The sequence below is a fragment of the Crassostrea angulata genome, chromosome 8, assembly GCF_025612915.1.
Source record: "Crassostrea angulata isolate pt1a10 chromosome 8, ASM2561291v2, whole genome shotgun sequence".
Lineage (NCBI taxonomy): Eukaryota > Metazoa > Mollusca > Bivalvia > Ostreida > Ostreidae > Magallana > Magallana angulata.
In genome coordinates this window covers 52,712,521-52,774,219 of record NC_069118.1, presented here as the reverse complement: position 1 = coordinate 52,774,219, position 61,699 = coordinate 52,712,521, and the positions used below count along the sequence as shown (strand labels likewise).

The 61,699-nt window shown below is 33.4% G+C and overlaps 3 protein-coding genes and 1 long non-coding RNA gene across 7 annotated transcripts; 1 reads left to right on the top strand and 3 right to left on the bottom strand.

The window, feature by feature from the left end:
- Positions 1–8,354: 8,354 nt before the first annotated feature.
- LOC128159360 (uncharacterized) lies at positions 8,355–9,977 on the bottom strand. Its single transcript, XR_008240133.1, has 2 exons — positions 9,145–9,977; positions 8,355–9,054 (listed from the first exon to the last, which is right to left on the bottom strand). It is a non-coding gene; the product is annotated as an uncharacterized LOC128159360 (long non-coding RNA).
- LOC128161095 (uncharacterized) lies at positions 9,976–18,858 on the bottom strand. Its single transcript, XM_052824337.1, has 3 exons — positions 14,925–18,858; positions 10,125–14,834; positions 9,976–9,981 (listed from the first exon to the last, which is right to left on the bottom strand). Exons 2-3 carry the CDS (start codon positions 13,950–13,952, stop codon positions 9,976–9,978), a joined length of 3,834 nt encoding a protein of 1,277 aa, XP_052680297.1. The 5' UTR covers positions 13,953–14,834; positions 14,925–18,858.
- LOC128159358 (E3 ubiquitin-protein ligase TRIM71-like) lies at positions 18,857–33,186 on the bottom strand. Of its 4 annotated transcripts, XR_008240132.1 has the most exons (7): positions 32,631–33,186; positions 32,233–32,296; positions 31,090–31,172; positions 30,690–30,754; positions 20,974–21,056; positions 20,762–20,827; positions 18,857–19,521 (listed from the first exon to the last, which is right to left on the bottom strand). XR_008240132.1 is itself a non-coding variant. In XM_052822422.1 (6 exons), exon 6 carries the CDS (start codon positions 28,081–28,083, stop codon positions 26,443–26,445), a length of 1,641 nt encoding a protein of 546 aa, XP_052678382.1. In that variant the 5' UTR covers positions 28,084–28,100; positions 30,690–30,754; positions 31,090–31,172; positions 31,454–31,529; positions 32,233–32,296; positions 32,631–33,125; the 3' UTR covers positions 26,165–26,442. The 4 variants fall into 4 exon arrangements, 3 of the variants coding, with proteins under 3 accessions (XP_052678382.1, XP_052678381.1, XP_052678383.1); XM_052822422.1 differs by lacking the exons at positions 18,857–19,521; positions 20,762–20,827; positions 20,974–21,056 and adding exons at positions 26,165–28,100; positions 31,454–31,529 and having other exon boundaries at positions 32,631–33,125; XM_052822421.1 differs by lacking the exons at positions 18,857–19,521; positions 20,762–20,827; positions 20,974–21,056 and adding an exon at positions 26,165–28,100 and having other exon boundaries at positions 32,631–33,125.
- Positions 33,187–45,422: 12,236 nt separating this feature from the next.
- On the top strand, positions 45,423–48,494 carry LOC128159700 (uncharacterized). Its single transcript, XM_052822879.1, has 2 exons — positions 45,423–45,535; positions 46,662–48,494. The coding sequence occupies exon 2, from the start codon at positions 46,685–46,687 to the stop codon at positions 48,356–48,358; it is 1,674 nt and encodes a 557-aa protein (XP_052678839.1). The 5' UTR covers positions 45,423–45,535; positions 46,662–46,684; the 3' UTR covers positions 48,359–48,494.
- Positions 48,495–61,699: the final 13,205 nt, after the last annotated feature.

Here is a 61,699-nt window from a genome sequence, read left to right as displayed (position 1 = left end):
AAAAAAGAAGTTAAAAATTTTTACCGGCTTATTTAATTAGTTAGTAATGTGATCAAATGTATAATAAAAAAAATGATCGGTGGAAATAAACATTTCATTGTCTATTTTAAAAAGTTTTTTTTTAAATGCGTTGGTTTTTCTCCTAATGAACTTGTGAATATATGATTAAAAAATTCAAATACTTAACAATATAAATATTATACAGACCCTGAAACGTGCTACTACACCTCTAAAACGAACCGTACCGTTCCGTGCAAGAAACGAACCGTACCGTTCACAAAACGAAACGTACCGTTCTCAAAGCGTACCGTACCGTTCACAAAACGAACCGTACCGTTCACAAAGCGAACCGTACCGTGCAAAAAGCGTGCAAGATAATTTATGCAAGACCCGCCTCCAGACGGACAAAAAAGCGTACCGTACCGTGCAATAAGCGTGCAACTTCCATATACGGCTTATTGACCTAATGTCTTTCGATGAATACGGACGGAGATTATCGCTGACCAGATAAGTTCAATATTTTGCTAGATTTTTTATACGGGATAAGATAACACATACTAAGATTTAAAACTCTTTTTCTTATTAAAACACTCACAAAAATATTTCCTTTCTTAGATCGTAACCATTTCTTTGTTTTTCGACAAAACTTGCATCGCCGATTTCTTAAACATTGTAAACTATTAACGTTCACACAATCCGTGGTTATACTATTTTGATTATTTTTATGAAATGTTTGAAACATTGGGTACATACTGGACTTTACATAGCTTTAAGTGATTCTCGGGGGGGGGGAGAGAGAGAGAGAGAGAGAGAGAGAGAGAGAGAGAGAGAGAGAGAGAGAGAGAGAGAGAGAGAGAGAGAGATCTCGTTACCCGAAACGTTAGAAAAGTAGCATTTGTTTAGAAATATATATATATACACTATGGCTAAACAAGGTTGAAATATATCTATATATAATTTTATATCCTTTTTAAATTGAAATAAAAATGTCGACTTAAGTTACGCAGACCCAGAAAATGTAAATGACAACCACTTATTACCGGTGACTCGAGTGATTTGTTTTTGGGCTATTTATGTACCAATAAATAATCAAAATATCACTCATACATGTATGATGAATTGTAAATAAATACATGTACAAAATCTTAATGCATCAAATGCAAGCATTGCACGAAAAAAAGTACACGCATTCCATAAAATAACTTTCAACTTTATTTCCCGCATAGCTGGTAATGGCGTCGTGATTTCACATGAACAAAAATCACTCGTGCGAAAACGTGTACAGAAGCTGATCTTTGGTTCTATACACAACATGTGTTATTGTCTTTCTTTGGTTTTTAGCAGTTATTGTACTTTACAACTAACTCTGTATATTTGGACGCTTAAATAGGTGTACACGAGATGCCGGTATTCACACCTTTCCACGGGCACCTGTTAGGTTACTCATCACAATCTGTCGAGTGTATAGTCTGAATATATCTTACTTCTACTTTGTTAGTTTCATGGCTTTTCTTAATCTCTAAAAAACAAAAGAACCGTTTGTAGAAATGGACACAAACAACTACACGAAAGACTATCGGCGCGTGGATCCGTGGAACAATTCAGCGACTCTATACATGCGGGATTTTCTCATATTAACTTGCGATAAAAATATCATTTATCGGGTACATTAATGTACCAAAAAAAAATGATTAATTAAATCATAAATAGTTGAATGAGATAACAAGTACATGTAAGCACAAACACAGCTCTTTAAAAATTTATTTTCAATCTTAAATGTGTGATGTGAAATAGCGTCGAAATTTTAACCGTCGAGATCAATCTATATGTACATCGTCCGCTGTACAAACTTTTAGTCATTGTGTTAAAATCGTTGCAAAAACCATGAGTCTAAAATAAATGAATTCAATTCATACAAATAAAAATCTAATAATTCCAAATGGTTTGCACACAATCACATACACCCTCAGAGAGAGAGAGAGAGAGAGAGAGAGAGAGAGAGAGAGAGAGAGAGAGAGAGAGAGAGAGAGAGAGAGAGAGAGAGAGAAAGTGTTGTGCGTTGATTATAATACTTAAATTAAAGTTTTATCACTGAACTTTATTATTTAAAATTTCGCTTTAAGTTTCTATAGTTGGTCATTTGAGTGGGATTTTATCTCAGGACTCTACGTGCTTCGCCTGTCAATCAGTTTAAGTATAACAGTACAGATCACGTCACGCGCCGCGTGCTACTTGGCCCCTCCTATATGGCTAGAAGAAAATTATAGAATGAAAGGTTTTTGTTTTATGTTTTCTTATATCCCTATTGAAAAGAGTGTTCCTATTTTAAATTATTCAACAATAATTTCTCTCCGATGTCATGATAATAATTCATGTACTGGCGATCAGAGTCGTTTTCCCTCGCTGTCGTATTATTTTTGTTACTAGATAAATTCTTATATATTTATCACTTTTAACATTCATTTGTTGATTACCGGGTATTTTTTCGTGTCCTGTTTACAACAAGTATGTGTGTAAAAAGGTAAATAAAATATAAACAGGTTAGTCAGCATTTGTAAAACGTCAGCTAAATCGCATGTATACAGTGAAGAGCGGACACTTGTTCAACAGAATGATAAATATCGCCATTATATAAATAAAAGTTATTGACTTGTTGTGTATATCCAGTTGTGTACATATCGTATGAAATATGTTACATGAACATGTATAGTTTAACGGAAAAAGAAAAACTAATAGTCATATTTTGACTATACACGCGATCTTAGTTCAGATAAGAGAGGCGATGACGGGTTAGATGTAGGTATGATCTATGTATACAAACAAGTGCAGAAAATCATAGAATTAATATTTAAATGAATAAAAATTCGTGTCAAAAAACTATATAACAGTTGATTTCAAGATTTCTTATCTATCCATTAATTTTACATCGTCTATTGACTAAGGCAATCGGCGATCGGCAATAGTACTACAGTAGTACGCAATAAAGAATGATCATAAGAATTATGAATAATAAAAACTAGCCGAGAATCAAGACAACTATAAAGAAACTAAACTAAAAAAAATATCGGAATAAAGTCGGGGAAATTTGTTATAGCAATTTTAAATGGATTAGAAGTATTTAATGACTTCAACTCAAGTACATGTATAGAAATAAAAACTCAAGATGCTTTGTAAAATTATCGACAGCTCGCTGAATTAACAAAATTATATCGGATTAAAGTAAAACAGTTCTTTTAATCTATCTGAATGATTACATTAATCTAAATTAAATACTAATAATAACAGACTGATCAAAATTAAAGTTACCCCCGCTTCCCAGTTGTCACTGAGTACACGGTTCACGCAACGTATCAAAAACGGGGGAACGGATGGACGTTCTGATTTTAAATAGATCGATTGAAATTCTTTTGTAATATATCATATAAAAAAAGAAAAATTCTTGTCATAATTACCACCTTGCTGAAGTAGATCGGGCAAAAACTAAACAAAATTATATGGAGAAAAATCAAAGCGTTCAGGCCACGCCTACCTCATTAATAAAGCGGGCAAACCGTTCACAAAGCTTGCAGCTATTTTTAGCAAAGCGTACCGTGCAAGAAGCGAACCGTTCCGTTCACAAAGCGTACCGTACCGTTCACAAAACGAACCGTACCGTTCACAAAGCGTAACGAACCGAACCGTGCAACTGGTGTAGTAGCACGTTTCAGGGTCTGTATATTTGATATAGTTAAATGATTCAGATTAAAAAATGCATGTTTGTTAGGTACAAGTTAATTTTTATGTTACTGTTACATTTGGAATAAAAAAAAATACTCATTCATAAATGTATACTGTACTATTTAAATGAATTATTAATGTGACCTGCTTATTTAACAAGAAAAATTACTATTTAAGAGTTGAAATTACCAAACTGATTTGCAGAAACGTCCCAATCACTAACAAGTAAATCATACCCAATTGTTTCATTTTTACCTAAAAATAAAAAATAATTATTCCCACGCTATCATTAATGCATACAATATTTTTTTTAAGCTAATAGAAAACTTTCGGAAATGTTTTTATTTATTATTTAAAAATATCTACACATTTTTAAAGTTTAAAGGCAAGCATTGCTTCGTACTTACAAACTGCTCTTGAGAAATCTTCATAGATAATAAATACTTCTTCAGATCCAGGTATTTAAATACAAATGATTGTTCATGTCCATCTGTGAAAACTGAAGGAACATTAAAGTTAAAATTAACATCATTTTTTGAAGATAAGTGGACTGAATTCTCTAGAGCATGTAAAAAAGTAAAACATCTAAAAGCCACTCTATAAGCAGAGTAACATATTTTCAACTTTATGAGCATAGAAAAATTAATGGCAATGCAGCGAATAAAAATTAATTTTTGGCGCATATGTAAGCAATTTTGTCACCCACATATCACCCACATATCTACTGCAGCACTTCCAACATTCAATAAATTAAGCACCCCCTCATTTACAGGCTGCATTCTTTTAATTTGACTTATCTTTTAGCATTACTCTGTTTCTCGTATGTGGGTAAGAACATCTCATTGTGCATTTTATTTCAATTTCAATTTCAAGATTGAAGCTTTTATCGTACACCACAGTATAATTACCACAAAATAGCGAGTTGGTGTAGCAACTACTTCACCAATGCAAGCAATTTCTGCTTTTACTAAAAGCTCTATCAAATTATTTCATATATGGCCACCTGCAAAGGCCAGTTGTGTATCTACTTTAATAACTATTACATTATGCCTGTCGGCAGGTAGTCGTTTCACACTTCACATTTCACATAGACTTATAAGTTACATGATTACAATTACAAATTTAGACACAACATGCTAAGGTACTACATACTACACCTGAACTTAAACTTTTTAAGACACTACGTCGTAAGAGAGCGATTAAAATGTTTTGTTAAACTGCTTGTATCAATAATTGGTCGTAAAGTGGTAAAAGTATCAGGCTTGTCAACCACAGATAATGAGTTTGAATACGCTATTCATGTTTACTTAATCAAATTTGGCTTACCCTTAAACTTGCGTTCATTCCTTCGTCCACCTCGTCAAAGGGTTTAGGGTAGCAAAGCGTCTGGCGGACTAACACCTTAGCTAAGCTGTTTAAATGGCGGAATTTGCAACATAGGAGGGTTCCTCAGGTCTTTGATTTAGACAACTGTTCCCAGGGCCTGTTTAAAGCTCAGGGTTTAAATAGGTGGTCACTGATCCCAGGGGGTACCTAACTTAACCTAGCTTAAACCACTGTGTCCGAAACATGTTCTTACTACTTGAACCTCCGATTTGATTGAATTAGCTAAACGTGTGTATTCGTTAATGATGGTAATACCTTGTCTAGTTTACATTAGTAGAAAGAAAAATTACTTTCTGTAAACATTTGTCCAAAGTGTGTTTTTTTAAACAAAATAAATTTACACAAGATCTACTTTAGCACAGTTATCAAACATGCTTAAAAATCTATGATTAATTGAGGTAATTTCATCTAAAGAGTAAAATTCATTTTATTTATCATTTTAACGACAGAAACTAGTATATGGTCATCACAAGTATCATTCCTTCGTGTCAATGTATTGTTCACCCATACTTGAAACAAAAGCACGAAATTCAAATATTCTTATATACCCGGTACCATTTATTAACTTAATTTAATTAAGTCTACCTTCGGAATATGTCTTATGATGCATGTATTTTCTCGATAATTTCCATTAAAAAGATGTAAAAGGAAAGTGCTGCAAAATAGTCCCTGAAATCAAATACATGCCATCTGTTTACACATTTAAGAAGCAATTTAGTTGAAAATAGATTTTTATCTCGAATAAAAGATTGCATTCATCCATGAATGTAAAATGTCTAATTTCCATTATTTTGAAAACTAAAGCATATTGTTATAGTAAACTACGTAGGAGCTTTTTTTATTTTTTTTTTTTTAACGAAATTGCTCTTTTAATGTAACAGTTGGACAGCAAAAAAAAAAGCTGAAATTGGATTGGCAGGTTTCAACAAAAATCTTCCAATTTCACCGAAGATCACACAAGGACTGTTTTGAAGTAAGAAGGTAAAACTAAACTCCTTCTTTTAATTATATAAGATTTTCATCTCATATTTGATAAAAAGAGAAATTCATGCAGTTTTCAAATAACCAAATAGACACAATTGCTAAATAAAGTATTTTATCTTAACTTGACATCCTCATCATCATTTTTTTCCATCGTAAAATTCATTTAAAACATCATGTGACCCCTAAAGCTGTTTTCAAGTAGTATGTTTCTGTTTAGATAAAATGATGATGTAATAACTATCGAACAACACTGCCAAATTAAAATATTACTTGTCTCAATTTACCCTCAATTTTCGTAATTTTTTAAAATGATTTGTTTATATTCCTCGCTTGTAAAAGCTATTTTTTCTTATTTTTACATATAATATAAACTTTCTGGTAAAGTATGATTTCATCTGTCAAATACCATAGAAATGCTACCAATATTTTGATAAACCAGAAACAAGATAAGAATTATTTCTTAAGGATGCTATTTAGTCAGGGTTTTGGTTGTCAAATTCGGATTGTTATGAAGTTCAATATCATGAATAAACAATTTTGAAAGGGAAAAATAACCCTACAATCAAAGGTGTTTTTCCATTATCGTCAGTAGAATTTTTTATCATTGTGAGTAAATGTCAACCTGAAGCTGAAGTTCTGTTAGTAGCTCAAATATTTCAAAACCATTTCTCACAAATTAGTCTCCTTTTATCTGTTTTTAAAAAACTAATTACCTTTTTTAATTTTAAATTTAAGATAAGCAATAATTTTATAGCTTTTAGAGGCCGAGATATTTTTGAATATCACATGGAATTGTTAACAACATGGTGTTTATAACTTAAGATAGTTCGATGGTTGTGGATTTCTTTTTTTTTTTTTAAATTGTTCATGTTCTAAAGATGAAGACTTCTGTATAAATATATAAGATCATGATCTAAATTTAAAGCTGAAATATTTCAATTTTTCCTACACTAAATGTTAGATAATGGTCAAACAATATCATATGTCAATGTAAATGTTTAAGGCAGATCTGATAATTAGTTTGTTGACCATCAGCCCCCCACATAAGAAAAGTGTCATTTTGTGGTCCACAATCTATTTCTAAAGAATTATCTACATTGCATTCTTTGATTTTCAAATAAATGATGACTCGTTTTTTGTGGAGACGCATGCTTCATTTAATTTAAGATTTTTGCTGTTATTGTTTCAAAGGATGATATTAGAAAGGAGTGCATAACACGATGCCGCGTGTAAAGCACCATCTTTTTTGTTTGTTATGAAATGGTGGGTACCTTTTAAAGTTGTTGTGATTTTTTTTTTGTACATGTCGTTTCTCATTCTTGTCCAGATGAGTTTAGTAAGCACATAAAATTATAAAAAAAATAAATGTTTCTTAGTTTAGTTTATAAATTAGTTTTGTTCACATTATTTGTGAAATTCATACTAATGCACGAATATCATTTGGATCTTATATACTTTATATTCTTTATTTAAGGTATGAGTCTTTTCTGGTTTTCTACTTGTCACATGGAAGATTGATTAAATGTTCATTAAACCAAGATGAGAGGAAATAAAAGTATGAATATAAACATGATAAGGTGAGACTGCATACATGTACATTTAGTAAATTATTTAAAATGCGACAGAAGGCGGGCCCAAAAAATATCCCTCATCTTTCACAAAAGGAAATTATCAATTCAGCTCAAACAAACAGATAACTTAGAGTAAGTAATATAGAAGGGGTGGATGTGGGCAAAACGTCCGGATCATACCGATTTCGAGCCAAATTTTATATATTAAGAATCCAGGCAATAGCCTGAAAATGCTCTTAGCGGGAAGAGTATAAAAACCCTAATGACCACATCAAACCCTCATGCTATCATAATTTGAATAATTATTACTAAGTAAAATTGTGATGCATAAAAACTGCAAGTATTTCGATCACATGAATTCCTTTTTATACATGTACATAAATATACTTGATATTTAATATGTCTTAATTAATTCATAAAGAAGTAATTTATAGCGGGTAGGATAAACGTTTAATTTTTTTCTTTGCTAAATATATGCTTGTATATTTGTCGCTTTGTTATCAAGGACCTGTGGAATATGAATGTATATTGTAATGTTTGATAAAAAATAGTATTGTTAAAAGGTACCGTATTTTGTGTTATATAACGTTTCTACCGATGCATGTTCATTTAATCAATGTTTTTTCCCTACTGTTGACCTGTGAGGATGTGTGATTATGCATCCTGATGAACTTACATAAATCAACAGAACAAGTATGAAATTTTTAACAAAATATTTAATAACAAAATGAAATAAAATTAAACAGAAAATTCAACGAGAAAAAATTAAACAAACAAAAATATACAAATTAAATAATGAAATGAAGGAAAAGTCTATATAGTCAGCCCGGTTCCGGTGCACGTGGTGTTTAAAACCCTCAGGTAAACACGTGGTTACAGTCAGGTTTTGGTATATCGGCAACCACCAGAACTAAGTTGAAGTACATGTAGAAAGTTCACATGCTGCACGGGTCTATCGAGGCTTCATTAGACGAAAGTTTTCCTTGGAAATGTAAATAACCCATGGCCTCGTCCACGCTGATTGGAGGTTTCTTTCAATAAACTCAATAAACAGAATATAAGTTTTCAAATGACACAAATTATATAAATATCAAAGTTTCACAATGTTAAGTTAAAGCACGTATCTGCATTGACGATTATAAATTGGTAAAACTGCGAGGATCACCCTCAGGTATAAATTCATAAGTAGTTTTAGAGATGTGTCGAAAGGGCCGCCGTAGTTCACTCACTCACTGTAGAACAGCGGTCTCTATAAATTATCCCATGAAAATGGAAACGGCTACTCATAAATACAGGAGCTGGAAATATTTCAGCACCCAAGAACCCTCCTTCCCTGACAGGTATTGACGTTCTGTAGGGACGGGAAAATTTACAGCAAAACAAGACAGAAAAGACCCTAATAAAATAAACAAAAAGAAAAACATACTACCGAAAACCTATTCAAACACGTGTGGTTAAAACGTACAAAAATGGGTTGTTTAAATACCTGATGTTTTTCTAAAACAGGCCCCTGAGCACTAGACGGGATGACGCCCACGTCTATCGGCTGATGTTCCCGGGTACTACCCGTGCATACTTTTACCAACTATTTAAGGTATCAACGAGGGGCTCCCCACAGGATTGATATGTTACCACGGTAACCAAGGGTCAAAGTATTAAAACAAGGGGCTCTCCAAAGGATAAACCGAAAAGGTGAACCAAGGGGAATTATAATTATACACAACGAATTTTAGTTTGTTACATACCTCCCTCTTATAAGACTAAACAACATTTAGTCCACCCAAACCAACAAACTAAAATTGAAAATAAACAAACGCAAACTATATACAAATGACTTATATAAATCCATATTTATCCAGACACAAAGCTATAGCATATAATTAGTCAATCGCATCATCCGAACACATTCTTGACAAAGAGTCTGCAACTGAATTCTGTGTACCACGAATATACCTAATCGAGAACACAAACTCCTGCAAAAGACGACTCCATCGTAACAATCTTTGATTAGATAGCTTTGACCTCTGTAACCACTGCAATGGTGCATGATCAGTCTCGATTTCAAATGGTTTACCTTCTAAATACACCCTGAGACTCTGAACCGCCCACACAATAGCTAGGCACTCTTTTTCTACCACAGCATAATTTCTCTCAGCAGGACTGAACTTTTTGCTTAAAAAACAAATTGGATGCTTACCATCTTCAAACTCTTGCTCTAGTACTGCGCCTGCACCGTGTGCGCTTGCGTCTGTGCGCAAAATAAATGATCTGCTAAAGTCTGGACTTCGAAGAACTGGTTCTGATAGTAACTTACCTTTCAACTCTGAAGGAGTGATCAAGGTCGTCTGTCCATTTGATCTTGTTGGGCGTTCTCTTTCTCGTCAGGTCTGTAAGCGGAAGTGCTACTGTGGCAAAGTTTGGAATAAATTTCCGGTAGAACCCAATCATACCTAGAAAAGACTTTACCTTTTTCTTTGTAGTTGGAATCGGAAAGTTTTGTATGGCTTCTACTTTCGACATCATCGGTTTTATTTTCCCACTCCCTATGGTATGACCAAGAAAACAAAGTTCATTAAAACCAAACTCACATTTTGCCGGTCGAGCTGCTAAGTTTGCTTTTCTCAAGGCTTCGAACAATGTCCCCAGATGTTCAAGATGTTCTTCCCAGGTGTTGCTATAAATACCAATATCATCAATGAATGCCTCCGTGAAATCCTCCAGCCCTGTAAGAACTTTGCTTACCAGTCTAACAAAAGTAGCCGGTGCGTTCACCATTCCGAATGGCATAACTGTAAAACTGAAATGTCCAAATGGTGTTACAAATGCACTTTTACGCTTAGCGTCATCGTCTAATGGTACTTGCCAATATCCTTTTGTGAGGTCTAATTTGCTGATGAATTTAGCTTTGCTGATCTTATTCAAAATAGCATCTATTCTAGGCATTGGTCTAGGATCAAATACCGTAATCTTATTCAACTCCCGGAAGTCAACGCAGAATCTCAGCGAGTTGTCTTTCTTCTTGATGAGGACGACTGGTGCTGAATACGGACTGTCCGTTTCCTCAATGATACCAAGGTCCATCATTTGCTGTAACTCACGCTTCACTTTGTCTTGTAATGCATAGGGGATCGGATATGGTTTCATCTGAATTGGCACCTCCGTAGAAGTTTTCAATGAATGTTTCATCAAATGCGTTCTCTTGGGGACATTTGTAAAAATATCACCAAATTCTTCAACTAACCTCTGAATCTGATCCATTTGCTCTGTAGTCAGGTTTGTTGAATACTGTACGTCAGTTGCTGATTCTGTCTGTTGTAGGGTCGGAACTCTATCTGACACCACGTCGTCTGCTATCTGAACGTCGTCATTGGCTAAACTAGAAATAACATTCAAACATGCCATAATTTCAGACTTACTGTTTTCCTCCGGCTCTCTCTCGAACCATTCCTTCAGCATATTCACATGGTAAACAGTCTCTTTGCTTTTGGACAACCTCACTTTGAAATCAACAGGACTTACTTTTTGTGTCACCTCATACGGACCTTTCCACTGCGCCAATAGTTTCGAAGTGCTTGTAGGCAACAAAACTAAGACTTTTTGACCTACTTCAAAATTTCTGTTTCTGGCGTTTTTATCATAGTATCTTTTCTGATTCTTCTTTGCTAGAGATTCCATATCTGTAACCATTTTACGTACTGTCTCCATCCGTTCTCGGGTTTCCATCAGGTAACTTAAAACTGACGTTTGTTCCTCGGTTGGTTCTTCCCACTGCTCCTTTAATATGTCCAGGGGGCCTCTGACATGTCTGGCATAAAGAAGTTCAAATGGAGTAAAACCTGTTGTTTCGTTCGGGACCTCTCTATAGGCAAAAAGTACATATGGTAAATGAACATCCCATTTTAATGGCTCTACAACTGCATATGCTTTCAACATCTGTTTAAGAGTCCCATTAAATCGTTCTACTAGCCCGTTTGCTTGGGGATGATAAGGGGTAGTTGACAGCTTACGGACCTTGAGCATTTTGCAGAGTTCTGATATGAGAGATGACATAAAATTTGTCCCCTGATCTGATAAAATTTCTTTAGGAAAACCTACCCTTGAGAACATTTCTATCAGCGCATTTGCTACACTTTCTGCGTCTTGATTTTTCATCGGAAAAGCCTCTGGAAATCGAGTGGCATAATCCATACATACCATAATATACCTGTTTTTCTTTTCTGTCATCGGTAATGGGCCCACAAAATCAATCGCTACTCTGGAAAATGTAACATCGATCTTTGGAATTGGCACCAATTTCGCTTTTGGCGTTCTCCCTCTTTGCGTCCCCTTTTGACAAATAGAGCATGACTTACAATACCGAGATATATCTATATACATACCTGGCCAAAAGAAGTTTCTCATAATTCTTTCTCTTGTTTTCTTGTTTCCAAGATGTCCAGCCAGTGGCGTGTCGTGAGCTAATGACATAATACTACTGCGCAGTTTCTTTGGAGCAACAATCTGGAATACCTTTTCGCCAGAGTCTGAGTCAAAAACTCTATACAGTAAATCATTTTTCAGGATGAAATAAGACTTTCCTTCATGTGGACCATTTTGGGCCATCTCTAACACCGATTTCAAGCTGTCGTCAGTTTTCTGATGCTCGATCAATTTCTCTCTATTACACCACATACCTTCATGTTCTGTGTCCACTTCTTTCAAATCATCCAGCTTTGGTTTCTTTGCATCCTCCTGTTTCCTTGTCTCTGATCTAGTTTGAACAACTCCACATTCTTTTTCATCCACTGTTTCTGCAGTCTCAATCATGGTCAAAGGTGCTGCCTCTTTCGGTACTACAATGCTTACATTGTTGCCAATAATTACATCAGCAAAAGGTGAGTCAAGACATAGCGCGTGCACCTTACCTGAAATGTATGGCGTTTTCACACTTACTATCGCCTCACTGCAAGTTCTCCTTGTACCATCGGCCAAAGTAATTACTTTTGTTCTCCCCGTTTTTTCATCATCTGAAACCAACTTACTATTAACAAACACAGTGGAACATCCAGTGTCCCTCAAAACTGAGACAACTTTTTCACCAACTTCCCCACTTACCAAATCTAGACCCGATTCACAACATGTTTCAAGACTAGACTCATCAGTAGCTGATACGCCAGACAACTTAACAACCATCTTATTCTCATGAACACCATCACCCTGATCAGAAACTATCATATTTTCATCAAGACACAAACCAAACCGCTCTTTCGACTTTTGATTCCCTGGGTGGTTTTGATTAAAAGGAGGTTTCGACTGATATGTACTACGCAAAGGACAATTTGGCGCAATATGTCCTACCCGGTTACACTTGTAACATGTTTTACTTTGCTCTGATGGCGAGACATGCTTACCCCTTTGGAACTGACCTGAACCAAACTTATTGGGTCTGGGACCCGGCTTTTCCCCTGCGTTACCTCGTCCACCACCTGCATTACTGCCTTTATGTGCAAACTGAAATGACTCCGACAAAGTTATAACATCTTTGATAGACTTTGGAGTATGCTCACGAACCCACAATTGCAAATCATTTGAACAACTTCCTATCACCTGTTCTCTCAAAATCAAATCAAACAACAATTCAAAGTCTGAACCAATATCCTCCCTATCACACCAATGGTGAAAGAACCTTTCTGCACGAACAACAAAATCTTTAAATGACTCATCACTGAACTGTCTACACTTCCTAAACTTATCCCGATAAGCCTCTGAAGTCAATTCATACCTTTTCAGAATAGCAGTTTTAATAGCATCGTAATTCTCACTCTCCTCATCTGACAATCTAGAATAGGCCTCAAGAGCTTTACCCGATAGCATGGGGACTAAACGAACCGCCCATTGAGATTTATCCCACTTTTGTAAGCCCGCTATTTTCTCAAATGATTTTAGAAAAACATCAGGGTCTTGACCTTCTTCAAATTTGGGCAACTTTACACTAGGAGTTTGAACACTCTGAGGGGAGGGACCAGTTTCTAACTCTCTTTCTTTAAGAGCTAACTCTTTCAACTTAATCTCTTTCTCAGCCTCCCACTTATCTCTGTCTCTCTTAGCTTGACGCTCCTCTCTTTCATGAGCTAACCTTACTTTCTCAAGTTCTCGCTCAGCTTCTTTCTCTGCCCTCACTGCCTCTCTTTCAGCCCTAGCAGACTCTCTATCAGCTCTCATTGCCTCCTGCTCCTGACGCCACACCTCTAAACAGTCCTTGACGCTTGACCCTTTCGCGATAAGCTCGGTCATCCATTTCGGCATATGTGACATTGTGAAAGTTTATGCACTGAAACATACAAAAATAAGAAATATCAAAGTCAAAATTTCTAACATGCAAACACAAGAAAATCTTTTGATTTATGCAAGCTCAGATGCATCCCACCGCTGCCACCATTTGTGAGGATGTGTGATTATGCATCCTGATGAACTTACATAAATCAACAGAACAAGTATGAAATTTTTAACAAAATATTTAATAACAAAATGAAATAAAATTAAACAGAAAATTCAACGAGAAAAAATTAAACAAACAAAAATATACAAATTAAATAATGAAATGAAGGAAAAGTCTATATAGTCAGCCCGGTTCCGGTGCACGTGGTGTTTAAAACCCTCAGGTAAACACGTGGTTACAGTCAGGTTTTGGTATATCGGCAACCACCAGAACTAAGTTGAAGTACATGTAGAAAGTTCACATGCTGCACGGGTCTATCGAGGCTTCATTAGACGAAAGTTTTCCTTGGAAATGTAAATAACCCATGGCCTCGTCCACGCTGATTGGAGGTTTCTTTCAATAAACTCAATAAACAGAATATAAGTTTTCAAATGACACAAATTATTTAAATATCAAAGTTTCACAATGTTAAGTTAAAGCACGTATCTGCATTGACGATTATAAATTGGTAAAACTGCGAGGATCACCCTCAGGTATAAATTCATAAGTAGTTTTAGAGATGTGTCGAAAGGGCCGCCGTAGTTCACTCACTCACTGTAGAACAGCGGTCTCTATAAATTATCCCATGAAAATGGAAACGGCTACTCATAAATACAGGAGCTGGAAATATTTCAGCACCCAAGAACCCTCCTTCCCTGACAGGTATTGACGTTCTGTAGGGACGGGAAAATTTACAGCAAAACAAGACAGAAAAGACCCTAATAAAATAAACAAAAAGAAAAACATACTACCGAAAACCTATTCAAACACGTGTGGTTAAAACGTACAAAAATGGGTTGTTTAAATACCTGATGTTTTTCTAAAACAGGCCCCTGAGCACTAGACGGGATGACGCCCACGTCTATCGGCTGATGTTCCCGGGTACTACCCGTGCATACTTTTACCAACTATTTAAGGTATCAACGAGGGGCTCCCCACAGGATTGATATGTTACCACGGTAACCAAGGGTCAAAGTATTAAAACAAGGGGCTCTCCAAAGGATAAACCGAAAAGGTGAACCAAGGGGTTTTATAATTATACACAACGAATTTTAGTTTGTTACATGACCATTGCCGAGGAATCACATCTGGATAATGAGGTTCATCATTCCTTCATGCGGTTGCTGTGTAAGAGGTCTGCTGATATATGTGCCAACTCGAAACCGGGATACATGTATGAAAGATGATGTATATATGCATCATACTGTTTATAAATGTTTCCATTATCTAAATGACAAAATGGGCAAAATGTAATAAAAGATCGATCTTAAGCCCCTTTCACAATTGGCACACGAGCAGAAGCGACCAAATATTCGTGCGACCGAAAACAAATTAGATATGAATCGTTAATTGTTGCCAAAATAATCGCATATGAAAAAAAGTATTCGTACGAATTTCGCACAATCTAAGCGAGAGTTGTGCGATGTAAACGCATTGAATCTTGCGATATATCTTGCGTCTATATGCGACTGTTGTACAATGAAAGCAACTGTTGAAAGATAATAAGATAGGAACGCGCAAGAGACTAGGTGATCGGAGATTGAACGTGCGCCAATGTGATTGGACGTGCGATTATGCGTTTCATGGTACGAATGATCGTGTGAGTCAGAGGGGGTATATACATCGCCCATATTCAGTAGACATAGTTGAAAGCGAAAAAATACAGATTTGCAGCAGCATTTATTATTAGACCCTATACTTCAATATGATTATTCTATTATATCTGATTGGTCTAGAAAGTCACGTGACAGGGCGATGTCATAAGAATGAAAAAGCCGATATGAGCATACGATGTAGACAAATGTGATCAAATCAAAAATATTTAATCATTATGATTCTCTTTAAATCTCAGAACCAACTTAACTAAGATTTTTGAAAGAAAAGTGAGACAGTTACATGGAAAATCAAACAATCACGACGTTAATGTTGTGCTTAATGAAAAGTCAAACATTATTAGAAATCAACGTATTTTGTGTAATCATATATTGCTTGGTATAATAAAACGTTAATTGCATTAATGTTCAGGGAATATGAAGATTTATTCTCCAGGAAACACATTTTTTTTCGGGCGAAGCCCTCGCGATCGGGAAATATGATTTTTCTTGAGGAAATAAATCTTCATACATGTATTTCCCTTACCATCATGCAAAAAATGTATATTGTAAATTTTGTTCTTAAACAGAGAATATAAGAAACAGGGTATATACACTAGTAGCAAAGCATGGCATATTGAGGCTGAGAATACGTGCAATGATAGTAAAACGTTGCAAGATTACATGAGACACGTTGAGCAACAGTCTCACGGTCGCAAAACAGACGCATAAACACCAGCAATTTATCTTACGATCTTTATAAATCGTGTAACACTCTTACGAGTACACAAAACGTTGTAAAACGTTCGTATTAATGTTCGTGCGTTGCACTGCGATAATTTGGATCGCGTTCGGTTGCGTCTGAATAGTGTGCATGTCCACTATTCAGAGGAGACTTGATGCGACCAGTAAAACGAATGCAACGAATGCGAGAGCTCGTGCAACGTAAGCGAGGGCTCGTGCAACGTATTCGAGAGCTCGTGCGAAGCTCAAAAATTTCGATCGCAAAGTGGTGTAAAGGGGTCGTACGCCAATTGTGAAAGGGGCTTTATAAAGGACATCCGTTCTCTGTGTTTATTTCTCTTATTGGTATATATGTGGTTTGCATGCAGTCGTTATAGTCTGATGGAAATAATAAGATTCATATAAAAGCACAAACATTGTCCGTCTATATGCACCACGATAAATTTTACTTTAGTAGGCCATTTAAAATAAGATTAATTTAAACTGAATTAGAAATAAACAGGGGAAACTCAATTATGGTCATAACTATATTAATCTAACAGCTACCTTCCCAAGTTCTCAACATGTTTCTTAGATCTGATCGCCATCGACGATTATAAAGAGGTTCGTTTCTTTGTTTTGGGCAAAACATTTTGGGTCACTTCTTGTAGGAAAACTCTGCATCACATAATAATTTACTCGTAAATTCATATTTAACAATGTGACATAAATCATATTGAATAAACAATTTCAGAGAAAATTACATATTTACAGAGTTTAGTAGAGAACTATATTTTGTGGTGGATGATTCCAAGAAAAAAATGAAGTTTTCATTACTCAATAGTTTTTGAATATTGTTACTTCAGCTTCCTAATTTTAAGTGCAGAAAAAACTTCTGGTTAGTTTGTGCATTACATATTCATGTTTATTTTCAAAAAAAACATACTTGAACAATTTGTTGATAATCTATCGCCATATTTTGGCTTACTGAGCTTGTATTTCCTAAGAGTCAAGAAAAAACTCAATTTTTTGCCTGCAAGTATTTCGTTTATGCAATATCTCAGATGTTTGAAATGTGACCCATTCAATTTCTTTACTTTTACAGGAAACATTAGATTCAAGTCAATTTGTATGAAATACTTTAGAAAAGATTGCATTTTTATTATATTTCTATTTCTAATTTGATAACTCCAACATTTAGTAACAATCTCATCTTATGCTCTTGTGTTCATTATTAGTCTGGGAAAAAAATAAAGGGCAAATAAAGATTTGTTATCCAGTATGGTTTTTATCATAATTTAAGTGTGTTGAGTGCGAAAAATCATGCTGGCTTTCGTAAAAGTGGCGTTATTTCTTTTCTTAAGTTCTATGGTCCGTAGAACGACATTGTCAGAAAAACAATCTTCCACTGGGTCGCATGCTGACTGACGTTTTTCATACTAATTGGTAGATCATAATTAATCAGCTAATCGTCCACAAACTTTTCCGTTTTTTCCCGATTATTACAAAGAGCACACGGCGGTTGTGAACGATCAGCAGAGGATGCTCACTCCTCCTAGGCTACCTCTATTTTTTCAGAGGTCCATGTTGCTCTGCTTTGAATTTGATTGTCTTTTTATTGATTTTTAAGATGGTCGACAGTTTGATATTGTCATTTTTCAAAATGGCGATCCAAAATAGCGGACAGCCAAACTTCTTTTAAAGTATTATCTTTATTGACAAACAATAATGGATTAATCCTGCATAGTATTTTGTCATACTTTTAGTGTGCTGAGCATAAAAAATTACCGGTCTTCCCAATTGCGTTAGTTATGTCAAAATGCGATTTAAAATGGCGAAAAGCCAGATTTTTTTATGTTTTGTTCAAGTTTTTCAACTGGGGAAAAAGCATGAAAAAAACTATGGTAATGCAGTCAAGCAAATCTTTTTTGCATAGTTAAGGCGGGCTTAGTCTGAAATATATGCTGGCTGTGACGAAAATGGCGCTAATGGGATTAACATTGCAGTCAATATGGTTGAAAGCCAAATTTTATGATTCCCTTTTAAAGTCTTAAAAATTAAGGGTACAAACTATTTTAAAGTGAATCAGCATAGTATCGTATTATATCTAAGGTCTTCTGAGTGCGACAAAATACTATGATCATTTGAAATAAAAGATGGCGGTAAATAGGTAAAAGGGACGGGCAGTCAGATTTCATTATTCCTCTTACAGTATTTTCAATGGAAAAAATAACAGAACAAAATTATTAAATGGTCTAGCAAACATTTTACCGTTGTTCCATGTATCAATCTCTCTATGATAAGGCACTGCTGAATGATCAAAATATCATTAGCTTCATCCCAAACATCTTTATTTTTTTCTGCTAACTCTCTCTCATTCTCTCAGTTCTCTCAGTTCTCTCTTCTTCTCTTTCAGTTCTCTCTCTCTCTCTCTCTCTCTCTCTCTCTCAAAATTAAAAGCGTAATAAAAGATTAATTATTGGCGAGTGAAATCTGTGTCTCTAAATATATGATACAAGTATTGCTATATTTCATAACAATATGTTAAACAATATAAACTACTTTTGATATATGTGATAGGTTTTATACAAACCAGTCACAATTGGATCCGAGACACGTGATAAACAAGCACCGTATTAACAATCATTAGTATCATACACATAATCTTAATATAAACCGTTTTACCACACCATGCGAGTTGTTGACTTTCTTCGTGAACGGCTTGTATACCTTCAAACTCAAAGTAGAATAGAGAATGTCGAATGACACGTTTAATTTGTCCAGACAGATTATTTAGCAGTAATTTTCTCTCTAATTAAATAAAAAATAATCTCAAACCCCTCAGTATAGATACATACCAGTGAAAGAAATAAACACACAGCATAAATGTTCTTCATTTTCAAGATGTTTTATTACATCTATTACGTCAATTAGATAATGGAAACATTCAATAGCACATATAATAACCACAGCTATAATAACATTCTCTTCTATATTTAGGTTTTGAGTTGGCAATATTACCGGAAGACCTCTTACACAGCGACCGAAAGAAGCGTTTCACAACCGGATGTGTTTCCGGGGCATTGGTCGACTGTAAAAAGAAATTATTAATTACATCAGTAAAAACTTTATGTTACATTACATAAGATAACTTCTGACAAATTTGTTTTCAAACAAACATTACAATAATTTTTAAAAGATCGTGTATAGCAAAGCGACTTAAATATTCAAATAATATAAAAATGGCTAACGAAACGACCAATAATTAAAATTGTCAAATTCTTCAAAACAGTCAGTCACTTGTTCAGGACACAAAAATAAATTACATGGATTCGACTCAATTGATTACTCCAGGGCAATCGGCTGCAAGACCAAAACCATCCCAAACACTAAAATACAAAACTGAACAATATGGAGTTTTTATTTCTATTATTGTTTCTTTGGTAGTGCTAGTTGTAGTACTAGATTTTGTTTTTCTTGTTTTTATTCTGTCTATGATGCGACACTTAAGGATTGAAAACAAGTATTTTTTTAAAGGAATGATCGGCATGAAATACCATTGGTCAACTCTTTTAATATAATATACGCTACATGCAGTATATTATATATAACACCGTTTTAATGATTTCCGAAATGGCAAGGCATGAAAGAATTTAACAATTAGTAGGCGAATCATACATCCGACTAATATTCTTACGCATATGTGAAAAAAAACATGATTTGAATCATTATGTATGTAGCCCTATAAATGTTTTATTTTCAGGGTAAAATAATAAGAGTAGCTTTTATAGTAATCTACGTCTAATTATAGATTTAAATTAGGTTGTCAATGCATAGTAAATAAAATAGTGCAAGGCACAATGCGTGCGCAAATAGTTAAATTTGCCGGATGCCTTATATGGACACAACTGTGATCGGCCGAAGCCGATAACAAAAATTTCAAAAAGTTTTACCGAGTTATATAAGTAATTAGTAATGTGATCAAATGTATAATTAAACAAAAATCTGTGGAAATAAATATTTCATTTTCTTTTTAAAAAGGTTTTTTTTTTTAATAAAATGCATTGATTTTTTAAAAATTTTCTCTTAACGAACTTATTAAAAAATGATCAAAACTCAAATACTTAACAAAATAATTATTATATATTTGATCTAGTTAAATGATTCAGTTTAACAAACGCATGTTTAAGTACAGTTAATTTTTATGTTACTGAATCGATTTGAAGTAAAATAAATATCCATACACAAATGTAAATTGAACTATTAATATGAATTATTAATGTGACCTGCTCGTTTTACAAGAAAACTTACTATTTAAGAGGTAAACTTACCGAACTAATTTGCAGAAACGTCCCAATCATTAACAAGTAAAATATACCAAATTGTTTCATTTTTACCTTAAAAAAAATAATTATTCCCACGCAATCATCAAAACATACAATATTTTTTAGCTAATAGAAAACGCTCTGAAATGTTTTCTTTTATTATTTAAAAAAATCTACAAATTTTTAAAGTTTAAAGGCAAGCATTGCATCGTACTTACAATCTGCTGTTGAGAAATCTTCATATATAATAAATACTTCTTTTGAACCAGGTATTTAAATACAAATAATTGTTCGTGCCCATCTGTGAAAATTCAAGGAACATTAAGTTTAAATAAACATCATTTTTTGATGATAAGTAGTCTGAATTCTCCAGAGCATGTAAAACCCACACTATAACCAGAGTAACATATTGTCAACTTTATGAGCATTGAAAAATCGATGGCAATGCAGCGAATAAAAATTGATTTTTGGTGCATACATGTATGTATGCAATTTTGTCACACACATATCACCCACATATCTATTGCAGCATCTACAACATTTAATAAAGTAATAAAAAAAAACCCCAATAAACAAAAAAACATTGCATGTGGCTCAGTCCGTTTTGTTTTTATACTGGGGAAAAACAATCTATTAAGAGGACTGTATAAATTTCATATAGAGGGATTTTGATCAGTTTTTAATTTTATGTTTTTTTTGTAACATATATGTGTGAAGATGATAAAATTTCAATTCTGATATATGGCATCACTGAAACAATAATGGTTTCAAGCATGAAACTTGATCCAAGTAACATTTAGCAGTTCCCCGCCTACAAAGAATAATCCGAGGTTCTCCGTGCATATTTTTCATTCAATTGATTAAAATCCCAGTAGATTGCATTCCGATGTGAAAAGAAAATATGAACACTAATAAACAGCTGGCTGTTGAAAACTCAAATACAACGTTTATAAAAGTTTCATTTGCTTTTACAAGGAAACATATATTCATATATCCCTTATTTACCCCATATCAATTATCATGTGGTGGGAACTAGGAACCAGAGTGAAATTGGAGGGAAATGGAAGGACATCACAATAAGTAGGAAGAAATGAATATTCCAGGTTTGGAAGTAACTAAATGTCATGGAGAAACATTTTTTAGCTTTTGACACACTGAGTTGGGATTTTATTGAAGTTCCTGTTGAGAAAAACAGTTATGGGTTTTTTTTACAAAGTTCTTAGGACAGTGACCCACATTTTGATGACTTTGTGATAAGTTAGATTCGGGAGACTGAAGATTGAAGAATGTCAGCATTGCTTGTGTTGTTTCGTACATCACATACAAAACTATGGTTGCTAATGGAATGTGCAGAAAAGTAGCTCTCACCATTGGAAGGACAGAAGCTTGATTTAAATTTCGACACAGGAAGTTTTGGGAGATATCAAACATAACCCAGATGTATTAATAAAATAGGAAGTTTTGCATAGGAATTACCTCGCATTTTTGACAATTTATCTACTATAGATAGGACTTTATGCATCTTTATATATATATATAAAGCACTGAATAAAATCAACAACACTAGGCATGTTTAAAGTGTCGGATCTAATATATAGATACTAAGCCAGTAAACTGAATATAAAAAGCACTAAAAATGGCTAACGACACGAACAATAGAAATTGTCATATTTTCGGGACAACCAGTCCCTTCTTCAGGACCAAAAAATAAATTACATGAGTACAAAACAAAGAAAACAAAATCTAAAGCTACTACTAAACTACTTAAGAAACTATAGTTTCTTTAGTAGTTTAGTAGTACTTTTCTGAAGAAGGGACTGGTTGTCCCGAAAATTTGACAATTTCTATTGTTCGTGTCGTTAGCCATTTTTAGTGCTTTATATATATATATATATATATATATATATATATATATATATATATATATATATATATATATATATATATATATATATAAAATTTGAAAAACGAAAGACAACACAGAGTAAAACGTTAGCGCTTTCATTCAATCTTCAGACGTTTTTAAAAACGTCTGAAAGCGCTAACGTTTTACTCTGTGTTGTCTTTCGTTTTTCAAATTTTCTATACATAAAACCGGACACTGCGATATTTTTTGGATTTAACTATATATATATATATATATATATATATATATATATATATATATATATATATATATATATATATATATAATTAATTTTTTTACACAAATAGATGCACATAATAAATCATTTATATAATTGATAACGATCACAATGAATGCTAGTTCATATGGCCCAAAACGCAGTAGCAAGAGAGGGGAAAATACATGTACACTAGGCAAGGGGTGAAGGGTAGCTTATTGCTGCAGTATAAACAAAGTTCGTTGACAAGCAATATACATTGAGTATATAGTGAACATACTGAAAGCACTTCGTTTTCATTTCTCTCAGAGTGAACACGTTTCTTTTGTGAATCGTAGTTTTTGTGTAAAGTATAAAATATTATATTCTTTGAGTATCGGGAGGCCTTCAAGTTCTTTTCTTTACGTGATGGGGATGCTGAGGATCTGACTGAAGAGGATTATTCGTGTGACCAAGTCCATCGGGAACAAATCGTGGTGAGGGACTTTCCCGAGACACAGTTAGATTATTCACACTAAGGAAAGTGTAGTGAAATTAATAGCATTATTTTAGGCTTACAGATTTGTTATGTAAATGTCAATAATAAGGTGTGTCGATGTACCTATTTCGTAAATGTCCGATATGCAATGTCAACCTGTGCACGTACGGGTCAAAGTCTAGTTAATAATATGTATGTAGAAAAAACACCATCTTCTCTATATGGCACTGTTATGACTGGCTTATTTCCGAATAATTTTCAATGCAAGAAATAGGTGGCTTATTTTGAAAACCGGCTAATTAATAAATCTGGCTTATATTTATTTTCAAGGTTTTAAGGTATTTCATGCGGGGGTCTAAGGAACTGAGGGGGGGGGGGGGGCAGGGGGTCCAGATCCCCATTGCAAAATTCAAATTACTTTGAAATTTACATTATACAGTAACCAAACATATGCCTCAGACCCCCCCCCCCCCCCGTCAAACTAAAATGTCAATCGGAGACACCCCCCCCCCCCCCGGAAAAACTTTTCTGTATCCGCGCATGTAATAACTGGTCTATGCAAATGAACGACTTCAAATCGTTCCACATTATAGAAACTCAGAGCCGAATATTTAATGCTATAATATTGTTTGAAATTAAAAAACAAAGCAATGTAATTCAACAAATGCTTGACACGATGACTATATTAGAATTTTTTGTTGTGATTAAACATTTAACCAAACATTTCAAAATAAACAAGAGATCCACAAGTCTTTACGGTCACCTGCGTACTAAATACTCCTTGGATGAACCTTTCAGGTATTTTAGTGGGTTTTTCTTATGTTTGCAAACATCGATTCATAAGGGAAAAGGAAGTAGAGGGGGATGGATACTCAAGTTACTAAAGTTACCTAGAGAATGTTTAAAAAGGACATTATGGACATAATAAAAACGCATTTAGTTTATTGAAGGCGGAAAAAGTACATATGAAATTTTATATACTTCCACTATATATGGTCAAATTGGCCCCGACCTAAGACCTGAAGCCCTTTAACAGGGGCCAGAATTTCAAAAGTTTGGTAGAGCGTTTCATGGACATCTTAACCATGTCGACCACGTCGCTCCACGACAAACGAAGAATAACGATAATAGTGACTAATATGATCTAAAAATTTAACTGATCAAAAACTCTTTGCAGGCGAAAATAGAAACAGTCAGTAGTTTTGATTAAATTTTACCTGGGCCCAATCACAAAAAAAGTTTTAGACCAGTTTGCTTTTCTTTGCGTTTGTAAAAGAAAACGGACTGACTCTTTTCAATGCTCAAATTGGCCCCGCCCTAAGACCTGAATCCCATAAACAGGGGTCATGAATTTCATAAGTTTGATAGAGCTTTTCATTGACATCTTAATCATGCATTTAGTTTATTTATATGTGTCCGAGTAGAGAAAAATTCACATTCTTTAAAATTTGGCGTTTTTTGGTTTTTTTTTTTTTTTACAGATTTGCCCCCTTAGAGACTCCTGGATTGGTAAGGTATAACGTTCATAAATTAGATTCCTCTTATTCTCGAGTTGCTTGAAACCAAAAATAGTAACAACTGCCTTACTTTTTTCAGAAAGAAGTAGAGAAAAATGTAAAACTGTTAAAAGACGACGGACGGCAAACGACGCACGTCGCTCCACGACTCACGAAGAATAACGAAATTAGTGACTAAGGTGGTCTAAAAATTCAACTGATCAGAACCCAATTGCAGGCGAAAATAGAAAATAGGTTTGCTTAAAATAGGTTTGCTTAAAATTTTACTTGAGCCCAATCACAAACAAAGTTTTAGACCAGTTTGCTTTTCTTTGCGTTTGTAAAATAAATCAGATTGACTTTTTTCTAAAATCCTGCAGTGTTACTTATTAAAATGAAAATTTGATTTTCTTTTACAATAAAAAACAATATTATTCACTCTTCGTCTTACTCCTTGTGACTTAGTTTTGAAATTCATCCACTTGATAGCATGTTTAATCTTCATAATGTTTACCAACTTCGTCGGAATCGATGACTGTCAACCAGTGCCCAAATGACATCGTTTTGACAAGACTCTTATTGACAGCATCTACTGAAAAATAGACCTTTTGAACTAACAATGCTATCAAAATGGGCAGCCTGTATACAGGGTTTGATGACATGTCACTTACAATCTACGAAGATTGCTCTGGGATGGGGATGGTTTTTGAGGATGATGAGGATGGGTTTTTTTTATTTCAGATGCAACAATCAATATTGTTTCAATTTGTGAGGAGAATTAAATAATGTTACAGTTTTATCAATTTTTACAAGGTCATGCAAACATTCACAATATTTCCTTTATCAATTTTAATCTGAAAGTCTATTTCAATAACGTAATATCTAAAATTATGGGGTAAAAAAAAAATAAAAAAAAAATTAACATATTTGTTTACAAATCATGTATTAGACATAATAACACATTATTTAAGGTATACAATGTACAACTGCAGAGTATATCACTAGTGCGTAAGAAACAAAAGTTATACATCTTAAGAAATCCTAATAGAACAAAGATCAGATAAACACCACTCAGATGTTCAACAAATGTGGTACCTTCATTTTTCTACTTTGAGAAAAGAAAAGTATGATTTATATTCATATTTTTAAGATAAAAGATTAAAATCAACTCATAACAATATAAAGAAGAGTTTAAAAATGTTTTTACCAGATATTTAATTCAACCTTTTGTGTCATTTTGTCAATATTGAAATGTTTTGATTTCTATGACATATACCAACAACGTTTTTCTTATTGTATTTTATAATGCACGTTGTTTTTTGTTTGTTTTTTTTACATTAAACGCATAAAAAATCAATTTGTTGACAATAAAATCACTATTCTTAAACAGTTTATTATTATGATGATGTATAAACATGATAAACAAAACAATGGTATTGTTGGCATGAACTAAATGGACATATATTTTAAAGGCAAGAATCTATTATATAATACAGTGAATTATCTTGATGCTAATACATATTCTGTATACACACAGTCAGTTGTTAACACACAATACAAATAAACAATGTCACACTACTGTGTAATGTTCTAGACATATTGTATTTTCTTCACTTTACCTGTGTTAAACTCAGCCACAAAGAGGTTGTCTCTGGTGTCCACACATAAACCACATGGACTCTGTAAATCACAGTTGTCAATGTAGCGGAGGAACTGTCCGTCCTGATCCAGGATGTGGATACGGTGGTTGACACAGTCTGCTGTCAGGATCCGACCCTGGCTGTCTGTTGTGATGCCGCGTGGACTAAATGATCCCTTGGTAGTAGAGGGAGGACCAGTGTAGGTAAACCGGAGTTTCCCGGCCTGATTGACCACCACTACTGCACCGGCGTCTGACACACAGATATCTAGGTTCCTGTTCTCACTGATGTATTTATTGTATCCACCAGGTGAATAGAGAGATTGTCCTTTGTCGTTGTACTGAATACTTTGTTTCTCTGTGGAGCCAGAGTAACACACAACTTTTGTTTGTTTATTGTCACTGTCAATGACAACCAGGAGGTCACCAGAGGAGGTACTACAGACTTTAAGTGGTCTCCATCCCCGTAGTCTGATCACGGTCTTTATCTTTTTATTCTTCACTATGTTCACAGTTCTATCTTTATAATCAGTATAAACTAGATTCCCACTCCTTGTCACTGATATGCCCCATGGTCTGTCCCCTGACTTAGTTTGGACTGACTTCACTAGTTTCCCCCTTAGGTTGTAGAGTCTCATTATTTCGTCCTCACCACACGTCCAAATTTCCTCATCATTCAGGCAGGACACACTGTCTAATACTTCATACTCGGTGTTTATCTGTGGTACATCAGTGAGCGGTCTGTCCGGGGGAGAGGACTCAGCACCGGATGATTCTAGAGTGTAGCCATATTCTTCTGTTTTGATTGATAATACTGGCAGAGAACCAAGCTGTTGATAAAGCTGTTCTTTGTTGATCTTCTGAGGGGTAAATCTTAGTAAAGACACTGTGAGTTTAGGAGGCAATGTTCTGAATTTATTATTCCTGGATTTGTAGGCAGAGACACGGCTGACATCTTTGGAGTCCAGTAACTTCTTCAGTTCAGCTATGCTCTGTGAGATTTCAGAAATGGTATGTTTAATTTCATCTTGCTGTTTATTTAGAGCAGCCAGGTGTCTGATCTCCATTTCTTCCACGTTAGATTTCATGCTTCTGATAATGGTGTCTATTTCTTTGTGCAAGTTTTCTCCATATTTGTCGATTTCTGTTGTTAATTTCTGTGAGTTTTCATTCAGAGCAGATTTTTGGACTGGGATAATGAATGCAATCTCTTGGTATTTAGGATAAATGGATTTCTCTAGTTCTTGTAAATCTTTTTGAATGATTTCTTTCTTGTTCTCAATGTTTTTAGTTATTTCAATAAATTTATGGCCGCTGTGTTCTTCAGAGGAAAGACATGTTGTACAAATAGGAATGTCACATTGTTCACAATAAAGTGCACTTATGTTTGAGGAATGTTTTGGACATTTAGCAGTATATCCTTGCTTTTTAAAAGGCAACACTTTGTGTTCTTTGGATAGATCAGAGAGATGTTCCCCCTCACAGGCTTTACACAGATATTTCTTACAATTGTCACAGTACATAGGGGGGCTCGGGGTCTCACAGAGATAACACCGTAACACATCCTGGGCCCAGCTCTTGTCCATGGTCATATACTTTCACTCATGTTCTGAAAAAATAAAAAGGTTGATATATCACTTTTGAAGTTTTTGTCAATTTGACTTTTTATCATAAAACTTTTGTGTTTTTTGAATAAAAAGTTTAAGTAGAGGACTTCCGGGTAGACATAATTATGAAGTCAGTTTTTCTTACAGATGTGTGATAATAGAGAAGATTTTTTTTTAAATCATATGCATAAACACTATTTGGCTATATTGCTCCCCCCCCCTTTCGGTCCTGATTCCTTTACCAAGGGGCCATGAATTTTACATTTTTTGTAGCGAGTTTCATGAACATCAGAACCATGCATTTAGTTTTAAACAAATATATATGGGAGTAGAGGAGAAGAATTTTTAAGATTTAATACTTATTCACTATATATTTATATTGGCCCAACCCTAGATCCTGAACCCCTGACCTAGGGGCCAAATATTTCCTACTAAAAGGGCTTAAAGGACATTATAACCATGTATTTTGTTTTTAACATTATATATATATATATATATATATATATATATATATATATATATATATATATATATATATATATATATATATATATATATATATATATATATATAAAAGAAAAAAAGCAACACTAGCTGCAAAACATAGCGCTTTCATTGTTAAAAATCTTCAGACGTCTGAAGATTTTTAACAAGAAAAGAGCTTATGTTTTGCAGTTAGTGTTGCTTTTTTTCTTTTATTATATTTTTACCGGGCACTGAGAAAATACTTTTGTGATTTGGATAATATATATATATATATATATATATATATATATATATATATATATATGTAATAGAGGGCTGTATGGATATCAAAACCATGCACTTAGTTTTGTAACCAAAAAATGGGAGTAGAGAGGAAGAATTTTCTAAGATTTAATACATTTTTACTTCATAGCCATATTGGTCCAACCATAGAGCCAGAACCCCCTGACCAGGAGTCACAATTTTAGTAGAGGACCTCATGGATATTATAACTATGCATTTAGTGTTAAACAAATATATGTGGGGTGAGAAAAAAAGATTTTCTAAGATTTATTACATTTTTACTATACGGCCATATTATTCACAGGGGCCATCACAATTTTGATAGAAAGCTTCATACACCTCATATCCTTGTATTTAGTTTTTTTAACAAATATATATGGGAGAGAAAAGAAGATACATGGCCATGTTGAATCACTCTAGAGTATGAACCCCTGACTCAGGGGCAATGAATTTCACAATTTTAATAGAGGGCTTCATTGATATCACAATCATGGATTTAGTTTTATAACAAATAGATATGGGAGTAGAGAAGAAGATTTTTTAAGATTTGATATAGTTTTACTATATGGCCATATTTGCCCAATCGTAGAGCCAGAAACCAAGGGTCATGAGTTTTACAATTGCTGTAGAGGGCGTCATCATAACCGTGCAATCACTTTTTTCCCCACATGTGTGGAAGAAGAGAAGATTTTTGAAAATGATTCTTTTTATGCCATATTTGTCCCCCTTGTGACGATCCGGGTGGTAAAGCACATCGCTCAACTGAGAACAATAGTCAACAAAAAGCTTTAGACCGTCTTTAGAGTATCAAATACAAAATGTCAAGACGACTTCATAGAGTATATAGATCTACATTTTCAAAGATTTTTCTAAAATTTCTCCAACATATTTTTCTTCAAAATATTTCCAAGTTTAACAGTTAGATTCTGTTGTTGTATAAGATTTAGAGAATTAGATTTATTTATTAAAATTTCTCTAAATAATCCATGTTAAAATCCAACTATTCAGGTTCTATTCTACCTCTGAGGATTATGATTTGTACAAACTTGAATCTGCACTACCTTAGGATGCTTTCACACAAGTTACAGCTATTCTGGCTTATTGGTATTCGATAAGATTTTTAATTATTTTTTCTATTTTTTCCTATGTAAAAATTTGAACCCTAACACCAATGTTGACCCACCCTACCCCCGAGGATCATGATTTGAACAAACTAAAATCTACAATACCTAAGGATGCTTCAACACAAGTTTTAGCTTTTCTGGACATTTGAAAAGATTTTTCTCTATGTAGTCCGGCGTAAAAGTTTAACTCTCCTATAGTGACCCAACACTAACTTCAGGGATCGTGATCTAAAAACTTGAATCTACAATACCTGAAGGCTTTTACACATGTTACAGATTTTCAGACTGATTGGTTTATGGGAATTAGATTTTCCTCTATATATTCCTACGTAAAAATTTGAACCCTAACTGTTGACCCACTGTATCCCAATTATACTTCGGCCAAGTTTGGATGCAATTAAACAAGTTCTTGTTGAGAAGATGAAAATGTGAAAAGTTTACAACAATGACAATGACAGACAGTGTCTAAATATTTATAAAAGAATCAATTCTTGCCAAGAACCATTTCTCGCCTTTGCATTGTTACGTCATTTTATCAACACATTGACAGAAAATCATGTACAAAATATGACGTAACAATGCACTGACGAGAAAAGATACTTGGCATGAATAGGTTGCACGCCAGAGAGATAAAACAATCAACTTAGTCAGACAATATATACATGTATTGATACCAACGGCCAAAGTAAAATTACGAACCTTTTCACTTCTAACTCAAAATGGCGACAATGTGCTTGGTTTTTTTTTCTTCCTGGTTAGGTGTCCTGTAAAAAATCGTGTGATTGGGTAGTTTTAATAAAACACAAAAAATAACCCTTAGAAGTGTGCTAGCTTTAATGTTTGACTAGAGTTGAAGATCAGCAATTTTAATTATCTTATTAGATTACAAAGATTACTGAATTATTTTAGTTTCATGATATACGAGCCAATATTAATCAAGCTAGATACATTTGAAAGACAGCAACATTTTAAGGATTCCCTCAAAACTACACATTAGCTGGTACAATCTGGGCAATTAATTTCGCCAACTCTCTTACAGCATTAGATTAAAATCTTCAACAATCACAAATAACATTAATACGTTTAACAGACTACGCACCTTATAAAAGCCTAAAACTCAGAAAGGCGACAATGTCGATGTTTTCTCTTCCTAGTTCGGGTTTACTCTTCCTGGTCGGCGGCCTGTATAAAATCATGTGATTGGTACAACCAAACATTCCGGATATAATCAATACATTGTGTCAGTGCAACGGTTAACTTGTTGAAGATCAGTTTATATAATCATAACAATTAAATCAAGATTTCTTGATATGCCAGTGAAATCAAGCTAGATTCGTATTTTACCTCCATGATCAAGCTTAATGCAGTGGAAGCTAGGACAGTAATATTTTAGCAATTCCCTCAATATGATTTATATAAGTAAGTGTTTAAAATCTAACTCCCTGTTGTGGTGGCCTCTTTACCTCTTCTTCCACAGAAATAAAGTTGTTAGAAAAGTTCGCAGAAAAGTACGATTGTGAGTGGACTATTTGCATTTTACTGAAACAAGGTCACTTGTACATGTATAAACAAACAAAGTTAGTTGATTTAGTTATAAAAAAAGAAAACAGGTCCTAAAAATAAATATAAGCAATACTAAATATTTGGCAATAATCCGTTTATAAATTATATAATTGATTTACATCATATGCATATGTTTAGCTAAAATGTAGTCCGGCGTAAAAGTTTAACTCTCCTATAGTGACCCAACACTAACTTCAGGGATCATGATCTAAAAACTTGAATCTACAATACCTGAAGGCTTTTACACATGTTACAGATTTTCAGACTGATTGGTTTATGGGAATTAGATTTTCCTCTATATATTCCTACGTAAAAATCTGAACCCTAACTGTTGACCCACTGTATCCCAATTATACTTCGGCCAAGTTTGGATGCAATTAAACAAGTTCTTGTTGAGAAGATGAAAATGTGAAAAGTTTACAACAATGACAATGACAGACAGTGTCTAAATATTTATAAAAGAATCAATTCTTGCCAAGAACCATTTCTCGCCTTTGCATTGCTACGTCATTTTATCAACACATTGACAGAAAATCATGTACAAAATATGACGTAACAATGCACTGACGAGAAAAGATACTTGGCATGAATAGGTTGCACGCCAGAGAGATAAAACAATCAACTTAGTCAGACAATATATACATGTATTGATATCAACGGCCAAAGTAAAATTACGAACCTTTTCACTTCTAACTCAAAATGGCGACAATGTGCTTGGTTTTTTTTCTTCCTGGTAAGGTGTCCTGTAAAAAATCGTGTGATTGGGTAGTTTTAATAAAACACAAAAATAACCCTTAGAAGTGTGCTAGTTTTAATGTTTGACAAGAGTTGAAGATCAGCAATTTTAACTATCTTATTAGATTACAAAGATTACTGAATTATTTTAGTTTCATGATATACTAGCCAATATTAATCAAGCTAGATACATTTGAAAGACAGCAACATTTTAATGATTCCCTCAAAACTACACATTAGCTGGTACAATCTGGGCAATTAATTTCACCAACTCTCTTACAGCATTAGATTAAAATCTTCAACAATCACAAATAACATTAATACGTTTAACAGACTACGCACCTTATAAAAGCCTAAAACTCAGAAAGGCGACAATGTCCATGTTTTCTCTTCCTAGTTCGGGTTTACTCTTCCTGGTCGGCGGCCTGTATAAAATCACGTGATTGGTACAACCAAACATTCCGGATATAATCAATACATTGTGTCAGTGCAACGGTTAACTTGTTGAAGATCAGTTTATATAATCATAACAATTAAATCAAGATTTCTTGATATGCCAGTGAAATCAAGCTAGATTCGTATTTTACCTCCATGATCAAGCTTAATGCAGTGGAAGCTAGGACAGTAATATTTTAGCAATTCCCTCAATATGATTTATATAAGTAAGTGTTTAAAATCTAACTCCCTGTTGTGGTGGCCTCTTTACCTCTTCTTCCACAGAAATAAAGTTGTTAGAAAAGTTCGCGGAAAAGTACGATTGTGAGTGGATTATTTGCATTTTACTGAAACAAGGTCACTTGTACATGTATAAACAAACAAAGTTAGTTGATTTAGTTATAAAAAAGAAAACAGGTCCTAAAAATTAATATAAGCAATACTAAATATTTGGCAATAATCCGTTTATAAATTATAAAATTGATTTACATCATATGCATATGATAAGCTAAAATAATCAACATAAATACCAATTTGTAAGACGAAAACCCGCAGTCGTTGATCAGAATTAATGAAAGATGCAGGCAAGTAACCTATAATAAAATATATCACAAGATTACTTTTATATTCTGTATACCAGATATAACTAATTTAATTGTAACAATAAATAACAAAATTACTTGTTAAGGTCTTCCGTTTCCAACGGTCGAGATGCCATAATGCCGAAAGACTATTACAAATTACTTAAAAACAATGAAGATTTTGTTATGCATTATAGAAGCAAAGTTGTTGATCTAACAATATCTATCTGGAAAACTCATTGCCATACCCATTTATTAAATAACAAAGGATTTTTGTACATTATCTGAAACCGGGGGGGGGGAGGGGTAATTCTGAAATTGTATCGATTATTCATGGTATCATTTAAAACAGTAATCGACCGGAAGACCAACTAGTTTACTCGTAACGAGATCGTATCTAGTTATTATTTTTTTCCTCAAATTTTGTGCACGCGATATCCCGAAAACTACCCCGCCGATATCGACCATTTTTTCACAAGTGATTGCCAGTGGTCATTTTTTGAATTGAACTTCCGGTTCCGATTTACGGATGATTTTGAAAGTTTTTACGACCAATTTTGTGCTTGTGCAGACATAAACTCCGAGACTATCAGAGATACAAATATTAAATTTTCAGAATAGGTAGACTATAGTTTGAAGTTTTGCAGAATATAATTTTTTAGCGCCAGTGTCGCCATTTCTTTGAGCTCGCCTAGCTATAGGTTCAAAAATTTGATACGAATTTTAAATCAAAATGTTCATACATTTTGATCTGTATCTTTTTATCAGTTAATATTTTGTTTTATTATACTTTCATGTTAAATACTGAAATCTGATTGGCTTAGACACAGTTGATAAACCGTTCTATCAACCTCAGCGTTAGCAACGCACTTGGCAACGGGTAACACAAAAAAATGTTACATGCGCGTAAACGATGCGCGTACGGTTCGCCAAAGAATTCGCGTCATTCATATATAAAAGTAGTAAAGTTTTCTTTAAAATTAAGACATTCAGTATAATAAAATAAATAGTGCCCGTTTAGGAGGGTAAGAGTTGAAATTGACACCTCTTGAAAACCATTGTCAACCTCCGCTTCGCGTCGGTTGACAATAGTTTTCTCGGAGTGTCAATTTCAACTCTTAACCTCCTAAACGGGCACTATTTATATAATGACAAATATGACTAAAGTGGAAGAAAATCAAAAATTCTTTTCAACAAAAATCAAGAAAAAGGGGTTGGCCAAGACACCAGTAAACTTTATTACAAATAACTTAAAAATGATTAAGATTTTGTAATGCATTATAGAAGCAAAGTTGTTGATTGTAACAATGTCTATTAGGTAAAATCATTGCCACGCCCATTTATTATGTAATTAGGGATATTGAGGGGCCAAGGTACTTAAATTTTAACACAATATATCTAAAGAAGAAGACTTATTTTGTTAAGCATTGAAGAAGAGAAAATGCTTGCATTGATGATTCTAATCGATATCATCAATCAAAACACCAATGTTTGTCCCCATTAGGGATCAAAAGGAGTGACCCTTAAGATATTTAATCATTTGTTTCTCAAAAATGATTAACAATTTTAATTGGGTGTAAGAACAAAAAATGTTAGTATTTGTGAGACCTTTCAAATAAACTCAAGAACAAGGGGTTGGCCCCTGAAATTTTGGTCCAAGACACTCATAAAGTCTTTGACACATACCTTAAAAACGATCAAGATGTTGTAATGTATTATAGAAACAGAGTTTTTGATCGTAACAATATCAGTTTGAAATATTCATTGCCACAACCATTGATGACGTAATTAGTGTACCGTTTTTGATCGTAACAATATCAGTTTGAAAAATTCATTGCCACAACCATTGATGACGTAATTAGGGATTTTAGGAGACTAAAATCTTAAATCTTTAATGTGCTGTATGTGAAAAAGCAAAACACTTTGTTCAGCATTTTAAAGGATATAGACAATCGTATACATTCTATAAAAAAAAGTGGTTAAGAGAAAATTTCATTAATTTTTTAATCGTATGGTACGGAGAACCTACTCGTTACTCGTAACGAGATCGTATCTAGTTACTTATAACTTACACATATCAAATATGTACAATTCTATCAATATAATTACGTACAAAAATATGGACACTCGCTGCGGTAAACACAATACCAATACATATAATGGCGCAAAATACAAAAAACCCTGGTTTGACCAGGTGTAATTTCTGGGTAAATATATAATGCTATTATTTTAAATCTGATGATAGGAAACCCCCTTTCATTTTTAGATACTCAATAATCAACGAGAGATAACTCTTTTGTAAAAACAGTAAAAATTGAAATGAGAGTAATTACGATTTAAGGTATTTAACAAAATACATACATGATAGAATGACCCCTATCACATTACCTACGAAACTTTTCAGATTTTAACTTGACGTATTTTCTAAACAATATGTAAAGATTTGTATATTTTAAATGCACCAACAAATTTGCAGCTTAATTTTTTGATAAGATATGCTTCACCGAGCATGTAAGTTTTTTGATTTTTTATATTTTGTGCGCATTAAGAAAGTGTACCGTTTCAGCGCATAAAAAAAACGATATTTCATTTGACATTACACTAACTTATGCAGGTCATTTTGTGAAAGTTTCAATTAAATTGAAGAATTTCTGACCGTTTTATCGCCGAAATTGGACGAACAACGTTTGAAAAATGAATAAAAAACGTTGATTCTCCCCAAGGATCTAAGTAACACCTGATACTTCAATTACATTTGAATTATACAAGAATAATAGGTATTGAACATAATATGAAACATGTTTTTGCACCATTTTGCACCATTTAGGAAGTTGGAATTCATGCAGAAGAAAGAACGGAGAAAGAAAACTAGATCTTAACTAGATAGTTACGAGTAACGTGTAGGTCTTCCGTCCGATTTTGTTTTATGTGATACAATGAAATATCGATAATTTCTGCAAAATCTGAGATCCTGGTGAAACTAGGCTTTTTGTCTTGAGACCTGGAGGAACGAAAGTGATTTATGAAAATAACAGCAAGTTGTTCTTGTACATTTATTAGTGTACATCACTGTTTATCATGCTAGATGAAACACCTCAAAAAATTTGTTAAACTTGTTAAGATGAATTGTTTGAAGCCTTCCGGTGAGTACCGGGAGTGAAAGTTGACAAAATAAAACCCGTTAAACACATCAGTTATTCTTTAACCAATTGTCTATCATTCATAAACGCTTCTTTGTCATACAATTACCATTAGCAATGCTTTCAGTAACCAACTCGATTCTTGATAACAGTAGTAAAATGTTCAACTTCAAAACGTGTTGCTGAAAATTGAAATTTACCATAAAAATAAGTACATTCAACTGATTTTCTTCTTTGTTGTGTGTTTTTTTATGTATCAAGTAATGATGATTTATACAACAATTATTTTTTTGCGTCCAATTTGACGCTAGCGTCAATATGGTTTCTAGTTTATTACTGATATCAATTTTTACATCTGCATCACCTACAGTTTACTCCATTTTCCCCTTTCCCTGTCTGTCTGTCTGTCTGTCTGTCTGTCTGTCTGTCTGTCTGTCTGTCTGTCTGTCTGTCTCTCTCTCTCTCTCTCTCTCTCTCTCTCTCTCTCTCTCTGATTGGACAAGTGTCAGTCAAAACATTAGTTTTAACTTTTTTGGAGTTAACGCCAATTAAAAGCTTCTACGTCCATAACTATAACAATATGTTTCATTTTTTAAACTAATGGAGATTAAAGATTTGACATTTACGGTTGAATTCAAATCTTTCAAAAAAAAATATATCTACATGTAACTCCCCACTATAGTGCCTAAAAAGCTTTAAATTGGAAAGGCTTGTTTTAACATTTTTTCCCCCGATTTCACCGTACATCACACAACGACTGTTTTGCAGTAAGTAGATAAAAAAATAAAACTCCTGCAATTTAAAAAAAATCAACACATATTGGTTATACGGAGAAATTCATGCAACTTTCAAACAACGAATAAGACAAATAATTTGTATATGTTCTTGCTTGAAAAGTGATACTTTTCCTATTTTTACATGTAATCAAATTCTCTCCTGAGATCTGATTTAATTTATCTTACAAACTCCATAAAAATCTACCAATATTTTAACAAATCAGAAACTAGACGAAAGTCATTTTTCAGAATGTTGTTTAACCAGGGTTTAGATTGTCAGATTTGGAGTGTTAAAAAGTTCAATGTCATGAGTAAACTTTTCTAAAAGCGAAAAAAGAATACTAAGTCAAAGGTTTATAACATACAATAAATGGTTTTTCATTATCATCAGTGGAATTTGTAATCATTTTTAGTAAATGTCAATCATAAGCTGAAGATTTGATGTTTGACTCAAATATTTCAAAACAATTTCTCACAAATAATTCTCTTTCAATCGTAAGAACTTAAGAGGAATCGATGGTCGTGGACATTTTTGGACTATTTTCATCTCCTTAAGAAGAAGAGCTCTGTATAAATACTGTCAGGCGTTTTAATTCCACGGTGTTAAATTTCACGAAATCCCTAAACGTACCAATCGCGATGGTTTTAAATTCACGCTCCAAGGAAACCAGTTGATCAAAGTATAAGCAATCAAACGTTTTAAAAAAGAAACTTATGTTAATATTTACGATTGGTTTATTTTAGCGGAAAAAACGATAAATCGCGAACATGGTGAAATTAAAACCATCGTGATGATTTGCCATTATACAGTATTTAAGAAATTAAACAAATGCTTAAGCTAAAATATTTGAGTTTTTCCTTCTTTAAAGCTATACACGTTATAATTTGCGTCAATTATAAATATCGAGGTAAATTGATGTATTTGATTACTTCTAATCAATTTATGCTGTAAGTTATACAAAGTAATGTTATGGTGTCCTGTAGATAAAATACGGCTGGACAACGATTTTATTTGAATAAACGAAAAACTACTTTGACCAAAAGAATTTCTTAATGTCTTCACTTCATATATAAACAACAATGTTACACTGTATGTTTGATGTATTTTCGTGACGTAATTTTTACTTGTAATCACGTGACGGACGTTTCCTAACATGGCAAATGATCTATATAAACCGCATCGGCGCAGTGATTTATGACACCAAATCATAAATATTTTAAATAAGAAACCTTTGTCAGATCATATTCTTTAAAGTTTTTGCTTAGGCTTGGAAATGAAATGTGGTGATAACGAACAGTGTTCCAAAACGTTTTGTGGTTAGGTTACCATTGATGTCTTTCTATAGATATTTTGTTTTTTAAAGATATTGTTAAAACACTTCACCAAATCAACTATTTAAAGCACATTCTACTAATCGAAAGCAATTTACATACTATTGGGGTAAATCCGTAGGTTTCCAAAGCATGATTCACATGGGGACTTATAGTCTCTGCCAATTTACGTAAAATATTCTAAAATTGTAGTGATCTTTCACCTGCACCAAGCTTTCTTTTTACATGCATTTCATTTCTTTTCGTTCAGTTGTTTACAAATATTGTAACAAGGAGAGTCTTCAAACCATTAGTTTATTAAACGTCTTTTACTATAAACAAAGCTTTAAAACTGCCGATTATTAGATACTGATTATTGATATGAAAGAATTATGTATATCTAGCATTAACGGCAATAGATATTTAAGAAGACAAGTTTCCATAAAATTCACTTTCCATGTCACGATAAATTCCGTGAGAACTATCGCAAGAAATGCAAATCGTGACGTCAAAGTTGATTATAATGTCATATCATAGGAAGTACGGACAAGTGACTTTCAACTGATCCCTGTGAAATCAATCGGAAGCCTTACATACCGGCTAATGCCCAATTTAATCAGGTAACAAATAAATCAGAATTTAAACAGAATAAAACTTTTATTTTCCTACCGGGATAGCAATGTCTTCTTTTAAATATAAATCTGACACCTGACATCGACAGCAAATTTTAAAGTATTAAACAAGAAAAAGGTGCAAAGTCTACATCTCTATGATTATTGTAGATTCATAAAAGAAGGGATATAGTTTTTTTTGCAGCAAAGCATAAATTGGTCTTATATAAACAAAAGAAAACAAAAATAAAAGTGTGAGAGCATATGTAGATATATATTCTTCCCTGAAACAAAGCATTTGTTTCCCCTGAAGGCTATTTTTAGTTTAGGTGATATCCTACTTTAACATGTAAAAGTATATCGTAGCGACAACCGTACAACACTCATAAACATGTGTATGTTTCAAAACAACTTCTGTTAACCATAAAGAAAATCGAGTCGAATATCTAATTTTGTCAACAATAATTGCCACCTGATTTCCCGCGGACATGTATAAACAAGGTCGGTTTCGTTCTTCCGTTCCATGAAAAATCATTACAATGAACAATTAAATTTATGTACATTTGTAACGATGAAAGTAACTAGAGTGACTGTAATTCACAGAATAAAGGTAACTTTATAAGTTAACAAAAAACATGCGTTTTCCCCGTTATTAAAAATTTATGCAAATTATAACGTGTGTAGCTTTGAATAAAAAAAATAGATGACTCTTTATTGTGTGAATAGTTAAGATGATTGTTGCTTTTGTTTTAAAAGGATAATTTCATTTATGAGTACATTACACGATGCCGCGTGTAAAGCACTATATCTTTCTTGTTGTGGAGGTGGTGGTAAGATCTAATAGTCGTAGTGACTTGGCGATCAAATTTTTCATCCTTTTTTAAATTGAAACAATTTCAGGCCCCGAGGTTTTAAAACTTTCTTGAGTACGATCGCCAAATCGTACCCAGTGCTTCAAGGTCTCTAGGTTATAAAACTTTTCATACTCATACTCGTACTCCAGCTGAGTACAAAACGGCGATGTTCTGAGTAAGCTATGGAGCTTTCTCAAAGCCGTACTCAAGACATTTAATCTAAATAAAATGCATTGCAAACATATAATAGTGTTCATATTGTATTATTTCTGTACTATACGCTATAATTTAATCATAATTACATGTATATGAATTAAAATGAAAAGTTTTTACCATTTTATCAGTGACATATCTAGATATGGAGGTGAATTTAAGAGTAAGGGCGAACTGCAACCAATATTATCAAAATAACTTTTAGATAGTTTGCTTCATTAATTAACGTACATAAACATGTAAATCTACCTACAAAATAATTTCATTGAATAGCTCGACTTTTTAAGAATTCTGTTTTTAGTCAATTACGACCCATACACCCCATCATTTAAAACAAAATCAATGTACATGTATCGTTATTAATCAATTTCAATCAGATGCACTTGCGGGATCCCTTCTTTGATTATAGTAAAAATGTAGGTTAGTACTAAACATTACAAAGGGTGGGGGATGCATAAAAGTCTAACACTTTCTATTACTAACTTTTTAATCATATATCATTTATGTTGCATGCCACAAACCTTGGATAAGGGAAACATTTTATAGAATAAGCGGAAAATCAGTGGCAGATAAATGTAGGGCGCACCGGGCGCCCTCCCCTTCCCCCACATAATTGTCCACATAAAGTTAAATCATACTCCTTCTGGCAAAGAAAATGAACAATTTGCGAGTCTTAATTATCTTTTTTTTAAACTGGGGGGGGGGGGGGGGGATTCCTCTACATTAGGCTGACTTCAATGGTGCAATATGAAGAAAACCCGTGTGTTTAATGGTGTAACTGAAAAAGAAAAACCCATTCTGGTTACGCTGTCATTGTGTTCAGATATGACAAGTCACCGACGTACCCACCTTTAAGTAATTGGTTATACTAACTAGTGTTTTTAACGACTATTCCAATTTTATTTGGTATAAGCTGGCATATCTTTTTATCTTTTTTAAAACTTCATTAATTTACATTGTCCCATTGAACTTGATTTTTAAACAGATTAATTTACAGTCATTCGAAAGGGAAATAAAATTAAAGGAAATGTTTCTCAGATTTCTTCAAGACAGAGGGATTAGATGACTGTAGGTCGTAAATCTACAAACCTTTAAAAATTGTAAATTATTTAATTACTCTAAGAATACCAGTTATCACGAAAGGAAATTTTTTAAATGTCTATTTTACCCTACAAAATCTCTAGAATCCTGGAACTTCCGGGGCCGGCTTTGCCCCCTGGGTCACCAACAGGGCTTTGCCCTCGACCAACTGAAGGCCTCAAAACGGCCTCAAGACTCCCTGTTTTATACTGACGCCCCCTCTATCTTCAAATTCTTGATCTACCCCTGGAACTGAATATTTTAAAGGGAGGTTGGTGTTGGTGTGTGTGTGAGGTGGGGGGGGGGTCGAATCCCACTTCCTGTGGTTTATTTATACGATTGTGTGGTTTTTTTTTCATAGAACAGCTACTGTCTGCATGTGGAAAATATTGGCTTTTAAAAATTGCCTTTTCTCTGCTGTGTCGAAAATGCTGTGAAATTTAGAGTAATTTGGAACAAGGTTCATATCTTTTTATCTCGAAATATTAAGACCGTTAAAGATAAAAACCTGGTCTGAAAGTTAACAAAAAGCAATCTTACTTGGAAATATAGAAAGTAATCAAGAATCAGCAGTAAGTAATTAATATACATGTTAAAGGGCATTAGATGTAAACTTAAAGATAAGATTTCAAATTTTCAAGTTTTGTATTGGCAATATTTTTAAGTTATGACGTACATATTTGGTTTCCTATGTGACCATATATACTACTTGTAGCTGCATAGATCTAAATGTGTTATTTGTGTAATACAGGCCGCACCTTTTATTTAATTTTACCGCCAGAAAGTAAGGTATCCTTTCCGAACCATCTACCAGTATTTGAGTTTTATTTTCCAAAAATCAAAAAAAAATTGACCACGGAACATTACCTACCTTACGATCTTAATTATTTATTTCAAATTAAAACATCGAGAGCATAGACATGTCTAAGTATTCGTTAAGTTAAACGCATTATTTGGTTTAACATTTAATTATAAACGTTCGAATATAAGGATGGTGAGTCCTGGTGACCCCATAGTCTTATGTATTATTTTACAAATGTAGTATCTTTCTACAAATGATTATTAAAAAATAAAATTTGGTGTTATGACATCAAATTTTATTCTTGGACACACAATTATGGAAAAACATTAAGTATGATCGACCTATATATTCTTTTTGAGAAGTTGGGTAATTTACAGTTAATTAAAAGCTTCGTCATGTAAAAAAATGATAACACTTTGATTAATTATAACAAGCATGATATAATTTATGAGAGAGAGAGAGAGAGAGAGAGAGAGAGAGAGATTTGACATCAACACAATTTGTTGATAATTTTACTAATTACACTGGACTTGTCGTCTTTCATGCTCAAAAATTCATAAGTTATAGATGCAGATACATCTCCATGCTTGCAAATGAAAAACGTAATATGTTACTGTAAATAATGTGTTACATTTTGTTGATAAATAATTAATCTGAATACATGTACAGTTTGCCTACATGCCAGTTCTATTTACATGAATTACCGTGGTCTGTCTTACTCCAGAGACGTAAAATTTCATCCACCGGCTTTTGGAGCATACTCCAAATAGTACTCAGCGGAGAACGTACTCCAAAACTTTAATAACCTTGGTTTTTAGAGTCATACCCAGTTAAGCACATACTCGGAGTACGGAATACGAGTTGGAGTACGAGTATGGAAAAAGTTTAATAACCTCGGGGCCGGATCTGTGTCTTAATTGTCGGGATACTTGTTTAAATGAGTTTCGTTAGTGTATGTTTATGACATTATAAAAATAAATGTTTCGTAGATAATTTAGTTTGATTTGTTTTTACACTTCATACTAAAATCGAACACCAAGATCTTTTAATTTTTTTTAATTTTTTTTATTCTTATGTATTTCACAAATGATTTACAGCAACAATAGTTTTCAGTAACCTCTAATTGATATTTGTTTTAATGGGATTCTCAATTGATTCTTTACATTTATTTTTTTTGGTTTTAAATTATAATTATTTATCAAACAAAATTAATTTGACTTTTTATCATAAATTGGGAGAGAAAAAATGAAGCAAAATCGAAAGACTAAAAGATGACTTTGTTTATTTTACATGAGACAGTAGTATTGTATTCGCCATTCAAAAGTAAAGCTAGACAAAACAAACATGAACTAATTAAAGCTCTTTTCTAATGACATTAAGAGTTTACCATGTTTGATAACAACGGATGATCTTGTTTAGCAGGAACACTTTTTTATATATAGGAAAACATTAGAGAGTGTAAACATTAAAGCAATAAAAACGCCATCCAGACCAGATTACAAATGTTTTTCATATGCGTGAATGAAAAAAAATGTTAAAGTTTTGTAGAACACACATCATCTATCTTAACAGGGGGTAAAATACAAATAAAAAGTAAATAGCGCGAACTAGTTGTAAATTTATTTAAAAATATTTAAAACAAAATTTTTGTTAGTACCTTTGATTTGCGTGCATGATTTGCGCGCATGTAATAATTTGTTGTGTTACCCGTTGCCAAATGTGTTGCTAACGCTGAGGGTATTAGAACGGATTAGCAACTGCGTTTAAACCAATCAGATTTCAGTATTTAACATGAAAGTATAATAATACAAGATATGGCCCAATCGGTGATTAAACGGCACGTAGTTGAAATTTCATTTGTGTAATATGTTGTTACATAAAATTCATTAAGTGTATCAATTATGAACATACTTAATATCATTTGGGTATTTCAAAATTCATTGGGGTATCATTGGGGTTCATTGGGGTATCATTGGGGTATCATTGGGGTTCATTGGGGTATCATTGAGGTTCATTGGGGTTCATTGGGGTATCATTGTGGTTCATTGGGGTAAAAAGACGCACCCCCTTGGTTACACAACGATTGCGATATCTGTGTCTTAAATGTAACTTTGTTTAAGCACCAGTCAATTTTGATTAAGATAATACCCTTTTCTAAAAATAGTGTAATAGACCTCGATAAAATATAGATATAATTCTGATACATTTCAAAAGCGTTAACAATCCTTTATAGTCCATAACTGCTCTTGTATTCCCTCCACTAGAGTGGGTTACTCGCCAGAATAATCTCCAAAATTGAGGAGGACTGGAGAGAGGATAAGAGAAGCTGCAACACAACAGTGGGACAACGAAATCAAAGCATATCGGAAATTATTGTCTATATAAAAATATCAGATTATAAAAATGAGGTCAAACCGAAAAGAGTTTTTACATTTCCTTATTAATAAAAGCAAGGTTATTGAAGACTCAAAGCCGATAAATTGTATGCCTCAGAACGTGGGGATACTGTAACCTTTATTTCGCTTGCGAGAAATTGTCGCGAGGTTTGCCAGAACCTTGTCGTTGCGAATGTTATTTCGCCGCGAACCAGTCGTTTTCGTATAATTGTGATAACAAAACTGGTCTGGATTTATTAAGTCGCAAAAATTTGTCGTCGCAAACTTGTTTACCCTCGCGAAATGAGGTCGTCCAGAAGCTGATGTAGTCTTATAGATACGAAGCAGTGAAATCGTTTTAAATGTGTTTGGTTTAATAACTGTCACTATTTACTAAAGACACAATATATTGATATTATCTTGTAAAACCACCTTGTTCTAAAAGAATGGATATTTGAAACTATGTATCAGACAATGTGATATTTTCCAAACTTTTGTAATATGATATCTATTTCAAGAACAGATGTGGTAGAAAAAATTCAAAACAGAAAGTAAAAAGTTGACAACAGTATTATTTCCCTGTTAAAAAGTCATTCTTTCATCCTAAGCTTTTACAGTAATTTGTAATTATAAAAATGAATCCCACAGCAAACAAAAGGGAAAATTAGCTTGCAAATTTATTGTTAAGGGACATTCTATGTTCCACCTTTCCCCACTTTAATCTTAAGATTCAACAAACGTGTCACTTAGGTTGATCTGTAAGAAAAAAATGAATTTTAAAACCTAGCTAATCTGTTGGGAAAATAAACGAATGTTAAAACTGAACCATTATAAAGTTATGAAGATCCGACTTGTAGACTTGAAAATCAATTTAATCACTTATACAAATTTGCATTTAATCTGTAAAGTAAAAATTCCCCTTTAAATATCTCAGCAGTTTCATAGCCTATGGTGCTCTTTGCCTTAACACATCACGTGGTCTTTAAAAAGGCTCTGTTTGGATACCGGACAATTAAGGTGAATCGGAACGTCGCCGTCTTTGGTTTAGGAGATTTGCAATTTTTAAACTGTAAGTATTGATACTAAATTCATTTCATATACGTTGTAACATAAGTATATTAGCATGTTAATGAACGTTATTTCTAATCAAATTAAGATTATTAACTTTGAAACCTAAGTGGAATTTAAAGATCTTCAATGGCAATTTAATATATAGTGTTTGAATTTTCTAAAGTTGAGTCAATAAAAAAAAAATCTGGGTTGTGACGTATAGGTTATTGTGTGTACATGTATCACAATTGCAAATACTCAACCTTTTTAATGTTGTACTTCAAAACACATCTTAGTAATCAATATATATTTAAGCAAAATACAAGAAATGATGTTTGAAAATTATATATTTATTATCTTTTTACTCAGTAAAAATTTATAATTTTATTCGTTTCTGTTCTGAAACATTAAGCAGATAACTTAATGCAATTATATACAGAATAAGAATGCCAAAATGGGAAAAATGGAGGTCAGGGCTCTATACAATAATCGGATTCTCTAATCTGTCAGATCTAGATCAAGAGTAATTTATTTAAATACTTAAAGCCTTATACTGGTATAAGAGTTATTTTCATTCTTGGTCCAGCCGACCGTAATCTCAATGGACGTCCTATTACAGTAAAAATATGAATACTTTTTGACTTCTTATCCTAAATTAAATGTTTCATTCACGTGTCACAGATAACTCAAAATATATTGCTACATGCTTATTGGGTCGTTAAAACGCTAATATCCCCATGCAAAACCTCCATTTCTTTTAAATGATTTGTCTTATATCTTAGGAAATCAAAATTCAATATTCAAACCTTCAATAAAAACTTCTGTATATGCTGCATTGAATTTTGTGTAGTTTATCTTAATTCTAAAATATCTTTAGATTACATTGCCTATCTATTTACTTGGTCATTTGAATCTTGTCACAATCTGATTTTTTTGTTTGTTAAATAGTATTCCGACCAATTTTACATCATTTAACTTTATTAGATAATTGATTTATTGTTTCCTCATGGTCCAACAGACTCGTATTATGCTTAGGTAATTGTTAAAGGACCTCATTATTTAAACAATACTATTGATTGTAGTTAAGATAACATTTCTGCAAAATAGAACTCTTCTTTACAACTGTATTTTTTTCATTTATTTAGAGTATGAATAAACGTGTTTGACTATGGATCCTGAGTGTTTTGCCCAGGACGTGTTAGGGTGTCATTTATGTAAGACAACCACCCCGCCTATGTACTGTGACGTTTGTCACATACACCTGTGTAAAGCATGTGTGGGGGAACATCTCTCAAGCGAATTTAAAGACCACAAAGTGGTGCCATTTGAAATGCGTGGATCTACAACGAAGTGTCAAAAACACTCGTCAAAAATATGTGAACTTCATTGCGTACAATGTAACATTCCTATTTGTGCAACATGCGTTTCGTCAAAGGATCATAGAGGCCATGAATTTGTTGAGGTTTTGAAACTCATTGAAAACAAGAAGGAAGCAATACGAAGAGATTTAACAGAGTTTGAGCTATCTATTTATCCAAAATATAAAAAGATTGCCTCTTACATTTTAGCTCAGAAAGATAATATCAATACCAACTCTAAGAAGTTGACAACAGCTTTGGGCAAACAAGAAGAAGACTTGCGAAAAGAAATAGATAGCATAGTAAAAAAACTAAAATCCGCTCTCGATAAAATAGATTCAAGATACCTGGCTGTTCTAAATAGGCAGGAAGACGAAATAGCACAAACTATTTCTAAAATTACTCAAAACATTACTGATTTGAATACTTTGCTGAATTCCAATGATGCCATTCATGTCTTTGCTTACAAATCAAAGAATGCTGAATTTAGAAGATTGCCCCCTAAACTCAAAATTTCCTTACCAAGCTTGACTTCTCAGAAGATCAACAAAGAACAGCTTTATCAACTGTTTGGTTCGCTGTCAGCATTTTGTATAACATCAGATGATAATGGTTACACAACAGATTCACCTGATGCTGAGACATTTCACTCAGAAAAATCACTCCTTGATGAACCACGGATCATAACAGAAATTAAAACTGAATATGGCGACAACAGTGAATTACACAGCGTTTCTTGTTTAAGCGATGACTATATCTGGACGTGTGGTATTGAAAAAATCATGAGGCTCGTCAGTCTTCAAGAAAAACTGGTAAAGGAAATCGAAACCAATTCACGGACTAGACCAGGAGACATAGCAGTGTCAAATGGATATTTAGTTTATACAGATTACAATGAAAGAGCAGTGAACATATTAAAAAATAAAAAGTTGAATAGAGTGGCCAGACTACAGGGATGGAGACCTCGTAGTGTATGCATTTCTTCTACCGGCGATTTCCTTGTTGTCATGGACAGTGATGATTATCAACAAGTAAAAATCGTGCGTTACTCGAGCTCAGACTTCAAAGAAAAACAATGCATTCAATCAAATGATAATGGCGAGCGGCTTTATTCACCTGGCGATTTCTCCAAATATATCAGCGAGAACAAGAACCTTGACATCTGCGTAGCGGATTATAGAGCCGGCGCAGTAGTAGTGGTCAATCAGGCCGGGAAACTCCGGTTTACCTACACTGGTCCTTCTTCTACTACCAAGGAATCATTTTGTCCAGTCGGCATCACTACCGACAGCCAGAGTCGGATACTGACAGCAGATTTTTGGAACAACCGCATCCATATTTTTGAGAAGGACGGACAGTTCCTCCAGTACATTGACGACTGTGATATACAGCGTCCATGGGGATTGTGCGTGGACACCAGAGACAACCTCTTTGTTGCTGAATGTAAGACATGTAAAGTGAAAAAAATTCAATACTATGTTTAGAAATTACATGTATGTATTAAAAAATGCTTGAAGTCTCGGTATTTTACTGTAAATTACGTATTATCAACTTTTCTGTGGTTTTATGTTGTATTTTATGCTTTAATAGTTGGTGGTATTTAATAAATATATCATTGCTTTTTTGCTTTAGTTTCTTAGTCAATATTGAATTTTAAGATTATGAACCAGTGGCAAGCATCTTAAAAGAGTGGTTCAATATTTGAAAAAACTAATGTTTAAACTCCTCAGGAGTAAATGATATCAAACATGTTCAGCAAATGGCATTAACTTACGGTGGTGAGATTGAGTTAATTATTTTAATAAGGTTTTTGGCGTTATTCTAGTCAACATGAATCAATTGCCAATCGAAAAATTGTATAATACCTACCAATGCAATTCGGGGTAGTCTTACACATTTTGATTTTTAATTCGGCAATATAGTGATCTAATGTTAACTGTCACGAGATACCATTGCACGGGCGCTTCAAAGAGTGAAACAATTCTGAAATATAAACATAAATCTTTGGTGAACACACTCAATTTATATTCATATTCAACATTGTTTTCATGAGAATAAACAATTTTGATAATGACCATAATATCTACAATCATGAAACCCGGAGTTGCCTTAATCTTCCTGCGATCATATTATTCAAATGAAACACTACGCATGGCTCTAACAAGAAATTTAATGCTTTAACAAATAAAATGGCATTAAATCAACTAACCTTTCATTCACAATTTATCAAGATTCCCTAGGGTTAAACCTTAAACGGGTATGGTCACGATTTTGGTCAAAACTTACATGTACTTTTTTATTATAGTGTTAACAATGCTTCGGTAACGCATTTTTAATAGACAACCAACATTTGAGTGTCATTCGCTGTGTTATAAGCAAGTTACAGACTTTACAATTTCTTTCCATGTAAACAAAGCTTTTATTTATATTTTGAACGTTGAAGTAAAAATAAAATTTTAAGACCTTTAATACATGTGTTAAACGTAATGAACTGTTTATTTATGATTACAGTGTATAATGAATAAAAGGATAGACAAATCAGTTTGAAAGAGATTTCTTACTTATATATTGAACCTATGTAAACAAATATAGGGCACGAGCCTCGTTAACATGACAAAAAATTGTGAGCCCTGTATCTTGCATCGATCCACTTGATTTATCTCATATTCCATCGTTTTCGAACTTATGTTGGAGTCTCCTGTAGGGCAAATGCTGTGTAAAAGTCTAGGAAGACTACATAAATATGCACCTGTTCCAGTGCTGATATATTCCTTGCTTTTGCATGGATGCGGTGTGTTTTACAAGATCTTCAGACTTGAAATATTCTTATTACTGTGGTTTCATCAATATTTGTTGAATACCAATTTTTGTGGATTTCGTTTTTAAGTTGATCCATGAAATCAAATGTTCGTTGAAATGCAATTTCTGTAAACATTTTGCATTGATGGGGCCATTGGCCACGAATTTACATATCCTTGAAACTGTGAATTTTACTTTATCAACGAAAATTGATACCTTTGAATATTAATGAAACCACAGTATTCGGTAACTACATCGAGCTTGTTATATTGGTCTGTAAATTTATTGTAAACTGCCGGTATGTATTCTAGGAGTTTTAATAGACGGATGTTAATAAAACAAGTTTCCTTACTTGAAGATGTTTATGTTTAAATCTATTTGCCAGTCGATTGGTATTGTACCACTTTAATTAAAGAGCTGGACCATTTTTGCTAGTATGTTTGAGAGTATTGTTTGAGAGTTTTGTTTGAGAGTATCTGGTAAGTATGAGAAGTCCTCCCGTTTGTGTACTGACTGGAATTGGTTGTTTAATAGGTCAGCCATGGAATTATTTTGTAGAAGTCCACTCGCACCCTTAAAGTGCCACTTAATGACGTATGTAATTGATTCAATTTTCATTTTGGAGTATAAAGAAATACAATCTTGCAATGTCCACCAACAATTTGCCTGCACTATCGCAAAAAGACTATGAAACTTTTAATTTTGGTGAAAAACTTTATGATCATAAAAGATTGCATAATCTTGGTATTGAAAAGGTGCAAGACATATAGGAATTTTTTTTTTTCATATTTGTTAACTTCTCTGTCTCAAGATATCCTTGATTCACATTTTGCTTAATTGTTTGATATTTATAAATACCACAGGGTTCAACCGATGTTCATGCAAAAGTATGAAAGATTTCCAAGATTAATCAGTCGGAACGCCCCTGTTAACTTACAAGGTTTCAATATAATGCTAAAAAAGTGATGTCTACGAGGATATTGTATTGCTGCAAATTCCAGATGATAACTTTGAAAAATTGCGCGATGTATTCCGAATGGGGAAAAGGTATAAACATTCCCAAACATAAATCTCTGTAAGGTATCTGTTTTCGTTCTAGTATTTTTGTCCGAGGGAAATATGATAATGTGTCTATGAAGTTACTTTAGAAATTATCCTTTTCAACTATTTCAATTGCACTTCTTCCACAGGAATGTGTACTTTTTTTTAAAATCGTCAAAATGTGCTGCATAAATATCTTGGGACAGACTATAATTACAGATGAGCACTCGGCGCCGACATTTTCCCATATTAATTAACTTTCAAGATAGTTTTCATGTTTTATGTTATCATTGATTAACTAATAAAGATAACTACTATACATGTACAAAATCGTCAAAATGTGCTGCATAAATATCTTGGGACAGACTATAATTACAGATGAGCACTCGGCGCCGACATTTTCCCATATTGATTAACTTTCAAGATAGTTTTCATGTTTTATGTTATCATTGATTAACTAATAAAGATAACTACTATACATGTACATGTGTTATTTAAACAACCTTATCCCCAGGGGCCAGACAGAAACTCTCTCCGTAAAGCATTTAAATTAAATAGATTAAAACTTGAAAATCTACCTTTTTTCACTCTTATCATGATTCAGCTTTTCAACACACATTTGCCATAATTTCACAATCTGGCATTTATAAAAAACGTTTTACACGTACCGGTTTCCATTGAGTTTGGCTAGCAAATCATTGCTTTACCATTAAAATGTCTATTAGTTTATTGAGAGAGATTCAAAACTGTTTTAGTTTTTTACTGCCAATTGCCCTTTTTTCTTTTATTAGGTGTACTCTAAAATATGTACAGAGAGTTTTTGCATTAAACCAAAAAAAACTGGAGGATTCATCTGTTTAACTGTCCCTATGTTATTTTTAAATTATCATCTTATCTGATATAAAATAATGTTATAATTAAATTTCAATTTGATTACTTATCGTACTTACTAATCGTAATTGATGCATCGTTTTATTACAATACTGTAAATATTTATTTTTTTGCAAACAATGCAGTTTGACCGATTTAAAGGTATCCCAGAGAGATTAGACTCTAAGCGAACAATTCATATTTGTTTCACTCTCCTTATGACCATGGAGCATTTCATTTTTTGCATTCCTTTAAAAGAAATTTAATTAAGAAAATTAAATCATCATACCTGTACTTGCATTAAATGCATTCTCCAGATTCCCTGTGAACTGTGTCGTGAACATGTATGGAAAGCTTGCGATTCCAAACATCTTTCTGATAAATTACATCAACACAATGTAGAGCTTATTCTAAAGCGGGAATGGCTAAATATATGTACAGTTCACTGTAATCAATATGACACTCTTATCTGTTCAATATGTGCTTCTTCAAAATAACATACAATCGTTTGTATTTTAGAAAACAATGGAAAAGAAAGGTTGAAAGATATCGAGAGAGTACTTTAATGTAAATATTAGGATATTGTATCTAATATGCCAGTTCAGAGAGCAATTTGTTTAATTTTCTTTAAGTGAAAACTTACAAACAATGGTAAAAGCCGTCGACAAAGCATGACAAAAATTTACATAAAACAATAGATATCATTATCAATAAAATAAATCGGATCTTGATGACATGTACTCCACACACCAAAATGTAATGATTAAAAAGAAAAACACCACAATCAGACTTTTGAAAATCAGTCAAAGCATTGCCAATTAAAAGGAACATGCCAAATCCATAAGACAAGGCGGACTGCTAAAAATTTAAGTTAGTGGCGTTGCAGACATATAAACTAAATATGGAGATGCTAACAAATTGCGTAATATCTTGATTGGGATAATCAAGGCTTTACATGTGAAAATGACAACATTATGATAGCCTACAATCCCAAATGTGAAATAATGAAGTCATTTCAAACAACATTGGGAAAGAATACCATGCACCATTGTAGTGACAGGAAATAGAGATCTGATGACAAGGATATAACTTTGAACATAGTGAAGAATACACAAACAAAGACAACAATCAGACTACAGGGGTGGGGACCTCTTAATGGTTGTAGTATACCTCCTCTCGTGACCTTCTGGTTGTCATGTTTCGTGATGATGAACAAGCAAAAATATGCGTTACTCTGGCTCTATAGAAAAAAAAAAGTATTCAGTACGATGGCAAAAGACGACATATCTATTGATCTTATGGTTGCATTAAACACATCAGTGAGAACAGGAACCTAGATAGACAGACAGTGACGCCCATGCAGTAATTAATGATTAAACATATATGGCATTAAGTGGGTCACTGTGACCTGTTTTAGGGTAACATATGTAAAGGTAATAAAATGCACCAACCAACAAGGTTTAATGATCCAAAGACTTATAACATAAAAAACATATAGATAAAAAAAAATAGTTCAAACGGATTCACTGTGACCTACATTTAACTTGACACATGTTTCTATCTCCATGTCAAATTCCCAATTCATTATTGATGGTCTTATCTCCCCTTACAGACGAACAATACTAAAGTTGGTCACAATGTAAAGTATTAAACGTGCAAAATGTTCAAAAACTTATTCAGATGAACTGAACGCAATCATACAACATAAAGAAATCCCAGAAATACATAGAAGGTTTTATGCATTTTTTTATTTTGTATAATAGAAAATGTGAATTCTTTCATGTTCTCTGAAAATGATAAACTTTCTTTTCACAGGCAAAATGAAAAAATTATTATTAAAGATGATAAAAAAACCCGGTAAAACTGAAATCACACCATAGTCAGGTTTTTAAAAACCATATGTACAATATATTTTTATCACATTCTACATATACTTTCATCACCTGCATATGGTGTTTTTGTCTCAGTTAATTCGATACACCAGTGCATGCTCTTCGTTTGAGCTGTTTCTGAGGCGAGGCAAGCTACTGACAAACAAGTTGATAAAACAAGACTATCAACAGTCTCGTTTTAAGTCATATTTTCGTAAGTTTTATGTTCGATAAAGCGACCTTGTCAGCAAATACAATCTTCCTGGGGTCGCATGCTGACTGACGTTTTTCATACTAATTGTTAGACAATACTTAATCAGCTAATTGTCTACGGACTTTTCCGTTTTTCCGATTACAACAAAGAGCACACGGCGGGTGTGACTGGTCAGCAGAGGATGCTCACTCCTAAATGGCACCTGATCCTACCTATCTATAAATCTATATTTTTAGAGGTCTGTGTTGCTCTGCTTTAAATTTGTATTTCGCTTCATGGATTTTTGAGATGGTTGACGGTTTGTTATTGTCATTAATTCACAGAATTGTTTCTTGTCAATTCAAAGACAACAAACAACTGATGATATACCTATCTATATAGTATTGACATCGACAGGATATGTATACACTCAATTAATGTACTTACTAATTCATCGTCTGTTGGTCTGATACAATGTTAAGAACACTTTGAATTTACAATTTCACAAAATGTCATATATAATGTGGATTGGAATTTATTCTTGTTTTCACAAACATTAAGGAATAGTACTTTACTGGCAAAGAATCTTGACAGCAGTAGTAAAATATATACAAGAGTGTGAGGATAATCAACAAATAATAGTCAAATGTTTAGCAAAACTTACATAAAAATAAAGCTTTTTAAAAAATATGTTTATTACCATTTTAACATTGTAAGACAAACAATTTAATTTTAGAGTCATGGATTACCTGATGGCTAAATTTGAAAAAAATCCATTTGATTTAAGAATATTGCCCCACAAATATTACGTGGAACCTCACCTTATTGTATAGGTAATTCATTCAGGTTGCAATACGTTTAATTTGTGTCTCTTTGTTCTTAACATTTCTCTCTCTCTCTCTCTCTCTCTCATTCTCTCTCTCTCTCTCTCTCTCTCTCTCTCTCTCTCTCTCTCTCTCTCTCTCTCTCTCCAGTCAAAGAAATTAAATAAATCTTTGAAACATTTAAGTTATAATTTGTACACTACAAAGTAATACTATGCTATTTATTTTACAATACTTCTTATATAGATCTGTACATCAAAATTTTTGATTTAATAAAGGGTAAAAAAAAGCTCGGATATTCTGTTTCGAGATTTCTTTCTTTTACAATGTCTTTTAATAAACAAGAACATAAATCACACTGATCTAGCGTTTAAATTTGTGATCAATTCCTGCCATTGTTGTATGGTACGGTTTATCAAGTCTATTTTACCATTACCCATGACTCAAAGTTTTCAGGTACCATTCCCTCTTGACTCCTGAACAGGGAGTCTAGTAGAAAGATCCCCGGGAATGAAGACTGCTCTGACTATTTCGTGACGTGACATTTCCACCAATCATCATTCCCCTCTGAACTACCTGAGGCCTGGAAATAAACCAGGCGTCCCTTAAATACAGATTTAAATCTTGTTGTAAAGCACTGTTTTATTGCTATCAAAAACATTCACAGAACAAATGAATATTTTTACAATTGTATCTAAATAAACCACATGGTTTAATGGTAAGATATGTCAATGCGTGACAATAATGCTTGTTTGTTGTTGTTTGTTGATTTAAGAGATGTTTCAAACAGGAAGAGTTGCAGGCTAGCACTTGGTGAATTCGGCACCAACAATAGTGCATCTGGCTTGTTGTAAACTCGGCATCTGTTAGTTTTGGCACCTGGTAAATTCGGCATCTAGTTAATTCAGCACTTGTATAATATTCATTTTTCTCGTTTCTAGACACGCACATTTGAAAATTTTGACAATTATATTTATTTTTACGCATTCTTTAATTTATAAGTGCTAGCTGTTATCATGTAACAGTCTGTTTGCGAAGAAAGGTGAGTTTTTTAGTTTTTAAAAGTTACTTATTACTTACGACCACATTTATTTACAGATACAAAATAACTCATTAGCTACTAGATGATTAAACAATTTTTTTTAATTGAATGAATTGATAATTTATACTGTGCTGTTACCCATTGCTGTTGTCTTCTTGAAGTCGCAAGAACAAGTGACAAAGGAAAGCCCATGTTTTGACAGGGTCTTTTCCTTAGCCTTCTCATATTTAAAACCTCAGGCCTTCCATGTGTATGTGAAATACACGTTCTCATAGCACCTGGTTCCCCTTCCATATTAAGAATACATCGCTGTCATCTTGTTTTAGCAATGAAACAAGGTACACGCCGAATAGCATGTGATTAGGTACCTTTGTTGTTGAGTATACGTAGTCATTTAAAAGTGTTCATATTAGATATGATGCAGATAATATAAGGAATAATTTATAAATTGTGTTTTTGAAATCTACCTAATTTCTTCCTTAATTTTATAGTTAATTATTATATTAAACATATATACCTTAGTTAGTTGTTTTTAACCCGGAGTGTTTTATTCACCGTGTTTTCTTTCTATGTTTTCCTATCTTTAACAGCTATTTACAATTATGAAAAAAATAACAAGATGCCGAATTAACCAGATTCATAGAGCCAAATTCACCAGGTGCTGAATTCACCAGATGCCAAGTTCACTATTTACACAGGTGCCCAATATTTCCGTTTTATCTGAAAGAATGCTTCTTCTTACATGATTACTTCTTTGTTTGACAGCAACGTGCCTCCAAAATATGATAATGATATTGAATTATGAATAAAACGCCATTTTTTATAACAAATAAGTGTGATTAAATATGTAAAATAACAAAACATAAGATAGAGTAGTAAACCTTTCTCCAATCAGTGTATATAGTTTGGCTATGGATATGATTAACTTAGGCTAATACAGAGTATTAAATCATATAAAAGATAAATCTCATCCCTCCAAATAAAAAACTATAAACAAACTTTATTCATGTGCGAGAAATATTTGCGAGGCTTATGTGGAAAAAGGCTAGGTCGTGAAAATTAGTTGCCGCGAACCAGGGTTTTTTTTTCTCAGAGAATTAGGAAATACATTTGTCACGAATAAAAGTTGGTTTACAGTTATACGATCTCCTTTTTAACTTTTTCCACACATTTATGCTGTTTTTGAATGAATATCATGAAATAAAAACACTAACGTTAAATGAATTTGTTGATCTTTTAAAGTCGAGATGCAAACTTTCTTTAATATAACTATTTCCTAAGTTTAATTATAGAATATAGCACAAATTCTTATCAAACATTCGCATTTTCACAAAAAAAAAAAATCATTTTTATAATAGCTGCATTTCCATCGATTTTATATTCTCGTGAAGTTTACAATATGTTACTCTGCTCATAGAGTGTAAAGAAAGGTTTTTACATGCTCTGGAGAGTTCAGATATTTATCGTCAAATAATGATGTTTATTTTAACTATTTTTGTCAGAAATTAACTGATTTTATGTTATATAAAGTTTTTACTGGTGCAAATATATTTACATAGTTTCTTTCTACAGTCGACCGTTGCCCTGGAAACACATCTGGTTGCTAAACGCTTCTTTTAGTCGCTGTGTAAGAGGTCTTCTGAGAATATGGCCAATTCGAAAGCGAGATATAAAAGATGCTGTTGGTATAACGGTGACTGCTGGTGAATGGTTTCCATTATTTAAATGACGTTATCAGCAAAATGTAATAAAAAGTCTTATAAAAAAATAAAAAAAGAACAGCTGTGGGTTCATTTTATATCACCGGTTCATGTATCTATCTTTACGGAGGGGACATGTGATTATCTCATATTTAGTAAGATAGACAATCGCTGCTTTGTGTTCTTTAAGAAACTGACCAAATTAGACAGACGTGTCTAATCGACATCTTTTATTCTGCTTTATAAAGCTACGATGGCCGATAGCGGCCGCCACTCAACACAAACGTTTTGTGTGTAGCGTGTACAACGTTTCACTGACACATTACACCTAAAAGTAAAAGTGTACGGTGTCATTGCAAAATACACTCTACACCAACGTGTACAATTTCGTGGGTGCGTCTTTTTTTCATTGAGGATGTAAATTCGTGGGGAAGGGTTACCCACGAATAACACGAAATTTGAGCCACCACGAATTCTAATGATTCCACAGTAATTCGATTTGTTAACATTATTTTTCAGATTTATACTAAAGTTAATCACAAAGATCTTTTAATTATTTTCAGTAATTCCTAGTTATGTTATATTCACCAATGATTTGCAGCAAACACAAGATTTCCGTAGAATTTACATGATTTTTAATTTTCAAATTATAATTCTTTATTGATTCTTTAAAATGAATTGCTAGATTTAGTTCTAAAAATGAAGGAAAGAATTCGAAGTCGAGCTAATTCGAAAAATTTAAAGGTGATTGTATGTCCTTGACATAAAGAAAGTATTATTGTTTTCGCCATAAAAATTTAAAGTTAGACAAAAATCAGCTTATTTTGCAAATGTCATGAAAATTTTACCATGTTTGATAGCAACTGATGTTCCTGGTTAGTAGGCACACTTATTATAACAACTAGAGATTGTAAACACGAAAAAAAATTTACTAGACCACCCAGACCAGATGACAAGTGTTTTTCATTTGCATGAGTAAAAACGATGGTAAAATTTTTGCTACGCACACATCATCTTTTTGAATGTGTGATTAAATATAATTTAAAACTAAAAACGCTAAGAGGAGGATATCATTTTCTTTGGGATTCTCAAAACAAAATCGTTTTAAGAATCTTAGTTATAGAACAATTGCGATATCTCTGTCTCAAAGGTCACTGTGTAAGTCTCAGAGATAAAAAAAATTCTTTAAAAAAACTTCACGATATATTGGAAATTCTTAATTTGATTTATTGACTCTTGTCATAGACCTCGATAACAAAAAATGTAATTAAAATAATTTTGATACATTTTAATTGCGTTAACAAAATTTAAGTTCATAACCGCTGGTTAATTTCCCCCAGTTGAGAGAATAATTCGCCAGGATACTACTGCAATATTGAGGAGGCTGTGGAGAAGATGACATATTTCAAAACAGTTCATAACGGAAAAAAGACGAATCTTCTGGAAGGTTAACAGTCTCGACAGCCGTCGTGACTGTTCAGTCAAACACAACAAGATTCGATTTATATTTACAATATTTTATATAAGATAAAAAACAAACAAATATACACAAAATATACGCATCATGGACAATGAAATTTAAAGTTCTATGTTGTCCCAGGTCTCCAGCACGGGTACGTTGTATAGGCCAACTGGGAATGAGTATGACCGGCATGGCGTGAGACAGTGGCAGATAAGTATCACCATGGTCATGGACTGCCAGAAACTAAATAAGGAACTTATTAAATTATACAATAAACATATTTTGGGTTACATGATCAATAAACCATACATAAATATAGGCTATGTCCCATCGACTTAAATATAACTTTATTGCAACAACAGCACGCCATACAACAGCACAAAACCACAGCGAATACGAACACTGCATAACATTAAGAGTATCACACTACTTGAAGAGACAATACAGCTGAAAACACATATGTGAATAACTTCAGGTTTACCTACTGTATCGTTAGGAAATCAGAAATAACGTTGATTGTAATAGTTGAAATGCATAAAAATCCCATTCATATACCTAATTAACGTAATTTTGAGCTTCCGGAAATTTAAGGGTCGTACAAACGGGAATAATTTTATATCATTTATTTGTACCACGTGGATTTTGATAGGGATTGACACGTGCTGAAAACTAAAGATCTTCGTCCGACTACGGTCATCATGGTATACGAGGTAAAAGGGACTCTCTAAATGGAACACATAATCACTTTCGCGATAACTTATTATTGGAAAACTTGGTTTACCAATTTCTGTTCATTTAAAATGAACAGACGTAAATATGTCAAATAACCCCTCGGAATCTCACTTACAAAAATTAATTTAGGTTGTAGCAACTCTTATGATAAACACGCAAAATACATGCTTACAAAATAACAATTGTGATTATCTTTAAAACTGTGTACAATTATTACCTGATAGAAGTAGAAAAGACATATTTATATCAAGAAACATATCCAGGAGAATCCTTTGCGAGCCCTGCATGTGTTTTGTTTGCAGTAAATACGCATTAATAATACAGGCACGTAGCATCGGGGGGGGGGGGGGGGGGCCTGGCCCCCCACTTATTCTCGCAGCAACAAATTTTTTAAAATTTACATATAAGAAATGGAATTATCATGGAGTTGCCCCCCCCCCCCCCCACTTTTTTGGGAGTATGTAAAAAATTGCTATGAAAATAAGGAAATGAGGAGTGAAATTGAAGTTATATAGTACGCCAGCCCCCGATTTATTTCAAAAAGAAATTTGTAATTTTCTGAAAGTTTATGCATTCATGAGTAGTGCAAAAATACCGAAACCGATCGGAAAAATTTTTCTAGTCGGTTTTTTTATAAGATGCGCCGTACTGTCTCTTTAACAAAGAATAAACACGTCTACACGATAATAGTAAAACTTACTCCAAGTAGGAGAAAGGGTTACTCGAACCTTAGCTGCTCATACCTGTCAGGAAGAAATCGTGGCCACTGTCTGCCAGGTCTGCAATGCGGCAGTTTAAATAAGATAATTAAACAATAGAATAGATATAACTGCCAGATTATAAAAAAAAAAGCAAATCGAAAGGAGACTTTACATTTTCTTATTCATGAAATGTTTTCGGTGTTTCTAGTTAACGAGGCCGGGTCTAATTTGTTCTGCCCTAGATTTTTGAATGAAATTTTTAACATGAATTTCTACTGATATAATTATTATTTTAGGATAAAAAAAAATAAGACATTTACCACACAGTACATGGTTACTGTCTTGAAATATATGAATTAATTAAGCTATATTTAGGCGGGTTAAGAAAACGTGACAGAGGGCTAGGCTTACTGAACCCTCTTCACGTTTTCGACCCGAGCCCAAATTGAGCTTATACTTCGAGACATTTATGTTTATTCCACAATATAACATTAATTTTACGCATCAAACGAGCTATTTTAAACAAATTTCGCTGAATATCTGCAGTTGAAACTATCACGCCATGGCGTCAACCAAGCAAAAAGATGACGTCACAATACAAATGAAACGCTGCGCGAAAGCGTGCGTACTCGTTCTGTACTTGGCCTCGTAAAGTACAATTTTTAGGTGACAGATATTGGAGATTCTTAATCGAACATGAGTAAAATCACGAGAAGTAAATCTCGCAGGTTTTAAATTTTTTTTATCTTATTTCAAATTGTCTCGATTTGATGCAAACGGTTGAATCGCGGAATTAAGTACTCGCGTGATATAGGGATTCTACAGTACTGAGTGTTATGTGGTTAACTCTGCACTCAAATCTGCCCGTAGCAAACGACACACACAGAAAAATTTCGAGATTATGGTACATAGTTTTGGTGGTTCTTCAATTATTGAAAAAATGTGGTTAAAGTTCCTTTGAACGTTTCTTTGTGAAGTTACATATTTGATGACTAATATATGAACGAGTTTATTGAAGACTCAAAGCCGATATATCGTATAGCTCAAAACAATGCTTACTGTAAACCAACATTTTATTCACGTGCAAGAAATTTTCATGAGGTTTCCGAGAACCTTGTCGTTGCGAATGTTTCATGCCGCGAACAAGTTTGTTTCCTATAGTTGTGGTAACAAAAAGTGTTTGGATAGATTAAGTCGTCGCGAACTAGTTAACCCTCAGTAAATCGCGAAATAAAGTTCTAAATAAAGGTTGGTTTACAGTATGACATTGTATTTACAGGGAAATATTCGTCCTTATTTCATTCTTGTCCTCCTTGTCAGCAGGCGAACACACACTGTATTCTGCTTCCTATCAACCATAGGGTATTAACACTGATAAAACCATTGGTTTTCTGAAAATTCCACAGCTTTGTTTTTTAGGGTTTTTTTTAAATGGTGCACTCCCAAAGCTATTTACCTTGTCAGTGCTTATCGATTAAATATATTGTAGGTTCTTTTTTTTAAATCTTAACTTTACACGGAAAAAAAGGTGAAGGCCAAATGAAATTGTTAGCGATTTTACTGCCATTTTCCTTTTTCTGTAAACCATGA

Coding starts and splice junctions, on each gene's coding strand:
- LOC128159700 (XM_052822879.1), top strand. CDS start 46,685: ATGGATCCTGAGTGTTTTGCCCAGGACGTGTTAGGGTGTCATTTATGT.
- LOC128159358 (XM_052822422.1), bottom strand. CDS start 28,083: ATGACCATGGACAAGAGCTGGGCCCAGGATGTGTTACGGTGTTATCTC.
- LOC128161095 (XM_052824337.1), bottom strand. CDS start 13,952: ATGTCACATATGCCGAAATGGATGACCGAGCTTATCGCGAAAGGGTCA.